This window comes from Hesperophylax consimilis, chromosome 11 (genome assembly GCF_061612785.1).
Source record: "Hesperophylax consimilis isolate HC1 chromosome 11, BYU_Hcon_1.0, whole genome shotgun sequence".
NCBI classification, from domain to species: domain Eukaryota; kingdom Metazoa; phylum Arthropoda; class Insecta; order Trichoptera; family Limnephilidae; genus Hesperophylax; species Hesperophylax consimilis.
Genome location: NC_142846.1, coordinates 26,000,134 through 26,072,222, shown reverse-complemented (window position 1 = coordinate 26,072,222; position 72,089 = coordinate 26,000,134). Strand labels below are relative to the sequence as shown.

Below are 72,089 nucleotides of genomic sequence, written 5' to 3'. Positions count from 1 at the left end.
TAGAATTTTTATTAACACGCGTTCCGACATCGTGACAATACATTGGTATTTTACTGCAATTTATAGGAAACTTATCAATTCATTCGTTAAAGGCCTGCAATCCTGTTTTTAACCGGATTACGAATAATTTGAAGAGAAGCGCCCCGAATGATTCATTTTGTTAAATGGTAAAAATAAATATGTTAATATTTTTTAATAATTTCAAAAAATATTATCATATTTATTTATCACAACACAACATTGGCATTACAATTTGAACGAAAATTTGAAATATAAAAGTAAGAAACAGGTACAATTTGAGGTTAAACATATTTTAGTTATTCCAAAATTAAAATACATTTATACGAATTTTGATTCACAGAGATGCCAAATTAATAGTCCGAAATCAGTTGGGCGATAAGTTTGTGTTTTAAGTGAATGTTAGCTTTCAACTAACTTCTGCTGATCACATACCTACAAAAGTATAAAAACGTGAAATTATCGAAATCGTACCTAGATCAGTCTAACCTTACATAAAAGTCATTAATACCTAAATTAATAATGTTGATATAAAATAGATATTAAAACTATGGCCTGTACAATACTCCCAAAGAATTAGAATGTTGCTATCTGGAAAAACGATAATATCAGTCATGCAAAGTCTTGTTAGACCTTCAAACCTTGGGCCGAAAGCTGAGCCATTGAAAGGAATAGATATTTATATTTTACATAATATGCATAATATTAAAAACATACTTATAATTCACAGCCTTCAAAATTGATCACGGAGCATATATCTAGACAAAGTAAGTCCGGCCACGGCCCCGCCCGTGCCCCGGGCCGGTGGAGCACGCAGCGGCTCTGCCCTGCATGCCGGAGCAACCCGCGCCAGAATCGAGCCCCCCGTGTCCCCCACACTCGGAGGACCACAGGACGCTGCAAGGGGGTGGCAGGGTTCTATGGTATCGATGAACACTTTCCGCCGAATGGGTTGTTGTCTGATATCTAATGTTTTGGTTTTTCAGAGAGTGAGTAGAATTAGCAATCATAGTTTTATTATAAACCACGTCTGGCATGGCAAAGTGAAGTTTATCCCAAAATCTCTTCTCTCCCCAGTAAAATACTCCGTGTGAGCGGAGAAAAACTTGAAGCTCGGCATCCAAATTGAGTGCACTGACGTCAGTTGATAAAATAAATATAATTTTTTTACTTTTAGAGGACAATCTTAGGCTTTTTAGTGTCGAAAGTAATGAAATCCTAAAATCATTGTTCCCCCATTCGAGTGATAAGAAGTTAATCGTTAGAATGACGACTATTCGCTTCGAAGCTTCAGTGACGCTCGATATACTCTCCGCAATGCACGAGTTGCCGTTGCTGTTGCCCCTCTTCGCGTGAATGTCTCGATAGTGCAAGCAAATGGTGTAACCACTTTGCTCTAACTCTGAGGATATGGCCGTGGTGACGAACTGTTCGTCTTCAATGCTGTAAATGACATATGCATCGTATAACCTATCCGTTTCAAAGTCAGCCGTATTAGACATCTTATTGCCCATAAACAAACGAATGCCGTACCGAGAATAAGCCCATAAGCGAAAGTCTTGTCTAAATGCAAATATCAGAGCACCAATCATGCAAACTAAAATTGCCATTATGAAAATTGATGCAAAAATAGAGACATAGTTTTGCCCTATAAATGTTGGTTCGGAAAAATTTAGTAAGGTATCCGGGTGTTCTACGGAAGTCGCGAGAGAGTTTTCCACGAGTGTTCCACAACGACTCAGGACCGTAGTAATGGTCTCTTTTTCATGATTATTCCCAAAACAAAATAATTCTTCGGCATCTCCCGAATTCATTCTCAGCCAAGAATCCAGCCGAACAATGTTATGACAGTCACACGACCACTTATTTCCTTCTAAGGATACGTGTGGTAAACTACCTGATGAAGATGCTAAAAGCTGCCAGGGAGAAAAGTGAACTATTTTATTTTCATCAAGTCTAAGAACTTGCAAGTTTTTCATAGCTTTAAACGTATCATTTCCCACACTCGATATGCTATTATGGTCAAGATATAGTTCATTGAGATTATGCAACTGATCGAATTCATCCCCTCTGAGCTCTTCAATCATATTGTTTTCCAAGTGTAGAACTTTCAATGACTCGACTCCCTTAAAAGTTCTGTTGTGCACGCTATGTAAGTTACTATTATTTAACAACAACACTTGTAATTTTTTTTTACCAATGAAAACGTGACTTCCCAAATCTTTAAAATTATTACCATCCAAATATAATTCAGTGGCATCCATAGGAATCTTAGCTGGAACACTCGTGTAGCCGGTATTAGAACAGTCTACAACATTTGCTGTCCACGTGAGATCGTGGTAGCAAGTGCAATTCTTAGGGCACGTCATCTCACAATCACACGCATCGAAATCACAACAGTGGCAAAGGGCAAAGCAGTGGGTGTCATATGGACATAAGAACTGCGAAGGTTTGAGTTCGAGGACCCCCTTGGCACCTGTCCCTCTGGAGTGCGTAAGGGAACAGGTGACTATTTCTATATCGCCTATCCTGGGATATTGGCGCGTGTGAGCTAGTTGATTGATACGTTGCAACCACTCCATGGAGCAATCGCATTTGAAGGGATTTCCACTGATGTAGAAGTCTGGGACATCTCTTGCCCCATCAATATTACTAAGTGCAAGTGCTCCAATGTCCATTGTCTGTATGGCGTTTCCGTATAGCAACACTTTCACTAAACTATTCTTTTGAAGAAATGTTGCGGTTTGAACCAAGTTGATATTATTATCATTCAAATACAAGTGTTCGACTGTACGCGGTATAACTTTACCAGTTACATTTTCGATTTTATTGAAACTTGCATCCAACATTTTCAGACTTTGTTTTGCGTTTTCGCAATTTGGAAGAGATTTCAACATATTTGTGTTTATATTTAACCATTCCAAATTGGATGGAAGGTTTTCGTAACTGAACCGCGTTAATTCGTTATCAGATACGTTCAGCCACACGAGAGATGACAGTTTCTCGAATAAACCATGAATTTCACGTAATTTATTACCATCCAATCGTATAGCTTTTAATGACGGGTTCATGTTGAATGAACCTACATCAATACTTGTTATTTTATTAGAAGCAAGATTTAACACCTGTAGTGATGGTAAATTCTTAAAACTATATAAACCAACCCTGGAAATTTTGTTGTCTACCAATCGAAGACCATACAACTTATCAAGTCCCTCAAAAGACGAATTCATCAAAATGCTTATGTTATTTCTTCCCAAGTCCAGTGATTTTAATAATCTTAAATTTTTGATTGCCTCAGGAACAACGTTTAATTCATTTGCACTGATACCTAAGTCTTGCAAATTTGTTACATTTTCAAAAGCGTTTTGATGTATATACGAAATACAGTTGTGGTCAAGATAAAGTTGGTTTAAAACATAAAGTTCAGAAAAATAATTCGATCCGATTGATTTTATTTTATTATGAGATAGGGTCAAAGCATGAAGATTTTTTAACTCAACAAATGAATCTTCCGAGATATATTCAACCAAATTGTGCTCTAAATTAAGAATTTGTAAGCTATATAGATTACGAAAAGCGAGTGAATCTAATTTTACTATAGAATTATGAGCTAAATTTAAAACTATCATTCTCACTAATCCAAGAAACGAGTCCTTACTCAACCCTCTACTGGTCAATTCATTATTCGACAAATCTAATATTTGCAATTGTTCCAGTCCATCAAACGATCCCGGGAATAAGACACTTAAATTATTTTTATTTAAATAGATTTGCTTAATATCTCGTGATGCTTGCAGGAAATCAGACGGAACCGAAGATATAAAGTTACTAGATAAATTTAGCACTTGTAGCGTTGTGAGACCAGTCAGAGCTCTATCTCCTATAAAACTTATCGCGTTCTGTTGCAAATAAAGAGAAACCAGTGACCTCAGTTTGGACAAAAAATTATCTTCAATTTTAATAATGTTATTTTGAGATAAGTCCAAATCTTCTATTGCGGTGTTACAGGAGTCATAGGTTGCAAGCTCACCCTGGTTCGAAAATCCTAATTGATTCACGTCTTGTATACGATTTCTGGTTAAGTTCAATGTTTTCAAATTGTGAAGATGACAGAAGACTTCTGGTGGCAAGGTCCAAATGTTATTGTCCGACAGGTCCAAATGCCGAAGTTCCCTCAAACCGGAAAAGCTCTCCGTGGACAGATCCAGCATCATAGGCGCCCAGTCATTGTTGCGCGTTCTCAGAACTAGGCTCTTGAGTTGCACCATTGCAGCAAAAACTTTAGGCGGCACGTAGCGAATCTTACAATAGTCGATTCGTAAAGTTGTCAATTTGTTCAGCTGGAATAAGAATCCGGATGACTTGTTTTGTTGATCTGTGTGTTCCAAAAAACTTTCGAAGAGTAATATATCACTGCACAGCACATGCAGTTCGGAAATATGAGCAACTATTGATAGTGGTAGACTTCCAAGTAGAACCTTTTGACTGCCAATGGTTCGGAGGCTACACGATAATAAGGAGCCCCTCCTTTCACAACTGCGTGGCAACTCGTGACCTGACGATAGTCCTAATCCTGATAAACACAAGAAAATCCGAAGCAAACACACTTCCCACAATCTAAAGAAAGTCTTACGTTTAGACATTCTGGTTGCTGACAAGTTTTAATAATGCGTACCACACATGACGCCGTAGCTCACTAAACTTCAAAACCAGTCCGACAAGTTTGTTTCGATAATAATATCATCACGTAAAGTAACCCGCCAAAGTGGTTGTGTTCGGGAGAGCGCGACCGTAGGGCGTCGCGGCTCGCGGCCTACTGGCGGAGCGTCGGGGGCGTCGGGGCGCCCTTCACCGCCCGTGTCTCCCCCATACCGCCTTGCGTCGGCGTCGCGACGTGTGATACGTGTGCTCCGCGCTATCTGCATGTGTCTGTGTCTGTGCAGTCCGCGCAACAGATTCGCAATCACGCCATTAACTTTCTAAACATTATTCATACATTATAATTCAGGGTAGGTTGTGGCAATCTCATATCTATATCATGTAAATACAAAATATGTCTTACTAGATGTGTTGTATTACACCAATTTCATGGTGGTGGAAACGTAATGTTGATTATTGTGAGTTAAAAGCAATATAAATTACACTTTACGAAATGCTTACCATACCAATTTTTACCAATTTTGCAAAACAAAGTTGTTTGTTGTTTTTTATGCTCAAAAGTTTTAGATTTTGATATGAAACATCTTTTGGCGAGCCTAGGGGAGGTTAAACCGACTCGTACCGACACGTGGCAATCGTGGCAAGACGACCTTGCACGGAACGACGCTTCATTCGACCGGTCTCTGTTCGGAGAAGGCTCATCGAAGAGTAAACTTTGCGGGATGATTTGATGTCTTGGGCCTCGATTCACGACGAAGTCATTCCACTCGAACAACGAGTGGTTCAACCCACTCGTTGTTCGAGTGGAGTAACTTTTGACGTTTGGCGTGTGTAATTATGTACTTCCACTTGCACAATTATTTACCTTTGGCGTATTTAATTATGTACCTTCGACTCAAGAATAAGAATTTTGACCAATGTATGTACTTTCGACGGCGATTGCGAGCAGCCTGGATTGGAGAATCGATACCCTGGACTCAAATATTTTTCTTCATTCCAAAGTAAAGTTTAGGTTATATCCACAGACATAATATTCATATGTCTATGGTTATATCAATATTTACACTAAAATATTCGACATTTTTTTTAGTAATCTATGTTTTTTTCTTTATGCAAAAATGATTGGTTTTCGAATCAAGTAATGATACAACTTAACCTCATTATTTAAATAAGTAATATCTATCATATTATTAATTATTTATAAATAACTACAATAATGTAATGTACACTCCTCTTCCAAACACAAGCTAACGCTTCTATGGAAGATTAGTATTCAAATCGCTTAGTATTATTAAGTATGTATGTAACTTATGTTATTTATGTTTGGCATAGTTGGCAAATAATTCTTCATTATTAACGATTTTTTTTCTTACCTTTTGTACTTGTTTTTTATAATTTATTATTTATACTTAACTTAACTTTATATTTAACCTTTACACTTTATACCGTATAATATGCTTTCAACTTTATGCTGTATACTTTATACTTTATACTCATAGACATATGAATATTAGTAGACCTGCCTTAAGTGATTAAAAGCGTATTATCCCCACTCCCCATACCGGTTCCATTGGAGCCGGCTGTGCTCGCGTATGTCCTCAAGTGAAATTTGAAAACGTGACGTCATCATTCTTGTGCGAACTATGGTCGAGGCATCATCGGTTCATTTTACGAAATAACACGGCAAAATGTTGACTTGTACTATGAAAACTTGTAAAAATAGATGTGAAAAAGAGAATAAACCCAATTGTCGTATTACATTCCATATATAAGCATTATTTTACTTTATTTTAAGCGTATTCACATCGTATAATATGAATCAGTTGTTACTATCACATCGAGAAACGTCTGGACGCGAAACACAAAGCTGGTTGGTTGCTGGGAAGTAAATTATGAACATTTATAAAAGTGTCTTAACTAAATACTCTAACGAAATATACGACTCAGAAAATAGAACCGATTTTTTTTGCCGAATTTGGACTTCGCAAATTTGTTCATAACGTGGCGAGTAATTTGCGCTCCCATGTAAAAATGTCTATTCATTCAAAAGCAGATTTTACTTTTAAGAAGTAAATGGTGATATTATAATGCGAGATGCCTATTTACTGTCAGATTGATTTATTGACGAATCACAGTCAGCTTCACTCCCTTCGTTCTTCAACAGTTGATTTTACCGCTCGCCATTATCTTCTCGTCTATTAATTCATATGTCTGTGCTTATACTACATATTTAACTTTATATTTATTTTTATGTTGATAGCACATGTTGTGCCGTTTGTTTTTAAATAAATAAATATGTAGAAATCCAATGTATATACGATTTTAAATTTAATTACTTCAATCTTTATTAAAAATAAATACATTTATGTTTTTTTTTCATTTTGTGATATATCGACTTTTATTCGACTCCGTATCTCATTCCAGTGCAGGGATGATATATTAAGTCTTCCTTAGGCGTTCAGGACTGTTTCTACCACTCAAACCACTCTCTAAATACTCTTGGTAATAATAAGACAAATTTTGAAATTTTCAGTGAAATTGGTGGAGTAGTTTTTGAGTCTATAGGGGACAAACAAATATTTTTACTGTGACTCAGTCTGTCTGTGCAGATAGAGAAACGATAGTGCGCGTTGCGTTTACGTCTAACAGATGGCACTGTTTTAAAAAACATGCTTCTACATGTCACAGGTAACAACTATATAATATAGGCATATAAAAACACTCGCGTATTGTCCAAATTTGAAAGCAACGATGAAGCTTGTAGAAAAATGTATCTGTATTTTCTTTGTAAAAGTGTATTCATATTCTTATAATATGCTATGTTATCTCTTATAATCGTTTTAGGCCAACATGAAAAAAATAGAAATTATTAATTATTTAGGTAGGCAAGAAAATTGCAATATATTAAACCAATGATGTGAAATGATATATTTCTTGTAGAGACTAGAAAGTGTTTTGCGTTTTGTGGCTACAAACTATAAAAAGCTTTAAACAAATAAAAAAATATTGATGAATCATGCCTGAACTTTTGAAGGACATCGGAATAATTATTGTAGTGCCAATTCCATCCACATTTGTCAAAACCTGAACTTGAAAGTTGGATAAGAAATAATTTTGAAGAGAGTAATTTTTTTTATAATTTAAGTTATCTGTTTCTAAATAACTAAAATACCACATGTCTTTCTGTAAATTAAAGATTAATTTCTGTAAATCAAAGAAATATACATGCATCTATGTTTTATGTGTGTGTGTGTGTGGGTGTGTGTGTGTGTGAGGGTTTGGGTGTGTTGTGTGTGTGTGTGTAAATTTGTAAATTGAAAAAAAAATAGAAACTTCTGTAAAAAAAAAACCAATCACATTGATCTCTATAGATACTTTTTACATGTTTAAAAAAATATATTTTAAACACCACTGTTTTATCCTTACACTATAATACCCACGCTCAGGCTTCGCCTTTGTGGGATTTTTTTGTTACTCTTTCATTCTATATTACTATGTGTGTACCTGAATTGTATATGTATCAAAAATTTTGTTAATAAAAAAAAATAATAAAATAAAATAACTTTCAGAAATATAAGATTTTGAACAAACGAACATTTTCGGGTTCTGTTCAAGTTCTGTTAATATATCACTATAGGCCAGTTACTTTACAGAACTGAAATAATAACAGAACTTGAAAATAACTTTCCCAGAACTGAAAATTAACTTCTAAATTTGAAGAATTTGGAGGCTATTTATGTAGATCTGGAGTAATTTCAAGCAACCTTTCAATTCTGAATTGTAATCTTACAAAAAGGCGATACTCAGATTATCTTTCAACCTGGAACGTGCGGCTGCCTATACGAGTATATAATTTCAACTGAGTAATTTGTGAAATAACATAAATCATCAAATAAAATTTACTTGCGCACACCAGAATTTGAACACGAGTCGAGAGCCTTAATCCCCGACCACGGAGGCCGTCGAAATAAAATATAGACTGATCCGAAAAAACTTTCCACGTCATTTATATTAAGTCAATAAACTTTTATTGTTAGACTCCTCACAAGCTAAAACTGGAAAGCGATCTAAAGAAAAATTCTGAAGAGGAATGCCTTTTTGTGTTCAAAAATTAAGTTATTTTACCCTGGAGTACGGCACTGGCACCGGTCGCCTCAGCTTTTCCGTGTCCTACTAATTACCTACAGAGATGTTAAATAGCGAATACCGCACATTAGTCCGAATCCCTCAATGCCTGTGGAACTACGGTATCCTCAACTGGAGTAAGCGACGAGAATGAAGAGAATGGATTTTGTTTTACATGGTACGAGTATCAGTTTTCTAAATCGGAGGGCAAACCAATAAAATGCTGTCGAATTTTATTTTTCGGGAAGTCAGTATTTAGACGGAAACCTTTGGCATTTTTTAAATCGATATGCTTTAGTGTTGTTTGAAATGGAAACCTTTAAAACATATCATCTTGACCCACTAATAGAAGAGTGGACAAATGCGTTGGATTCCCACCCTGGCGTCGCGTGTTCAATCCAGCTAACTCGTCCTAAAAAGTCCTCCATCATTGCACAAGCAACATTTTCCGTTTTTATAAATATGTTAAGTATTTTTTTCCAAACCTGTGTCCTCAATGGGTACACCTAGCCGGGGCCCCCTGCGACGTTTGGGCACTTTGGAAAAATATTTTTTTTCACAGCTTCCCCAAAGATATTATGCTTTAGGGAACATGTTTTAACGTTTTTTTAACAGTTTTGACGCTGTCCGTTAATGGCGCTTGTGGTACTATTTGTCTGTATTGAAGTTTTTTACGCTTTTGACGCTAGTTGTCCGTTAATGGCGCTTGTGGTGCTATTTGTTTGTATTGAAGTTTTTTTACGGTTTTGACGCTAGTTGTCAGTTAATGGCGCTTGTGGTGCTATTTGTCTGTTTTGAAGTTTTTTTACGGGTTTGGCACTAGTTAGTCATTTTTTAAACGTATTTATTTTATTTTAGCCATTTATAAATCAAAGTTTGCAAATGTCTAATTTGTTTTCAATTAAATACATACATTTTTACATTATTAAATTCATACATTTTTAGATTTATTAAATTTTCATTTTATTAATATGGCTCCTACAATCCAGCTTGAATGCATCAATTGGTGCAGATTTTATGGTTTATTATTTATACTATTTCATTGGCGCCAGACCAAATGGCTCCTTCGTATGTGTCCAGCTTAACCTAGGATATTCATTATAAGCAAAAAGTTTTTTTTAACAGAAACAGTTAGTAATTAACCAAAACATTGCGCAGATAATAGAAATATAAATAAATAATATAGTTCACATAGTTAGATACAACTTAATTGATAATTAGGCCTTAAATAATGTATATTATAGGGTTAAAATAGCCACTTTTCCTGGGAGGCAGTTGACTAACCTAATGAGTCTTCCCAGGGGCATCAGCATTGGTAAGTTATTTCTGAACCTGGGAAGAATCAGAAGCCGTGTTGGCAGCCTCACAAAATTAAATTATTCATTTGATTTCATTTCAGATGCTATTTGAGCTATGATTTCAGATATGTACTGTGTGTATAATGTGTTAAAGAAATGTATACAGCATACGCAGCAACGCAATACCCCTCCTAGAACTAAGGCTACATACATAATAAATATAGGGTGTACTCTGGCACCCATACATGAGATTCACTCTACAGTTGATTATACATTAGAAATTAAAACACGAGAATTGATAGAAAATGTATTTATGTTAGCAGAAATGCACCTTAGATGTTTTGCTTCAATTGACAAGAATTTGACCACTATTAAATAAAATCAAATTATCTGATCTCTCAATCTCTTATGTTGCATTTCCTCCTTCTTTAGCCAACGAACAGCATTACAGTTGTGTTTAAGGCGATGCCATACGTAGTAATGCAAAATCATGTGTTTTTGGTTTGAAAATTTGGTCGCCTAGAAATGTTTCAGATGCTTTAATTAAATACACGAGTAGAATACATCTTGACCTTTGAAATAATCGAATATTTTTTAGATAAGTCTTTTTATAAGCCCAGAAAAAAAATAATGTATAGTCCTATGAAAACTACTTAAAAGTTCAAAATCTCCTACTTACAAACCCATTTTCGGTTATGACTTTATTGTATAATGTGGAAAATTAAGTTATTTATAAAATAATCGGAAAAAATTAAATATTTATGCCTGAACATCCACAAAATAAAATAAAAGGCACTTTTTGGCCATGTTTTTTTCTTGCATAAATCAAAACAGGAGGATGGTGTTTAGCGGGAATTTAAACCTTATCGCCATCTACGTAAAGGTTGTTATTGATAGCGGCTCAATTTGAAATATTACACGACGTAGTGCATCGCCTTAAGTTTGTGTGTTTTAGTTTGTAGGATACCATTTTGCAAGCATAAATCCTCTTAGGGCCGATATTTGGGTAAAATAATTAGTGAAATGAATGCAGTTTTGGTGAAACTGTCAAGTGTCGGAAACCAAGAACTTATATTACCTTCAATAATTTTCTCTTCACCCTGGTTTCTCCACCTGGTAAATATGTATAAAATTTTAAACAACTAGAGACGGTGAAATCCTCATCATGGTTCACCATTATTCCGAAGGTTTTTAAATTTGATTTGGTACAATAATAAGGAACTGCATATATATTTACCTGTTGAAGACCAGAGCATAAAACAGAAAAATATTAGTGGAACCTTATGTTTTATTAGCCCAAGCGATGCTGATTTTGTTTTTGTACATTTTTTGAAGCATTAAGAATAAAATCGCATCGCAAATTATTCTAATAAGAATCTGATTAGAATGCTCGAATGTTCTCCAGAGACCCATCGGCATTCAACAGGTTAAATTGCAATAAATATTATTGCGTAAAAAATATACGATAGGCCAACAAATGCCGATTCTGAGTATATAGTTTAAACGATATGTAGAATTAATAAATTTATATTTTAAAATTGATAAAACATTATCCTTTCAAAATGCCCGGCTTGGTCGGTATCACTTCATCGGTTGTTTCTAGCGTCAAGCCGCGTGTCTTTGTGGGCTTTAAATTCTGGTATTGTTTGGAAAATTTGATGACCGGATGACCGGATTACTCAATGACAATTCAAAACACCATTAAAAAGTGATGAAAGAAAAACTAGGTTAACCCACCGATGGGCAATGTACTTTAACCCGTTGGATGGGCAATGTGGTCTGGCCAGGCCATATAAGTACGGGCTATCAAACTACTTCTAGATAAAGGCAGGGGTGCAAATAGTGCACCTGAATGTGTCAATATGTTGTATAAATGCTATATATAAATGTATAACGGGACAAACACCCTCTTTGTACAGTACCAAGGGGCCGTTCAAGTATTATGTAAGCACTATAGGGGGGCAGGGGGGTCTTTGCTTTGCTTATTTTTGATGACATGGGGGGGTGGGGGGGTCGAGATAGTGATTACGTCAGCACTACTCAGCAGTAGTAAATTTTTTTTTTACACATTGGCAACCCACACATTGTCTATGTTTGAAAACCGAATACATATTCGGGGATTCCCACAAATAATTAATACGTCTAGGTACTCGCTTAAAAAACAGAATACATTAACAGAAAAATGCATATAGGTACCAATTTTTACGTAAGCATGGGAGGGAGGGGGGGGGGTAAGAGCTTTGCTTACTTTTGGTGACAAGGGGGAAGAGGGGGTAAATAATTGTAATAAATCTGCTTACGTAATACTTAAACGGCCCCCAATGATGGCGAGTCCTATTTCCATCAGAACTCGAGTAACATAAAAAAGTTAATGAAGTCTACGGCCGGTATAGCGATACTTGTCAAATAAATCCAACACCACTCATGCCCCTTGATTCACTTCACAATCTGCATCTGAAAGTTTTCCGGTGTAAATTTGACGTCTGGGCAGGTAGTTGGTATCCGAATCGCAGACCCAACAAACCTAGTGGACCCCGCAATTCGTCGCTATTTCTAATGTCTTTCTCAGGCGTCTCCAACTTCTTCCACCATTAACTACTGTATATTACAATCTTACTATTAAAAAACTACATTACAGCCAATTTAATTCGAGTCCCTATCTCATTCCGGTGCAGAGATATTGAGTTAAGTATTCCCCGGGCGTTCCCGACTTCACAAATCACTCTCTAAACACTCATGGCACTAATAAGAACAAACTTTGAAATTTTCAGATATATTGGTCGACTACTTTTCGAGTGCAAACATGCGCTGGCTGAATTTTTATATATTACAGATTGGTATCGCTTGAAAAAAAATCAACGGAAAAAAAAAAATTTAAAAATTAAAATATCATGGAACTGAAAATGTTAATGTTTTATTATCAGAAATTTGTGAATCTAATAGATTTTCCGTTTTTGAATGTATACTAAACTGTTTTCAAAATCAGATGAAAGAAAACCCTTTGAAAAAAACTTTCTGGAGCCAGTGAGACTATGGCATCCCCATTTGGGGTATGTTGTGAGGCTGAAGGTAGTGGGGAGGGGAAGGAGATGAGGTAGAAGAAGGTGGGGGAGTACCTAGCTATTCATATATGGTCACCAAACATGGCTAAAGCCATTACAAGCAAGGTTTCAATCCTGAATGGTGGTCTGACACCAGGGCGATACCGAGAGTATCTTCCACTCTTTCTAACACTGCTTAAATCATATACCTCAGTGTAATACAAAAGGAAATAGAATGACTATATGATGAGTCTGTCTCAGTTTTATAATAATAATATTTGGCTAATTTATATAGTGCCGTTTTCGTGAGAAATCACCTCAAGGGCGCTGTACAAATATATTTCTTAAATTTAGTAGTAAGTTAACCTGTTAATACAAAAAACAAACCCATTTTTGAAAAAATAAAACTTTGAGAATAAAAGTTATTTTAACTATTAAAACTTACTATAAAAATAAAACTTTGAGAATAAAAGTTATTTTAACTATTAAAACTTACTATAAAAATAAAACTTTGAAAGTTATTCAACTATTAAAACTTACTATAAAAATAAAACTTTGAAAGTTATTTTAACTATTAAAAGTTACTATAAAAATAAAAATGGTGGTATTTAAGTAACAAGGTCATTGATAAAAATTTATAAAGAGAAAAAAAAATTAACTGGAGTTTCTTATTGCTGATGTAAAAAAATATAATAATATTTTTAAATATCTTATTGCTAATGTAAAAAATAAATCAATAATAATATGTTTAAATGGCAAGATACTTAACTCCTTCAACATTTCCTTAATTTTTGTGTGTATTTCTTGTTCGCGCAATATATAGGGGATTTAGGACACAGGCTTAATGGACAAGTGTAATGTCAATACAAAATCCTGCAAATGTCCTACCTACCCTTTTACCCATCCCAAAATGTCACCATAATAAAATGATTGTTGCGACACACGTAAAATCGGACAAGTGGCATGAGTTGCTCATCAGAGTTCGTAGTGATAATTAATATCAGACAGGGCGATTATATATTTGTGAAGTGAAATCATCCAAAACTCCTGGCGACGTGTGGTAATCATCAACGGGTGAGTCCATCTTTCCTGAATTCCAATCTGGGCTTACCTTGTGCTCCAGAAGCCCAGATTTATACCTTTTTGACTATTGCACTGTCCATCGGGTTTGTCGGATGCATAAATCGTCCCATAACCTAGCATTCGGTGTAGTTTGGGACTGGTCCTTTGAGCGTGTGGCATAGGGCTTTGCTCTGCACCACCTTTAAAAATATGTATAGTGGAGTCGCAGCTTCGCGACACCATTTCTCTTAAAATATAAGTTGTAATATATTTATATAACAGTTCTGCCCAGTAGATTTAACCCGAGCAGGTAAAAATTGTATTCTAAAAAGGATGTGGCAAAAATCCCTAGATCAAGAGAGAAACAGGGCCAGGAGAGAAAGGTAGTTTCTGATCACATCTAGGGTGATTTTGTTAGAAATGAAGATTTCATATTCATATTAAACAATTCCGAGTAGCAGTCCCTGCAGTTGATTGTTGGAGGGCTTAATTAAAAAGAAACACAGTACTGACTTTCGAGTAGCCGTCCCTGCAGTTGATTGTTGAAGGGTTTAATTAAAAAGAAACACAGTATGTACTGATTTTGAATAGTCATCCCTGCAGTTGATTGTTGAAGGGCTTAATTAAAAAGAAACACAGTATTGATTTTGAGTAGCCGTCCCTGCAGTTGATTGTTGGAGGGCTTAATTAAAAAGAAACACAGTACTGACTTTCGAGTAGCCGTCCCTGCAGTTGATTGTTGAAGGGTTTAATTAAAAAGAAACACAGTATGTACTGATTTTGAATAGTCATCCCTGCAGTTGATTGTTGAAGGGCTTAATTAAAAAGAAACACAGTATTGATTTTGAGTAGCCGTCCCTGCAGTTGATTGTTGGAGGGCTTAATTAAAAAGAAACACAGTACTGACTTTCGAGTAGCCGTCCCTGCAGTTGATTGTTGAAGGGTTTAATTAAAAAGAAACACAGTACTGATTTTGAATAGTCATCCCTGCAGTTGATTGTTGGAGGGCTTAATTAAAAAGAAACACAGTACTGACTTTCGAGTAGCCGTCCCTGCAGTTGATTGTTGAAGGGCTTAATTAAAAAGAAACACAGTATTGATTTTGAGTAGCCGTCCCTGCAGTTGATTGTTGGAGGGCTTAATTAAAAAGAAACACAGTACTGACTTTCGAGTAGCCGTCCCTGCAGTTGATTGTTGAAGGGTTTAATTAAAAAGAAACACAGTACTGATTTTGAATAGTCATCCCTGCAGTTGATTGTTGGAGGGCTTAATTAAAAAGAAACACAGTACTGACTTTCGAGTAGCCGTCCCTGCAGTTGATTGTTGAAGGGTTTAATTAAAAAGAAACACAGTACTGATTTTGAATAGTCATCCCTGCAGTTGATTGTTGAAGGGCTTAATTAAAAAGAAACACAGTATTGATTTTGAGTAGCCGTCCCTGCAGTTGATTGTTGAAGGGTTCAATTAAAAAGAAACACAGTACTGATTTTGAATAGTCATCCCTGCAGTTGATTGTTGAAGGGCTTAATTAAAAAGAAACACAGTATTGATTTTGAGTAGCCGTCCCTGCAGTTGATTGTTGAAGGGTTCAATTAAAAAGAAACACAGTACTGATTTTGTATACAAAAAAATCTTATATTAAAAACCTATAAGTTAAGATATACATAATGGATATTATGAACATTTTTTTGTCAAATAACTCATATCATTGCTTAATCGGTCAAGTTATTTATGTAAATAAAATACACATATTTTGGAAAACCTCAAACATATGACATGTAAAAAAAAGTTTAAATAATAAAATATGATTTGTATTGCACTTCATTTAAATTGCAAGAATATAAATAAATGCTTATTTGATTTTGTAATTATTGTTATATAATATTGTAGTGTTATCACTAATACTACATAGTTAAAGCAATAAATAATGTATTGATTGATGAACCCATCTAGTTGTCGAGGCTCTCTTGCACCTTTTTCCATTTCTCCACCAAACTTGAAACTGAACGATTTTTAAGGCCGATACTGGATGATATTTTAGTCTGGAAAAAAAGAAACAATTAGAATGAGATTCATACAAAGATGTGTTATTTTAGCATTCTTCTTTGTATGGTTGGAACTGCTGAGATGCATAAACCAATCGATGCAATCCAGTGTCGCATTGTGCAGAAGCAATGTTCCCCTGAGCAATTGATAGAGTGGACACTCTTCAGAAATGTGCTCCGAGTTTAAACTTGTCCACACAACGCAGAGTTCAAGTCCCCATTTGTGTTTCTTGTTAACCCTTTCAGCCCAAGTGTTAATTCAAATTAACATGAACTTTGTGAATTTTTTTACCGTAACGGTAGCGATTTAGAAAAGCTATGTTTTTGTTGGTTCCATGATAACTCAACACAGTGACTATTCAACACACCTTTAAAAAGTCATATAAAGTCATTAAAAACGAAGAAAAAAATTTTTATACCTAACCTAACCTACTTAACCCAATTAATAAAGTTTTTGTTTCATCACTTTCCATGAATTTATATAACATTTTAAAAATGTGATGAATTATCATTTTGATGATTTATCCGGTCACCGTTTTTGTTTTCTTATAGCTTGTAATCTTTTCTGTGGTGTCTATTTTTTCCGTTCGGTTGAAATCCTTATTCCCGCTACAACAACAATAAATATTTTGACATCTGCTGATTGTGAGTTTCATCGAATTTCTGCTTTCATTGATTACTTAATTTAAGGTGAGATATCAATATTTTCTACTCGAATTACAAATATTTAAATGCATTAAGATGTGTTCTATAATAATAACATCAGTTCAAATCACTGTTCACAGTCATTTTCCAAAATATTGAAATGAATTTCAATGTTCATTCAAAAATTAACACTGGTAGTGACGGACATGTTTTCAACTAGTATGGCGAATTTTTAAAGATTTAATATCCTAGATTATTTCTTTATTTAAGAATGAATTTTTTTTTTTTTTTATAGTGAATACCTCACAAGAGTCCCAACTGCTCCCGTCTGGAGCCAGTGAGACTATGGCATCCCCAATTGGGGGATGTTGTGAGGCTGAAGGTAAGTGGGGAAGGGAAAGAGGAAGGTGGGGAAGTACCTGGCTATTCAGATCTAGTCACTAAACACGGCTAAAGCCATTTGGAGCAACGTTTCAATTCTGAATGGTGGTCTTACACCAGGGCGATACTGGTAGTATCTTCCACTCTGGAACGTGCCGCAAATATACTATATATTATTTTAATTAATTAATTGTGAAATAACACAAATTAATCAAATAAAATTTATTTGCGCACGCCGGGTTCGAACCCGCGACCTTCGGAATGGCAGTCCAATGCGTTACCACTGGATTATGCCTAAAATGTTATTTGTTTGTACCTTAGAGATTATCACTACATTGTAAATGTGCATTTTTGACATGAAACAGGTATTTGTATTACTTTTGTGTTATGTTTATTTTACCTTACTATTTAAAAAATACCCTCTGACATCCAATGTTAATCCAAATTAACATAGAAAAATTTATTAAAAAAAAAATAATTTAAATACAAAAATTTTCAAATAATTTTCTGAGGTATGTATTATCAAGCATTACATATTTTATATATGTGGAAACAATAATGCAGGTGTGAAAGGGTTAATATTTCACAACCCGTAGGTAGGAATAAATATTTTTACTTTTTCTCCATATTAAAATAAACACCAAAATTAAATAATAGATTTCCAATAATGTACATGTATTCCTAATTGTGTCCTCTGCGTGCGAACTGCATTTAAATTTCTCTAATAAACAGTGTTAATCTCAAGTGACCTCCCAGGTAAGTATGGTCCTGTGTATTAACTGCCTGTACTGAAGAGATAATAATATAAGTACATTCTAACGCAGCATCACATTCACAATTCATCCACATTTTTTTATTTTATCTTTTTTTCCAGATCTCGGGGATTTATTTATATTGTACACATAGTTTTGTATTATTGATTGATGAACCGGTGGAAGCACTCTGTTACCCATCAGTTGTTAAAATGGTTCGTCTAGTTTATAGTTAATAATAAGATAGAGTATTTTAGAAATATGTACATTATATATTATTTGTAGAGCGTGAAAATGCGCTATACAAATCATGCAAATATTATTATTATTATCAACTAAACTTTAATTTTAAGGTTGAAGTGTTTCATCAAATTGTGTTGAGCTGACAAGCATAACAATTGGACAATTGTGTTTTCAGCTGACCTCAATTTGTTCAAAAGCTGAAAGGCACCTAGAATGGACCCCCTTTTAAATGTAAAAATTAACCATATTCGAATTTATGTGAATAACCCCAATATGAGTCACCTTTGATTTCTTCTTCTTCCCTTTATCCATCTCGACAGGCGCAGGCATCTGGACAGGTGGGGGTTTTACAACGGGGGGTGGTGCGGGGAGCGACGGGGGAGAGATGCGTGGAACAGGGGGAGCAGTGGGGGCAGGGGGGGGAGCGGGGGCTGCCTCGGGAACAGGGTCCAGGTCGGCCAGGTCGGAGTAGAAGCTGTCCAGAGCGGCGCAGAGAGCGTCATCCTTGGGGGGCGGCGGCGGCAGAGGGGGGTCTGGCGGAGGGAAGGGGCCCGCCACACTCTGCAATAAATATTATTATTAGAATTAGAATCTTCATTAAAAAGTTGTTGATTATAGATGAAGTAAAGATCTCTTCTTAAGTTTACTAAAGAATAGCGAACAAAACTTTGTGATAAAGACAAGTCACGGTTGCCATAGTTCCACTGGCTCCACGGTTGGGACTCTTGTCAATCACTTAAAAAAAAGGCACTGAAGCAATGATGATGGACACTGTAACGCCGTTTGAAACGTTGGCTAAAGAAGGAATAAGGGCAACACGGCATTATACTACAAAAATTTATCACGAGAACACGTGGAATTTATTTTTAGGATTAAATGATATTTTACTGCATTGCTGGCCGATTTTGTGTTCTTCCGTGCATTAAAACGTAATTATAAAAATTATTGTTTGTTTCACATTAACACACTTTAATCGGGAAGGGTATTTCTACCCGTTCGGTCGATTGATGCTTAACGTCAGGAAGGGTATTTCTACCTTCTGCGCCAGCCTCATTTCAATGGCAGAAAAGAAGAAATTATCCGATGTTTTTATATGAATATTATATACCAATCTCTTTGTACAGGTCCCAACTATATATCCCTACATTATTATCAAATTGCAATGCAAGTCTTTTTTTTGTATTTATCTTGGAGTCTTTTGTGTACATCGATATTTCAACTAAAATGTCCTATATTATTGAACACCTGAAACTTGCGTTTGAAGATCAACGAAATAAGTCATTTAGATAACATATTCTGTTATTGTAATAATTTAATTCCTGGAACGAGGGTTTTTATGACCCTGAAACCCGAAACAAATCTCTCTATCTCTGTTCCGCAGCCACTCAACTCCTAGGTGCGAGCGAGCGGAAAGTGTCGGGCGCATCAGGTATCGGCAAACAGTTAGGCGGACCATAATAAACATTTACAAGTGCATGCCCGTTTTTAAAAAGCAAATTGTCCTACGGTTGTGTTCCGAGGAGATAATATTTATATTTGCCTTTTCAAACCTCAAAATGGATTCTGAAAATTACGAAAGTGATGAAGAAATCGTCGCAGATAATTTATCTGCCTGTTCTAGTAATTATATGCCTGAATTCGATAGTGAAAGTGAAGAATCTAGTGGAAGCGAAGAAATTCGAAAGGTCTGGCGAGTTATATGTGTCAATTTCGTGACGTCCCTCTTCATAGGGGGAAATGTTTCACTAAGTATCACACTGTATCCAAATATTAGATGAACAATTTTGAGACGTGAACTGTAACTGATTATATAAAGGTGGTTAGAAACTTAAACCTAATAGTGTATGGTGAAAAACCATAAACAAAATTACGTGAGGAATACGAGAAGCATTCTAAGGTAAGTGATTATTTTAAATTTCATTTGAAAAAATAACCAATATTATTACCACGTTCTGATGGTTTTGGTCCACCGTACCGTGCGAGGGGCAATTGCACACGTGGTATTTGAATGTAACAATATTTGGGTAATAATGTGTTACTCTGACGATACTAGAGATGTGGCAATTGTTTTTGTTTTTGTAATGATTTGAGCTTGGTGAAAATATAATAATTTGTAATTTTATAAAATTGAAACCTAGTTTATACTTAAAAAATTTAACCCTAATGACCCAACAATGACTTTGTTTTCGATTTATTAAGTTGCATTAGAAATAATACTTGGTTTCCGGCTAGAAATTTTATAGCTTGGGTATCCTGAGTTAGTACATATGTAGAAAATTTTATTAAAATATTTCCATTATTTTCGAAGATATAGCGATTTAAAACAAATTAAAGAAATTCGCGCGGGACCTTTATTTTGGCCCATTGTCAGCGGTCCGCCGGCGAAAAAAATAACCCGATCAAAGTGTGTTAAGACGACTTATTTATTTATTTATTTATTCATTTTTTGGGAAATCAACAGTTTATATTTTTACAGATTGTACATAAGTGAAATAGCCAAAATAAAACCAATTACGGATTTCCTCCTTGTGACTTTACGTAAGACAGCATTAGAAGAAATAATTAAATTTATGAGAAATGTGAAGTTATAATTATATAAAATAAAAGAATTGTATAAAATAATAGAACAAAATAATACAACAAAAATAAAAATAAAGGGGAAAAAAAAAAAAAAAACTAAAATTTATATAAAATAAAGGATTATCGATACATTGGTAACCATAAGAATACAAACAATATTGTGCATATAAATCATATCATAACCATAACTATAAGAAGACAATGTTGTGCATATAAATCATACCATAACAGGATTATAAATATATAAATACTAGAAACATAAACATCAGAAACATCAATTCAAGAAACATCAGTGAAATACTCTTTTAAGGTCATTTTATATTTAGTAAATTCGCAATTGAAGATGTCGATATTGAAAGTTAGTTGATGGAAATATTGTATATTTTTAGTTTTTCTAGATCATTATAATTATTTATGCAATGGTGATTTGTGTTTTCATTAAGTCTTACATAAATTTTACAATTTTTGATCCAACAGAATTTGAATTTATTAATTTTGGTAAACTCTCTGACCTTTTTGTAGAGTACTTTGTTTTTATGAGTTAAATGTTCATTTATATAGATCCGTTGTTTTCCATTAAAGTTAATATCCTCTGCTGTTAGGCCCCTTCTTGTCCGGATTGCTGCTATGATTTCGTCTTTCTGATTCCTGCCCTTTAGTTTTACTATAATATTCCGCGGTCTTCCTTCAATCTTCTCCTCGGGGGTGACTCGGGTGGCGTATTCAATGTCATCGCTTACTATATTTATTATATTTATATGATTTGTTACATTAGAGCTTATTAACGTAACTTATAGTTATAAGTTGTTACATTAGCATTCAAGCCAAGTAATATGCTATGGGTGAGTACACAAGCTGAGCTTGTACTCCAATCTCCAGGGTGTGGATTATATATAGTCAATTTCCCCAAATGAAACAAGTCTCTTGGTATGAGTGTTTATTGTACAGGTAATACCGGTTATCAAACAGTTCTACAAAGGTACATGGCTGTTTAAGGCCTAACGTGATACTTAGGCAATCTATTGACTCTAAGGGCTCTGATTGGCAAAGGTATAATAATAGCTCACGTGTAGATTACGGCGGATGCGGTGAGACGGTCGGCAGGGGCCATAGGCAGGGGCCTAGGCAGGGTGCAGGACGGAAGCCGAAGGACTGCCACCGGGGCACGCCACGCTGGACGACAAAGGACGCCAGAGCGGCGGCTGGAGGCGCAGAGACGATGGAGCAGGGCGGGGGCACTGGTTGGAGGGCCAAGGGGCTCCCCACAAACAGGCTGGAGCGGCAGACGCCCAGGGCTGAGGCAGGGGTCTACAAGTTCACTGGTCTCAGCCTGGGGTGAACGGTAGGTAGGGCGGCCGACATCCACAGAGGTAGGCGGCACGCTGCAAGGGCGGACACGGCGAGGAAGAGCTGGAGCACGGGTCGGTTCGCCAAGGGGGTCTTCACGACCCGGCTGTGGTGGGCCGCGGTGTCTGGGCCGTAGACTGCATGGGGCGGATCCGACGTGGACCGAGACATGACCCAGTTATATAATGTAACGGGCTGGTGGCCATCGGCAGATGGAGACAGGACACAGCTCTATAACAAGTGGGCTGTGGTTTCGGGGGTCCTTTTGAAGCTGAGAACTTGTACTCGAGCAGCGGCCCGCGAGATGAAACAACACTCCCGAACCATATTTACGGCGTCACTTATTTGGCGGTAATGTTAACTTTGAACTCTACATCGTGTGGGGCTCAGCGAGGTCGGCGGTCAACTGACGCGTTGTTTGCTTGCTGCCCGTACTTGACCTCCGTTGGTCGCTCGCGGGGGGGGGGCTTGTCCCACTCTTTGGCGCGTGCCCCATGCCCTTATAAGGACACGAAGTACATGATTGGCTGTTAACCCGCGTGATCGTGACAAGCAGAGATATCGCGGATGTACTTGTATGTATTGGTGTTCTAACACGCCATCAGTGCGTGGTTCGTTTCCTGCAATCGTGTGGACATACATAACTTTGCAGTTAGCTCTAGCAAGCTTTGTGCAAACATAACACTTTATATGATTCTATTTATAGTTTCAATGTTTATGATGTCTCTATATTGTTGATGTTAATTTTTTTTTCGCTTACCTGAGATCTGACTTTCTGTAGGTCTTGGCTGGTGATGGGTGGAGGGGGTGGACAGGGCGGGGGGGGCGAACAGGTGCCCGGGGGGAGGGGCTCCAGGGGGATTCTGGAAGAATACAATTCAGTTAGTAAGTTTAATCTGGAAATAACTGCCAATCAATCAAACCACCAGTGTGTCACACTAATTGTGATTGAGGCCCTCAGAACCATAAGATTGTGTGTATTGATGCATATGTAGGGATAAATTTCCGATAGAAATATCCTTTCCAAAGGTGACCGAGTAATAGCTTTTGTCTAGCTTACACCTACTTATTGCTAGTAGCGAGGAAGGGACAGTAAGTATACACTTTGATCAAATTTAAATATTCAAAAACCTGTGAAAAATCACAGGGTATAAATGGAGGATTTGTGAAGCTGAAAGTATTTAAAAAAATATTTGCCTCAGGATCATTGCCTTTTAAAAACAAACATTGTTAATTTTAGAGACAATCAGATGGTAAACTTAAAATATTAAATTTATCCAAAATTGAAAAAAAAAGAAAGACACATTCCAAAGATAGAATTATTAATTAATTAAACTAAATTAAATAATTTCGGTACATACTCCATCGCTTGTCTGTATTGGTCTTACAATCAGTTCCAATATTGAAATAAATTAAAAGTAAATCCGAGTTCATTGAACCGGAGTTACAGACATAAAGACACAACCGAAATTGGTATTTTTAATTCTAAAAATATTAGTATTTTATTTTTATTACATAAAAAATTAAATATTCTTCTTTGAAGTTGAATAACAAGTTCGAAACATGCTGTATGCAAGCGATGCATCTGTGTGAGTATTTTGTTTGACTCAACATTTGATACCGATAATAATTCTATAATTATTATTTAATGAGCAGGCTGCACTCTGCTGATTGCTAATAATATCTGATTTCACAATAGGTTTAACAGTAGTGAAACTAAGCATTATGAACAATTGATTGAAACATCTCACTTGATGGTGGGCACATCGACATCGGCGGCAGGCGGTGGTGGCGGTGGGGGGGGCGGTGGGGGCTCATCGGGCGGCGGGGGGGGTGGAGGCGGAGTGGTGCAGATGTCCATGTCCTCCAGGCCCTCGGCCATACTGCCCGGATAGTGCCACTGCTGCAGGCCCGTCTCGCTGTGCTCGTACACGTAGCAACCCGACTCGCTACACACACACAAGGACAACGGTCATCAATCAGCGGAGTGAACGGGACACGCTTTAAGGGGAGTTATGTGCATCACTTCAAAGAACCAGATATACGTTTTAAAAGGGAAATTAAATAAAATAGAAATGATTTTCCGGAGTATAGTAATTTTAGTGCTACTGGAAAATCAATAACGAAAATTTCAGAACTTGTATTGGTATTATACGTATAGATGTAGCCATACAATGATTACATGCGCAGGATATCTCAGTGACCATGGGAACATAAGTTTTGTTTTGCAACCTGTACATGTCAAAGGTTTATTAAACGGTGGATCCAATAAAAATAAGAAACAAAAAGTTAACTAAAGTTTGACAGAATGTTTATGGTCTGTTTTGGGATGAACCGAAACCTCTAGATACTACGTTTGGTGACTTAACAGGGTTGCCCGAGATCATGAGGTGAGGTTTGCGTCTGCCCATCTTCTGCGTGGCGGGCCGGATTGGGAGAGGCCGGTTCAGGAAGACCCTTTGAGCTCTCCAGCCAGACTCTCTCGACCCAGTTGCCTTTCACCGCATTGGGAGGGATGGATTTCACCCGTCACTCATACACTGACACCCAGATTCCTACCCACCCTTTATACCTTTTCCTTCCCAGAACTTCCCTATTATTCTTTTTAAAAATATACCGCACCGGGCATCCCCAAAGATGACATAGGCCCTGACGGAAATAATTTTCTTCAAGACCTTCTGTGTGGTCAATGTAAAAAAAGTTATATATTTTAGAAAGTACTATGGTGGATACTAAAAACGATAAATAAACAGTGATAAAATGCTCTAAATAGTTGATAAGAGAAAATGGGCTCTTCTCTTCTTAGCCCTTAAAAGGGATCATATTTCTGAGAAAAATCCTAGTTTCAAAAGCTGTTTTTTTTTTTTTAATTCTGGCACTCGATAAGTGATGCACATAGAAAATTATAAAAATTAAAAAACCAACAATAAATACTTAACAGTATGAAGTTTCACTCCCAACATATACCGATACACCTTTATCATGAACATTTGCCACTTTGAAAGTCTTCAAACAAAACTCATTGAAAATTGCTCAATACTTGTGATAAAAGTGACAAAGTTTTTGAGAGTGCACCAATATGTATGGGGAAATAGTGAATATATCTGAAATAAGCTGTAAATGAAATATTTACTAGGACTCCGATCCATTTGCGAAACTTTAAATATGTTCCAAACATGCAGATGATTTTGTTTCGATGAACTTCGAGGGTAAATCATCCTTTTAAATGTTGAAAAAAATTAACATTATGAGGACGTAATGCTCCATTACAGTCCAGAAAAGTTGAACTGCTCACGTTAGCGACAATCAGTAACACCTGGGATGGTCGCAAAGGACTACGTATTGCTGGACATCCCTTCTTGACCTGAAGACAAAGAACAAAGCATAAAATCTAAGTATTATATTAAAAAAACACTAACAGTTCGTAACAATATACTTAGCAACTTACCAAAAAGGGAAATACCATCCTTACCGCTGTCCGTTTGCCGTCTCCACATCGTCTCGTTCCCTTTCTCCTCGTGTCTTGACAACTTCCAACCATTCAAGGAATTCCAACTTTTTAATATTCTGACGTAATTGCAGTAATTTTATTTAAGGATGAGTGATCTTAGATAAAGATTGATTTAAAACCTTATTTTAGCTAAATTAGTTATCATTTTTCAAATATCCAAAGATCATTACAATCTCATATATACAGTTTTGTGTAGTGTAGTTTCCGGAATCAGTATTTTATCTATAACACCAAATCTTACCACCGATTTTTAAAATTATAATTTATTAATGTTTTCTAATTGTATCTTCAAAATGATTTCAGTGTAAATTGAAAAATTTAAACGCTTTTCAAAATCAGCAAGCAGGAATGTATCCAAATCAAATACATAGGCAGGAAAGGCTTACATTCAAAAGCAATTAAAACATAATTGGAAAATATCCATTAACAAAGCATCTCAGTTTATAGAAGTTTATTTTGAAAATATCACAGAATTAATATCACAGTAGTTGTTTGGCCACAACCTTTAGCCAAGTATGGACTTGGCTAAAGTTATGTGGAACATAAAGTATCTAGTGGAGTTAAAATACATAATAATTACAATTAATCAGTCAATGGGTTAAAATAATTGTGTTAAAAATAACTTCACTCACTAACTAAAAGCTAATTCCGTGATTAAACAATGTTAGTGAGTATTCTTCTTTCTAATAGTTCTGTATTTTAGTCACAAACCAAAAAAGAAATTCCCAATATAAAATAAACAAAATGTTATATAATAGTTTGTACTTTGAGGAAAATAAAGCCTCAAACGGATTGAAAATATTTAAGGAAAATAACACTGTTAAAACTGTTCCCCAAATATAAATTTCTATCGATTCTTCCCATTAAATATGTAATGGGACTTGCATAATGAAAGTTTAACATTAAAAATAAATAACTAGACTTCTTAATTGAGGACTTGACATTATGAACAAAAATGTATACTTACATAATTTATTATTATACTGCTTTCACGAGAACTCGGTTTAATAGTGAAATAAGTGGACTAGCTAAATGAGAACATGACCTCACGTGAAATAAACAGACTAGCTAAATGAGAATTTGACCTCATAGATAAATAAATAGGCCAACTAAATGACATTTGACCTCATGGTAAAGAATAGCTGCAATGGAAAAATAAATAGACTAGTTAAATAAAAACTTGACCTCATGGAAAAACAAATATGTAGTGAGTGAAAAAAATTACTGCACGGTGAAATTATCACGGTGGCTTTATAGATAAATAAACAAACTAACTAAATGAAAATTGATCTAGAGAATAAATAAGTAGACTGGTTAAACGAGAGCTTGACTCCATTGATACATAAATAAATGATTATTTGACTCCACAATGAAATAAGTAGCTGCTAAATGAGAGCTTGACTCCATAGATAAACAAATGAGAAGTTGACTCTGTAGAGAAATAATAAGACTGCTAAATGAGAACTTGACTCCGTAGATAAATAAATGAGAAGTGGACTCCACAGAGAAATAAGTACACTACTGAATAAGAGCTTGACTCGGTGGATATAAATAAGTGAGAAGTTGACTCCGCAGATAAATAAGTAGACTGCTAAATGAGGGCTTGACTCATAGACAAATAGATGAGAAGTTAACTCCACCGAGAAATAGTATCTAGACGTTTAGCAGGGTGAGATAAGTATGTATCCGGGGAATGCGTGTGTACCTGCTGAATCGGCAAGTCCATTGAGCAGGCGCAGCGTTCTGTTCCAGCGTGGTTAGTTCACTCCCCGCCGTATCCAACTGCTCCTTCAAGTAAGCGTCGAAATTGTCTACCTTAGCTACTGCCCACAGAGTCTGGAATAAACATATCAAAACATATTTTTAAATTGTCCAAAGAAACAAAGTTAGCAGTCCACAATGGAGTACTGATACAAACAAATAAAACTGGCAGATGGAGGATGAAAGTACATAGATGAAGTGCTGTAAAATTGAGATCCCTGAGACATATTGTGTAAAGCCGTGTATGAACGTGTTAATGTGGAGATCCGGAAAGAATGCAAGGCTAATGTAAGCGTAAGGTATAAGATTAAGAAAGGAGGTAATAAACCTAATATGGTTTGGGTATGTAGAGTGAATCAAATACTTGAACCCCGGACAATGTCATTAAAGCAGCCCAAACTTAAATTTCTTTATGAGTGAACATTATGTATGTACACTTTAACCTCTCAGACAAAGACTTTTATTTACTATGTGTTCCTTTGAGAACTGTCGAAACGTGATAATTTTTGTGTTATTTACGAGTTTTGCTAAAAGCTTCATAACTCACGTTTTGGGAAACGTAGCCTCATTCTAAAAAATGTTTTGGAAATATTATGAAATCCACTATCGCATTGTGTTGTTATACGTAAATATTTGCGTTTCTAAATATACATTTTATGAAAACGTCAAAAATATGTAAAAATCGCTTACCATTATTTCAAAGCCGTGAAAAATGTACTTTTTTCTGAGTATCATAAAGAAATAACACTTTATATATTGAAGAAATATAATTAAAAACTATTAGTCAACTCAAAATATTAACCGTCCAAACTAAAATATTTTTAATAAATTATTTAGAAACGCAATAAATTATGAACGAACAAGATGACAGATTCAAACGGCTTAGATAATGCACCTCTACGTTCCATAGATATTCTTGAATACAGACGCGTAGCGTTATTCATTATCGATACTCTGTTTTATAAATCATGGCAATCCGTATACTAGTGATGGAAATAAATCAATTTTTGTAAAATCTCACGCGTTTACGTGAAAAGACGTTCTAATGTCTTGACCGCTATTATCATATTTACGTCTTTTGACGTTCTAATGTTCTGAGTGGTTAATGACCATTATAATAATGTAACACAAGTAAAAGCAAATTAAGGTATATCTTACCTGCAGCTCAATGTAGAGTTTTTGCAGAGGCGGTACAGGTGGTAAGCTCTGAGTCAAGAAATTAAGTTTAGCCTCAATTAAGGTTTTCTTTGCCTCTAGCTCACTCATTACCACTTCTTTCTCAACTTCAATCTCCTTCACAGGGGGAACCATCGTCTCACCTCTATGGAACATGATGTTTCCCTTCTTGAAATTGGAATAAGTATTCTTTTTGATAGACGGGACGTTAAAATCTCTTTCATTCAAGTCTGGTTGGAAGCCCAAACCCATTCTTTCGCCGCATGTTTCAAAGTTCTGTGCGTACTTTGTTGTGTAGCTTAAATCCTGTTTTAGGGGCGGGCATGAAGGGCCAGCAGAATTAACATCTTCATTATTTGGTGCTAGTTTTTTAGCTGGTAACACATCTAATGCTATTCTTCTTTTCCTCTTGAATGCAGAATTCTCAATGCCTCCCTCCGCCGGTTCGTACTTATTGAAAACTTTAATTTCTGGTACTGGTTCGATTGGCGTTAATTTCTTTTCAATATTTACATTTGAATTTATCAATTCCTGTGCAGTCGATTCTTCTTCTATCAGTACATGTTTGTCATTATTTTCTTCACACTTTACATAGTCCTGCATAGTCGATATAGCAGGAACATCTTCAATGTTTTGAACACTTGGAAACAGAGGTTTGAAAGGCAAAACATCTGGTTTTGGTTCAGACGTCTCGTCTGCAGATTTGTTAGAGGGATACTCCATAGTTTCTGAAGCAGAGTTATCAGAAGAGATTGTGGGTTGGTCAATGGGTTGTTCTTTTTCTATTTGAGCTATCAGGTCATCCACATCCATATCTAGAGCCGTGTGATTCTTAGCCGGAGGAGGGGAGCCCGGGGGCGTATGGGGAGCCTTGACAGGGCTCCGGCCCCCAGACCCAGATTGCGAACCACTTTTGGGAGATCCCACCAGATATTTTATTTCATCAGGAACGAGCTCACCCAGTTTTTTCAACAGCTCAGATTTGGCTTCAATCAACTCTTCCAAATTATCAGCCTCAAGGTCATCATCATTTTGAATATGTCCAGCTTCTAAGTATTTTTCTTCTGCTACTTCCGCCTGAAATAATTAACAGAGCATAATTATGAAGAAAAAAAATCTAACTAATAATTATATATTAATTATTATTTTCTATCAGAACCTGGTGAATCTCACAATAAACTACATACTTAAAGTAGATCAGGAGACTCTAACCAGTGAATCATCATTTCATTAATTCGAAAACATCATTTTCAAATGCCTCAGATTGAAAACTTAGCCATCATTAGAACAAAGATGATGGTATTATCCAGTCGATCTTTGTCACTTAAGGGGAATTCTTTCATCACTGACATTTTTTAAATACAGACTTCATTTACTACTCAATAATATAACTGATTGTAAATTGTGGAAGGTGTAATATTATTTGGTATCTACCTGTAAAATCTGGGCATCATTGTTAACATCAGGAACAGATTCAGTTTTAATATCAGCAACATCAATTTCGTCATTCGCTATTACAGATTCCAAAATTTCTCCATTGACCTCCAATTTCTTGAAGTCTGTTTGAATAACATCAGTCTGAATCATTTCAATTCCAACATCCTCGCTAAAATCAATATCACTCTTTATTAAAACTGCCGGAAGCACTTTTTCTGATTTTTCAAACTGAACAACAGATTCATCATTTACATCAACAATTGGTACATCCGATTCAACAGATTTTGAAACTTCAAAGTCTTCTTGTAACTTTGGACCAATATTTTGAGGCACATGATTGTCAGGCAATTCCGGAGAGCAATTCTTTTGCATTTTGGGCTCAAGCGCTTTAAAATTTTCAGGTCCATGAGTTTTTGGTAAATCTGGACCGAATGCTTTGGGTAGGTCTGGTCCAAACGACTTTGGTTTTTTCGGAAGTGACGATTTAGATTTTTCTGCAGTTTGGTTGTAAGGTTTGGCCTTCTCTTTTGGCTTAGCGTTCGGGGGATAAACACGTACAATAGAGTTACGTTTAGATTCTTCATCATCAGAACCTGAATCTGAATTGTAGTATGAAGTTATCAGTGTGATCCTCCTATGAACAGAAAATGAATCAATTAATCAGTGAAACCTTTTTAAATCTTATTTTGTGTGAAAATAACCAGAATTTTACGTGGCGGTCGAGATCGGGGTAGGAGATGAAGAAATAATGGAGGAAGGTTGGGTGAACACAGCCAGAGGAATTTTAATATTATTATTAACTCCACACATGACATCTTTGGGGATACAGTATGGAGGATCTTTTTGAGGAGAGGAAAGAGTGAAATGTTGTACGAGGGAGGAAACACAGGAAGAGGGAGAGAGACCGAAAAATCTTTCCACAGCCGAGCCGCCGAAGTCAAGAATGATTTGTAGAAATGAAACATATCTCATGTGAAAAAATTTAACAGTTTACAAATGTTAGGCACGGGTTTGGCGTGTTTCCTGACTATGCTGTGCTGAAGGGATCAATGTCACTAGTTCCTCCGAGTATCGTCCATTGAAATACCGGTAGAACAAGGACAGCATTCTCAAAATTGACGCCTATACTCTGTAAAGACGGGAATCTATCAAACGGACCGCCTGTTTCTGCGCTGAATGAAACCACAATATAGTATTTGTTTAGCAAGTGTTGATATATGGCATGGTACTATACCAGCTGCCTAATTATATAGAAAAAGACGAAACAAAATAAGATTTATCAGGAGCCCGGTTGATAACTGTATTGAAAGCTGCACAGAAGGGAACTTACTCTTCTTCTTCTTCACTGGAGGAATCCTCTGAAGGGGGCTCAGGCTTTTTGGGAGTCGGGGGCGCCTTGCGGGGGACTGACACTGGCTTGCCTAAAAGTTTATAAACCCAACATTTAAATGGTAATATTTTCAACAATTAATTTCTCTGTACATCAACATTTCTAGAGCGGAGATAAAATAAATGAGACAAAAAAAAAAACAAAAAAAAAAAATCATATCAGCTCTTTTAAGCAAAATACTGCAAAATTGACTACTTTTCAGGAGAGCGAAAACAGGGAAAAGAAGTGGCTTGTCACTTATGTACATCGATATAAATTTGATATTCTAATAAATGGAATATTCTAATGGAAGGGAGAAGCACACAGGATGCAATTGCAAAATTGAGTAGCCTAGTATATAATTCTTTAGATAAATCATTAAAATGCCTTGGAATTTTCATAGATCTCAAAAAAGCGTTTGATAGCATATCACATGACAAACTTATAAGTAAATTAAGAAACATTGGATTAAATGGTACAGCTCTAGAATGGGTAAAAAGTTACCTTTCCAAACGACCTCAAGTCGTAAAAATTAACAATGTGTTTAGCTTGCCAAAAACGAGTCAATTCGGCATACCGCAAGGTACAGTTCTGGGTCCGTTACTGTTTATCATCTATGTTAATGACATATTCATACAAAAACTAAACGGGAAAATAATATTGTATGCTGATGACACTGTGATAATAATAGAAGGTACGGATTGGAATACTGTTAATAACTTGGCAAATGCTGATATTAATATACTGAAAAATTGGTTTGATAAAAATCTTCTCTCCTTAAACACAGAAAAAACAAAATTTATCCCATTTTCAATCAATAAATTTAACTCAGAACCAGAGTTAAACATTATAATACACCAATGCAAATGTGGCAGAACTAACTGCAATCAAACTTGTCCTATCCTTAGTCCAACATCCAAAATCAAATATCTTGGTGTATATATAGATCAACATTTTAAATGGAAAACACATATTTGTGAACTCTTCAAAAGGATTAGGAAATGTATTTATATATTTAGAAGACTTAGAAATATTCTTAGACTAGCAAACCTAAAAAGAGTGTACTATGCGATTGTTCAATCTATATTACAATATGGTATTATTGGTTGGGGAGGAACATATAATAAAATATTGAACCCACTTAAAGTAGTTCAAAGATTGGTAATCAAAGTAATTTTGAAAAAACCGTCAAAATTTTCTACCGAAATTCTTTTTTCAATTTTCAAAGTACCTTTCAGTAGACAAAATGTATCAAAAATATTCAATACTTAAAATTTACAAAGAAATACAGTCAAATACTCATAACTTGCAATTCAATACATCAGCAAGATACCAGAAAACTATTAAAATCCCAAAATTTAACACTAAGCTCATTCAAAATACCTATCTTTATCTAGGCATAATTTATTTTAATAATCTTCCATTAAATTTAAAAAATATCGAAAATATTCAGGAATTTCACCTTAAATTAAAAAATTACCTAAAACTATAAGTCCAAAATACGTTCACTACTTACATCTAGAAGTAATATTGTTTAAATCTTGTGTTGTTTCTTAATGTAATGAAACGCTGTTTGATCAAAGATGGAGAATAGACTAACATTTATTTCATATAAGTTTACATATTAAATACATAGATGGCAGCACTAGTCTTATATTGTTGTTATCATTTCAACACCCCCACTATAACTAACAATATAAATACAATTAAATTAAACAATTTGCACACCTAGTTTATCCAAAAATTCATAATGTTTTGTGGAACCCAAACTTTTGGTGAACAAATCAGCAGGCATTTCAGCTGTTGGCAAATACTTAACATTTACAATATTATTTGCTACACATTCTCTACAAAAATGATATTTAATATCAATATGTTTGGTGCGCTTATGAAAAACTGGATTTGCTGTTAACTTTTGCGCACTCTGATTGTCATTGAAAATATCAATAGTATACATTTTTTGAGTTATTTCATATTGTAAATTTCTCAAATAAATTGCTTCTTTGCAGGCTTCGGTGATGGCCATATATTCAGCCTCACTACTAGATAGTGCAACAGTATTCTGTTTTTTTGTTTCCCAAGATATAACACAACCGGATAAAGTAAAACAAATTCCAGTGTATGACCTCCTATCTATAATGTTTCCGCCCCAATCAGCATCTACAAACCCTTTTAATATTGAGCTTCCACTAGCGGAATACTTTAAACCATAATCTTTAGTACATTTTAGGTATCTCAATAACCTTTTTACATAAGAACAATGTTCTTTGGAATAACAATTATTAAATTGGCTTAAAAAACCAACCGTATATGCAATGTCCGGTCTGGTTAGAACCGCTAAATACATAAGACATCCAATTATTTGTTGATATGGAAAATTACCAACACAATGTTCATTTTTTGACACATTTAACTTTGTTTCCATTGGAGTCTGTGCAGGTTTACTTTGGCTCATATTAAACTTATGCAACAGCTGATCAATATAATCTTTCTGACTTAATATTATTGTTTGCTTAGATTTGTTAACAGTTATGTTAACACCCAGACATTTCTTTATTTCTCCTAAATCTTTTATTTTGAAATGACTTGTTAAGACATCCTTTAAATGCTTAGTTTCATTAGTATCATTTGAAAAAACAAAAAAGTCATCTACAAACAATGCGACAATAGTTTTAAACTGATCTTTCATTTTTGTATACATACATGGTTCTATTTTAGATCTAATATAACCTATGCTTAACAAACATTCATCTACTTTTTTATACCAAGCTCTTGATGATTGTTTAAGCCCGTAAATGGCCTTTTTTAATTTAAGTACTTGACCATTTTGTGTTTTTTCAGAAAAACCTTTTGGTATTTTCATGTAAACAGTTTCCTCAAGTGTACCATTCAAGAAAGCCGTTGTTACATCAAGATGTGTTGTTTTCAAATTTAGTTGTACTGACAATGCAAAAAGTAATCTTAATGTAGTATGTCTCACTACGGGAGAAAATGTTTCTGTAAAGTCCACACCTTCAACTTGTGAAAAACCTTTTGCCACTAAACGTGCACGAAAGCGGACTTTATTTTCACTATCATACTTTTTACGAAGCACCCACTTGCACTGTACAACTCTTCCATCTTTTGGAGCATCACTTATCTCCCACGCATCATTGTCTTTGAAACACTGCAACTCTTCTGTTATAGCCAACTCCCACTGTTCTTTTTCTGGTCCATTTAAAGCGTCATGCAGAGACAAACCAGCCGCATTATCATATGTCTCACTGTCAACGCACAGATTTGATAACCCATACCTCTCTGGAATCTTCCTCTCCCGGTTAGGTCGGCACTGCGGGCTTTCTTTCTCACTGTCTGCATCTTCATAATCACTGGGAACATATGTTTCATCATTATCTATAAAACTGTCCATGAAACTTGAGTGTTCTTGACTAGGCACAGGTTCAATTTCACATTGTTCTGTATCATCAAGTTCCTTACTATCCCCCACTGAATCAACATTCTGACCACATTGTTCTGTATCATCAAGTTCCTTACTATCCCCCACTGAATCAATATTCTGACCTTGCACTTCCATTAAATTTTCAGATTTTGATTCCTTCTCAATGACGATCACATCTCTACTAGTCGTTACATTCCTTGTTTTTGGATTGAAGACCCTATATCCTTTTATATTATCTGGATATCCTATGAGAATACATTTGGTTGTTTTCTTATCCCACTTCTTTCGCTTTTCTTTAGCTACATGGACCATCACAGTGCTACCGAAAACTCTGATATGACTTATATCCGGTTTGGAGCCAGTCCACAACTCATATGGAGTTTTATTTTCCAATGCCGCTGCCACAATCCGATTCTGCAGGTACACTGCCGTATTGGTGGCCTCACCCCAGAACTCTTTGCCTAAGTTTGCATCAAAAAGTAGACATCTTGCTTTTTCAACTATTGTGCGATTAAATCGTTCACACAATCCATTCTGTTGTGGGGTGTAAGGGTTGCTTTTCTGATGAATCACACCGGCACTATTCAGGAAATCATCAAATTCTTTATTGCAATACTCCAGTCCGTTGTCACTCCTTAATACTTTGATTGTTTTTTTTGTTTGATTTTCCACCTGAGCTTTAAAAATCTTGAAATACTTCAAAGCCTGATTTTTGTGTTTTAAGAAATAAACAAATGTCATCCTACTATGATCATCAACAAATAACAAGAAGTATCTCGAGCCGCCCATAGACACATTCTCCATAGGCCCACATATGTCTGTGTGCACAATATCTAGGAGATTAATGCTTCGTTGGCCACTGCTCTTAAAAGGTAACCGGCATTGTTTGCCTTCACAACATGTTGTGCATGAAGATTTGCTTATGTCAACTTTTTTATCAAGTGACATACCATGCACAGCTTTTTCCATCTGATTCAAATAATCTTTGTTTATGTGTCCTAACCTTCGATGCCAAGTCATTCCTGACACAACTGATGCTGCTAAACAGTCTTGTTTTAACAAATTCACTTTATATACTCCATTGACCAACACTGCCGTAGCAACCAACTCGTTATTTTTATTATAAACTGAACAACCATTTCCAGTGAAAGATACACGGTTGCCTTTCATAATCAGTTGGCTAACAGATAATAAATTCGTTGTTAGACTTGGTACACAATATACGTTTTTCACCATGATGTCATACTCATGATTATCTGTTTTAGTCATGATTTTTACATCGCCAGAACACAATACTGACACCTTTTCACTGTTTGCGACAACAATTATTTTTTCTTGTTCATACTGCGCATTTATAATCCAACTTTCATTTGCTGTCAGATGTACACTCGCGCCCGAGTCGATATACCAATCGTCTTTGTTAAAATTTCCACTCAGAAACACTGCGCTAAACGCATTATACTGCTTTCGATCCTTATTTATCTGATTTGACAAGTTATTTTCTGTATTTGTACACTGGTTCTTGTAATGCCCGATTTGTTTACATCTGTAGCACTTTATATGCTTGTTGACGTTTGACTTTGACAAGCCAGTGCTGCCAACATAACTTTTGCTGGCCATAGACATATTCGTATTATTTTTTTCTTTGTACTTTGAAGTTGAACGAATTGCTAAAGCTCCGCTAACTTCACTCCCGTCATGACTTGCTGAATCCATATCTAACAATTTTGTTTTTATGGAGTCTGTCGTTATAGGAATTCCTGAATGTTCTAATGCCATAACCATCGGCGAGAAACGATCTGGCAAACCAGCGAGTAGCAATGATGCTGTCCATGTGTCATTAATTTCGAATCCCGTTCCTGAAAGCTTCTGTGCTGTTTCGATAATCTGCGTCACATAAGACGTCATCGAACTGCAATTCTCTCGGCGAATCGAAATTAAATTTCTCAGCAAACTTATTCTCCGTGAAAATCCGTTGTCGTCGAATAATTTTTTTAATTTATCCCATAACTCTTTACTGGATGTAGCATCTTTTACGTGAACATATAAAGACGAGTCGATTGTCATAATCAATTTTGCTTTGGTTTTTGCATCATCTGCAGGTTTTATTTCAATCCCGACTTCTGGCTGCACACAATGCTTCATGCCTTCGAGGATTAAAAAATTCTGTGCCGCAAAACACCATATGCCGTAATTATCACGTCCCGTTAGCTTGGGTACGTTGACAAGATAGTTCGCCGACATTTTTTAAACTGCGATATACTAAAGTTGTACACTTTTATTATAACAATCCGTCACGACACAGTTCAATCGCGTTTTGTAATCGTGTTTTTTATACTGGTCAAACAAAAAAAAACAACAAAATCGCGAAGATTTATAAGCGAACGGCCCATAACCTGTAATGAAACGCTGTTTGATCAAAGATGGAGAATAGACTAACATTTATTTCATATAAGTTTACATATTAAATACATAGATGGCAGCACTAGTCTTATATTGTTGTTATCATTTCAACACTTAATAATTTATTTACCTTAATACTAACATATATACAGGGTGTATCGGCACGTACCCGACAAACTTTAACCAGCTATTCCTTAGCATATTTGGAGTAAAAAATCTTATGTGCACTTTGCTGTCCGGTAACGTTTTTTTTTAATAAAAAATTTATTATTCATATTTTCACCACATGTCACCACTGTTTTATCCTTTGATAAAGTTTGAAAACCCATCTGGCAAATATTTTATTCGAATTCCGTTGAATAATGCACGTGTGTACCTATATTGGCGCACGTTTACAGTCACAACGAAATAGCACGGCACCATTCGTCTCATTTTTAACTATTATTGTTTAGTGTGTGCGAAAGAGCGAAGACGCTTTTTGACACACTTGCTTATAACAGCTGTTTAACACGAAACGCAATGCCAATGACAGTGATGTAGTGTGGAAATTTTAATTTTTTTTGTTTTTAATTGAAAAAAAAATGCTACCGGACAGCAAAGTGCCCATAACATTTTTTACTCCAAATGTGCTAAGGAATAGCTGGTTAAAATTTGTCGGGTTAGTGCCGATACACCCTGTATAATTGAACTAGAATTCCCTCACCAAACACAAGAGCATTGTCTCTTCATGGTGAGGAAAGGCTACTTTAATTTCTATTGTTTTATATCTTGTTTATATCCTGTATACTTATCTATGTTAAAAATATTTTTTTCAAATATTAAATAAATTTAAAAAAAATATATATATAAAGTATATTATAATGGTCTCCTGTCTCTTGAGACTTATCAAGGCAGCCATCGCATTGAGGATAGAATCATTTCATTGACAATTTTTTTATTTTTTATTTTAAATTATAAAATTAGAGCACTTTCAACATAAAATAAATAATAACCGAAGAAGTGTTATTCTTTATTTTATATGGGCACATTTGTGATCCAAATACAGGATGGGGCAAAAGTAATCAACCTATTGGAAAACGCTATAACTTTTGCAAATGGCGCCAAATGTCAATTCCGTTTTGACATTTGTGAAGTAAACAAACGCAGAATACAAATCTACAAGACATGAATCGATTATGGATTAAATAAACAAATTTCACAAGCAGTACCAAAAATTATCATAAAAAAAAATTACAGCAAAAGAACATCGGGTGATTACTTTTTCCCCACCCTGTATAAGCCTAATTTGGGCTTACATTTCCTTAAAAAACTGTGTTTCACCATGATTACGAAATTCAAATGAATGGCGACCTAATTCCCCAATTAAACGTCCTCTTCATACATTCATTAATATTTGCCTAAACTCTAACATCGACATTTTTTGGATTCACTGCCCAATATTTAAAAGTAGCATCATGTCAATGATATAAACTGTTCAATGCACATACATACATACGTCACCCAGTAATTACATATATACACCACATGGAAGACATTACAAGGAAATATGAAACCCACCTTGAAATATTTAATATCTGTAAATTGTTTCATCACTGTAACCAGTGTACTGTTTGTTTCTACAATATCAAATAAATATAAAGATTTCAGGCAAATGTAAGAGAGGCAGACCGCGTGCTAAATAGTCTAAAACCGAAAGGTACTAATTCAGTGGCATATTTGTTTCCATTCAAATTTATATAGAAGGCACTTCCAGTTTTCTCTTTATTCTATGGCTAATAATGATTAATTAATTAATTAATATTTGGCTAATTTATATAGCTCAGTTTTTGTGAAAAATTCACCTCAAGGGCGCTGTACAGAGGCGGATTTGCAGTCTTGGCCGCCCTAGGCCCCAGACCATGTAGCCGCTCCTTTCTCAGTACCCATCATATTGACCAGGAGTATCCAAACTTTTCAGTAAGTTCCTAGGGTCAAAACCGTTTTAATTTTCCTGCCATTATCATTCATGGTTCATGGGGTGAGATTTTTCCAGGTCTTGGCGGCGGATACGTGTGCCCACCTGCTGCGTGGCGGGCCGGATCGAGAGAGACTGGGTGAGGGAGGCCTTTTGACCTTTACAGCAGGACTATCTTGACCCATCGCCTTGCACCGCAGTTGGAGGGATGTATTCATACATATGTCACTCCTGGACACACTAATCCCCAGATTCCTACCCACCCCTCGTACATTCCAAATTGGAAAGTATGGCAAGCGATATGCTGAAATACGCCATCCCACGCATATTACAGCTCTGGGTGTAATACGCTATTATGCATAACAATACCTAACTCGGGCGGTTCAGTCACTAGCGCAACTGAATCACGGTTGGGATTGGAAATACGCGAGCGGGCGAGCGACGGAGCATGATAGGTGTGGCGAGGGCGGCTGCGGGGCGTGGGGGCGCGCTGTGTGCTGTGTGTGAACACGCTCTTGCATATCGCTATTTCGTACGTAGAATATTTAGGTACTTAGGAAGTAATTTCTTGTTATCATCTGTGACTTTTTGTCACGATTGGCCGCCCCTAATATCTGGCCGCCCTAGGCCCGGGCCTACATAGGCCTAAGGGCAAATCCGCCTCTGGCTGTACAAACATATTTATCAAATAATTTACACTAGAACTACTGACTTAAAACTAGTGACTTACATCTAGTGACTTACATCTAGTGACTTACGACTAAGGCCTATAACTACTATTTTAATGACATACATATTTACATATGTAGAAACTTACAACTAACATTAGCATTAAAAATCAAATTTTACTAGCGCCAGAAGAGGGAAGTTCTATAATATTAGGGTGTTTTTATAATTAATTTTAGAACACGGGTACAAAATGCGCCAAATGGGTTAACTGGATATATATCTTAAATGAATGAAGTGAATGAATGAAATAAATCGTCGATCTGTACCGCATTTAGATGATTCATCTGCCAACAATTAAACCGATTGACGTGTTATGTTCCCACTAATATTGTCGATTGACCATTGGTAGGCAAGTCAATGGCATTTTGACTTCATCATAAGTAGTTGAATGGAATCGCTAGAGAATTTATGTGTGTTCATCAAAAATTACGGTATAACAAAAAGGAAAAAAAAATGGAATATTTGGATAGAATGATGGATTTTTTGGAAATGAGTGTCTGAAAAAGCGAGTTTTTAGTTTGGATCTAAATTCTGTTGGGCTGGTTATGCATCTCAATTCCATAGGAAGTTTATTCCAAGCCTTAGGGCCGGATACTCCAAATGCACGATCACCAAACTTAGTGTTCGGATTTCGCTTAGGCTCTTTCAACCTTCCAACTGCAGATGATGTCGCTGATCTAAGAGTTGACTGCCTCAAACCAGTATTTGCCGGAATGTGTAGCTCAGAAATATAGGGTGGCGCCATTTCGTTGATAGCTTTAAACACCATCCAGCATAGCTTGCACTGGATCCTTTCAGGACACTTCAGCCAGTGAAGATTTCGTAGGTATTCCGAAATGTGCGAAAACTTGGGTACCCCGGTGATTAGCCTTGCTGCGGCGTTGAACACTGATTGTAGTTTATCAGTTTGGCATTTAGGAAGACTTGCATAAATGCCGTTGCAATAGTCAAGGTGTGATACTATATATATGAGTTCACAAGTAGTTACCTCTTAGTTGCCTCTGTTGAAAGGTTCCTACGAACTGACTTAAGTTGTCTTAGGTAGAAGAACCCCGTGCTAACGGTCTTATTTACCTGACTTTTTAACGAAAGGTCTGAATCCAGATAAACTCCCAGAAGGTTGATAGTTGTTTTAGCAGTTACGTTGTTGCCGGAAATAGTAATTGGTGAGTTGTCTATTAAACACTGGCGTCTATCTGTGGCTGCCCAGAGAAACTCCTTTTTTGAAAGATTTAGCTTAAGTTTATTTGAGGACATCAAGAGAGTGATTGCTTCTAGACACTCAGCTGTGCGAATTTTAAGGCCGTCGATCTCATTTGGTGAGCAGTAAAAGTATACTTGCTGATCTTTAGATGTGTTTTAAGTTTTAATATTTAAAAAATGGCATTATTGATGTTGTTGTAGCGGATTTTTTATTTTTTTTTGAAAATACAGTTTTTTTATGAAAATTTTCAGGAAATCGATGCAGTGCACTGCATCGATTTCAAACTAAATTTTTTTGAAAATCTTCATCCAAAAGACCAAATTTTGGAAAACAAAATAAACAATCTCTCTGTGTTAAACATCATCAATAATGTAGAATTTTTCTAACTTGCACTCTGTCACACTCAAAAGTCACGAGCCGCCACTGGTAGCCATAGTCTCACTGGCTCCAGGCGGTTGGGAGCAGTTTGGACTTATATTCATATAGGTATTCAGTAAAGTATTCAAAAAAGGTACCTTTAATTTTTAAAAATTGTATTAATATGTAAATTTATTATATTAGTTAACATTGGGATTTTTGCAGAGAACCATTAAAAACATTCATTCACTTCCTGACATTTCCACCTTCCTCTTCCCCACCTCCTTCCCCTCCCCACTACCTTCAGCCTTACAACATACCCCATTTGGGAATGCCATAGTCTCACTGGCTCCAGAAGATTAGGAGCAGTTGGGAATGTTTTGGTGTATTCACATAGAAAATCAAAAACAGGAATTTCTGAGGTTACAATAAAAAATTCATTTACTCCACGTTTGAGTTTTAAAAATACCTTGTTTTTTTAATATTTTCCTTAAATCCGTTTTATTTCGAACCTCGACAAATGGACACGTTACCAAACGGAGGCGAAGATTTGATGTCATCCGCAGCACAAAACCATTCACCGTTAAAAATAAAAGTATTGTTTTGAAAATTATTCTTTTTCAACTATATACATATTTTTTTTATTCATTTATGCCCGTAATATGTACATACAAACGATCCCATCATTTATGGTAAGGCAAACACTATGATTTGACCCAAAATGTAAATATAATATATGAAATCATAAATTAGGAATTATAACCTTCACTTACATCTAAATATTCCATAATATTCACACTAATTCCCTTTCCCCACTAACTACCTTTGACCACACAACATACCGCAATTGGGGATGTCATAGTCCCACTGGCTCTAGACGGTTGGGAGCAGTTGAAACTTTTGTGCTTGTATTTTAAAAGTAAATAAATAAAAAAATTCTATGCAGTGTTCTTAAATTCAATTCATATTAACCAATTGGCTGTAGCAGGGGAACTGACCTGATTGAGTTGGCGGGGCGACCGCCGTGGGGGGCAGGGCGAGGCCGGGCGGGGGCTCCCAACTGACAGTGTTGGTGATCTGCTCCCAGTAGTACGGGAAACCACTGGAGGGGTCCACGCACATGGACCAGACTGGAAATAAAAAATACATTATTCTAAACTATGGGGCCCTCTTTCAGCACGGCGTAAGGTGGTGCATTCAAGACAAAACAAATGAAAAGGTATAACACAGCCCTAGAGCCACGATAAATAAACAGAAAAGTGGGACACTGTTAGGCACATTTTATATTAAAAACACGTTGTATCAGTTAAATAACAATGAGAAACAGCTATTTCAATATCCAGAAATTGAAAATAAAATGCATTTTAATAGTTCGTTAAAATTTTTATTTTTTATTTTTTTTATATTTATTAGCACACTTTTATTTTTATTATACTTTTATAGTGACATATTGCCCATCTCACTAGGTGTGGAACGCCTGAGTTGAGATGGCAATTTACATAGTGGTTGATAATAACTTAAATTCAGTATTTTTTTTTTTAAATTATACAATTCAAGAATGAATGTAGACAGTGGAAGCGAAGCAATAATAATTTTTAGTAATTAATTAATAAAGTTTCTGTTTGACCAAAAGGCGTATTATACATAATAGAACACAGTAGACACAATTTTTAGTATGTTATGAAATAGTTCAATGTATATTTTTATTGGAGGTAATCAATGATTTTATTTTTAAATAAAGTTTTGATTTGTGTATTTCTAATGTCAATAGGTAGGGAATTGAATAGCTTAATAGCATTGTATTTGAAGCTTTTTTTTTCATAAGAAGTTTGACAAACTGGGATGTTAAAAGATTTTACATGTGAATATCTCAAGGCTCTAGTGCTTGTTCGTTCTTCATACATATGGGTATTTTTAAATTGATGAAGCAGGATATTTTTTGAATATAATTTTTTCAGGTTTGGAACATTTAGGACGGGTTGTTTCGGAGAATTTGAACAATTCATCAAATTTCAACGTTCATTTTCAAGTTCTGTGAAAGATTTTTTCAAGTTCTGTTTTTATTTCAGTTTTTTCAAGCAACTAGCCTACAATGATATAAAAACAGAACTTGAATAAGTCTTTCACAGAACCCGAAAATGAATGTTGAAATTTGATGAATTGTTCAAATTCTCCGAAACAACCCGTCCTTAGTGTCTTAAAAATAAAATCAGTATTTGTTCTTAATGGGACTTTTAGAATAACCTTCAGAATTATTTTTTGAATCTTTGCTAATGGCTCCAGACAAGTATGTGTGGCACTACCCCAACTGACAATACCATATTCAAGAGACGATTGAACAAGAGCACAGTAAACTTGTTTCAGTTGTTTTTTATTTAAAATATCCTTAACATTTTTAAAGAAATAGTTGAGTTTCCTCAGTTTTGTCGTTAGGTTTGCAACATGTACATTCCATTTAAGAAGATCGTCTATTTGAATACAAAGATATTTAATAGTATCAACTCTACTTATAGAAGGACAAGTAAATGGGGTTATTACGGGGTTGCAGCTGTGCAGTTTTGTTGCGACGGTATGAGCTTATTTGATATTCGAAATGTTAAAAATTTTGTTTTGTCTGTATTCAAGGTTAGTATGTGAGCATCAAGCCAATTTTTAACAATACGAAGGCCATTTTCTGCCGTTTTACAGACTTCATCCCAAGATTTAGCATAAAATAGCAAAACAGTCTCATCGGCAAAAGTTGTGATTTGTCCACAAATTTGTAGGTTGCATAGATCATTAATGTATATTAAGGTTAAACGCAACGCTCGTTGTATTCTACATGTTCACAGATGGCGTTAATTAATTAATTTTGTTTAAATACGCTTTTGCAAGGTATTGCTTTACAGTATTAAGACAAATTATTTGTTTGCGCCCTCATATACGCAATATGAATATGAATAAATAGTTTTGTCCATATAAAAACTCAATTCTATCGAGAAAGGCATACAAATACAATATTGGATTGAATCATCGGTAAAATATTGTATTTGCAAAAGCGTATTTAAACAAAATTAATTAACGCCATCTGTGAACACGTAGAATACAACGAGCGTTGCGTTTAACCTTAAGAATAATAGGGGTCCTAAAATGCTACCTTGTGGGACGCTACAGACCGTTTTTTGAGGACGACTATAGGTACTGTTTATTTTAACGCATTGCGTTCGATCTGTTAGATAACTACAGAATAATTGCAGGACTGAGTCTGATAACACTGGTCGACATTTATTTTTTTAAGTACAGTCTCTTAAGCATAGCTAATTTTTTTATATGTATTTAGTATCCATAAACACGAAATGAATCAAAAAAAAATTTTGATAGGTCAGGTTTTTTTATTATTTAACAAAGTTTTTTTACATAATTCTTCCATAGTATGACGGGTACTTACTTAACAAAATTTCAAAACTAATTCAATTTAAATTTTTTTGTTCCTGATTTGCGCTTGTGAGTATCTTGAGAGTCTCTCTGCAGGGTCCAACAATACTCTGCGAGCAAAGATGGACTCCACTTTCCTTGGTATCACTTTTCCATAGCCGCAAGGTCCTGGTGAAATCGTTCGCCGTGCTCCCCACTGACATCTCCCATATTTTCGGGGAAAAAATTCAAATGAGAGTGAAGGAAGTGTATTTTTAGTGACGTGTTACATCCCATATTTTTATAGGCCATGAACATTTCAGACACAATGCTGATATGGTCTTCACTTTTATGAGTTCCAAGAAAGTTCTCGACAACATTCGAAGGCTGAAGATTGAAGGCTGACCAAGCGGCTAGCTCGACTGGTCTCAACACTGTTATAAAATTCGGATCAGTCAAGACCTCCCTTATTTGTGGTCCCACGAATATTCCTTCTTTAATTTTTGCCTCGCTGAACTTAGGAAACTTTTGCTTTAAGTAAATCATGCCATTTCTATCCTTAGACAAGCCTTTTACAAAAATTTTCATCAAACCCAATTTAACGTGTAAGGGTGTAAGTAAGATATCTTTAGATTTTACTAAGGGAGCATGTTAAACATTCTTCGTGCCAGGTTTAAGGTGCTTTCTAGTAGGCCAGTCCTTCTTGGCATAGTGGTTTTTCCTGTCTCTGTCGTCCCACTTACACAGAAAACAACATTATTTTGTATATCCCGCTTGCAGTCCTAGTAGGAGCCCTATTATTTTTAGATCACCACATATTTTCCATTCGTATTTTACATATTTATTTTTTGTTAACAGCAGCTTGTTGTCATAGTTCTCTTTCATGTTTGCAGCATGACCAAGTGGAATAGATGGTCAAAAAATCAAAAAATCAATGATAACTCACGAATAAATATGAATTAATACACATTTTGGTAAAACTTAAAACCCATAAAAACCTGATGTGATAGAAAAAAACTAATCACATATCTGAAATCAGCGTGAAATTTCCTGTCAGATTTGGCTACTTTCGTTAAAGGGACAAAAAATGTGTTGACCAGTGTAATCCTATCCTCAAGTTTATCTAAAAGTATTTTATGATTCAGTGTCAAACGCCTTTGCAAGATCTAGGAAAATTGCTAAACATTTATTTCCTTTGTCTACATTACTTATTATGAAGTCTGTAACGTTGGCGATGGCATCGGAGGTTGATAAATTTTTGCGAAAACCAAACTGGTTTGCTGATAATATTTTACTAGAGTCAAGGTAAGTAGTCAGTTGATCTCTTAATAGTCCTTCAACAATTTTTGAAGAACACAAATTGGTCTATAATTAATAATTTCAGTTTTTTTTCCACCTTTAAAAATTGGAGTGATAATACCTTGCTTTAATACATTAGGGAAACAACCTTGAGAGAAGCTCTTATTGATTAGAAATTTAAGGGGAAAGGCTATATGAGATTTCAGCGGATTTTAATAGTTGGCTTGGAATTTTGTCATGTCCAGGTGATGTCCTCTCTTTCAGTGAGTCTATTTCTTTGATTATATCCTCGATTAACTCATACCACTCCTTTGTCGAGTGTGGCTCGACATTATATTTCTTACACCAACTCCTATGTCGAGTCATACTCGACATTATAGTAACGCAATTTCGAAAAATAATTTAAATTATCAAATGTATTTTTTTTTCTTTTAAACACTTTATATCTCATTCTGAATATTCCGAATACGCAAAATACATATATCTCGTCAAGTTTCGCCTTTTAGATAATTTTTAAAATCGTATTATTTTTAACCTTGTAAATGCACTGCGCAGTTATTTGGTTGCGACGCATGTAAGTAGGTAGGTACTTGCCTGTCTACCTGCGTAACAATAGGAAGCGCTGAGGGATTTCTCCCAACACATAACAAAGGATTCTTATACCTATTCACTTGTTATCACATAATATTTTGTTCTGTTTGTGTATTTACATTTGTTTTTACTGTTTTTAGTAGCAAATATTTCGTGGCCGAGAAAGCACATGTGTCGTTCGGTCTTGAAAATAATACTCAGTAATTAGGTGAAAATATAGTTTTACATTTCTTTTTCTTCATAATTAGTGATTTGTTAGTAATAATTTAACGTGCTTTATTATATACCTTGAATAAAATAAAAATGCCCCGGATAAAAAAAAAACAATCTGTGATCAATGAATATGAAAGTGGTGATGACCAATACATGCTTGAAATAGACAGTGAACTTCGTTTACTTGAAAATGACAGAGATGTTCCTCCTTCTCCACAAGTTCCATTTTCTGATGAGGACGATTCCGATGAAGATATTATTATCAGAAGAAGAAAAGTTAGAAGTTATTGTGAAACTTGTGATAGGAAACCTGGCCTCCATCCAGGAGAATGTTTCAAGAAATACCACACACTGAAAAAGTTTAAGTGAATAAGGGCATATTAAGTTGTTAATTTTATATATTTCTGTGTTTTTTGTACTCTATGTAAAGAAAGAGTAATAAAAATTACATATTTTAAAAATTTTTGTTTAACTTTTTATTGAGGCCACTTTTTATCCCTTTTTTGTAAATTAATTAAGGAGTTGGTAGTAGGTAATTAAAAAAAAAAATAGGAGTGCAAAGGGTTAATACCTCTTTTAGAGAGAATTTTTTTAAAGTTTCTTTTGGGAGATCATCTGATGATGGCATTTTAAAGCTGCAGTTGATGTTTTCTTTTATTTTACCAGCTAGTTTCGATCCAACGTTTGTAAAAAAGGTATTTGCATGATCGGCAATTGTCTTCGGGTCCGAGTCAAAAGTCACACTATAAGTATCAATTGTGAGTTCCTCAATTTGACCTTTAAATTGTTTTGCATAAGTTATCTCATTAAGAATTTGCCAAATCTTTCTGGAATCATTATTACATAATTTTTCTTGAGTAGTATTTATTCTTTGCATGTTTAATTAGTTTGGTACATATATTTCTATATTTCTTGTAGAATGTAGTAAGTAAGTAATTATTTGGATCATTTCTGACTTCTTTGTTTATGGTGTCTCTTTTCCTAATACATTTTAATAGTCCAGGTGTAATCCATGGTTTTGTGATTGTATTTTTTTTCTTCGGTAGCTCTATGAGATTGGTGTGTAGATTTATTTGGTTTTGAATAAAATTGGTGAAATAATTCCATGCCGTATCACTATCGGTAATTGTGTACAAATGTTCCCATTTTTCTTCTTTTATGTTGAGTACAATTGTATTCCAGTCGATTCTTTTTTTTATGATTGGTACATTCACGGTTTCACCTTTTCTTTTATTTTCATTTCCGACTTCCAATATTGTAGAGTAGTGGTCTGTTACTGTGGATTCATATAATATAGTATTTATGGGTAGTTTAGTTCTACCTATTATATGGTCGATGCAAGAAAGAGTTTCTTCAGTGACTCTAGTAGGTTTGTTGATGTAACTAACAAGACCGTAGTAGCTTATTGTATTGAGGTAATCATCTCTTTGAGGATGACCATTTTCTAGAATATTTATGTTTGTGTCTCCAATTACAAACAGCGTACTACAGTGTTTTAGTTTAAATAACAAAGTTTCAAGTGCAGTAAGGAAGTTAGTAATATTGGGTGCGGATGGGGATCTATAAATAGCAAATACATATATTAATCCCTGAAGTAGTTTGTAAGTGCAGACAATTGGATTCATTGATTTTAATTTCTTTGGTAGTAGTTTTCAGATTGTTTTTAACGTAAACTATAATTCCATCATTTTGTTTAATATTATATGAAGTATTGATGCAATAGTAGCCTTCTATATTTTTTGGCGTGTAAGAATTTTTAATCCAACATTCTGTTAGGATCATAATATCAAATTCAATGTTTAATTGTTTTATGTTTATAAGAAATCCTTCGAAGTTTTTATTGATGCTTCTTATATTTTGGTGTATTATTTTCAAGTTATTTTTAGACATAGTTTTATGTTGCTCGTGTTTGTAGTGACAGTTTCATTTTCAAGTAGATGGTTTGTGAATTTATCCAGGTATCCATTTTGAGTAAATTATGTATGTCGATGATAAAGTTAGGTTTTAAATTGTTAATAAATCTCTTTCGTGTTTTATGTTTATTATTTTAGATTCGGTTGTCTTCCTTGTAAAAACTTTTCTATTTTTGAACCAGGTATATTGGTGGTTTAATTCCTGGGCTCGCTTTTTGGTCTTCCATAACAAATCCTTGTTGTATGCAGACAACACTTCACCGATGTACAAGGCTGAGCTTAGTTTCTTAGTTTTGTTCTTTGCTGCAAGGAATTTAAGTCGAGTTTGAATGCTGGAATTGTTGAATTTAATAATGATTTTCTCGGAAAACCTTGACGACGGTCAGGAACGCGATAAATGTCTGAAAAGTCTTCATTATTGATTTCAATGCCTAGCTTATTGGCAATGTCCTTTACCGTTTCAACCAGGTTTTCGTTTTTATTTTCGTCTACTCCAGAGATTTCGATTTGGTTCGACAAGTTATTTTGCTCTAATTCAGCAAGCCGAATATCCATATTGTTTATTCTAGAGAGGTCTTTTTTAATTTTTTCAACTTCTGTTTTTATACCTGCCAGTTCATTTAATTTGGATAGTATTTCATCGAATTTGTGTGCAATGAAATCTGTAGCTTTTTTTGTTTCAGCCGTTTCTTGTTCAATTTTTTTGAACATTTCTTTTTTGAGGTCAGAAAATTTACTGTCTATATAATCAAAAAGAGTCTGATTAATCTCCATTGGCAAGGGACTCGGAGATGTAATCATATTATTTTTTGATTTCGAGCGAGTGTTTTCTAGTGGCATTGTTGTTGTGTGTTCAATAATACCCCACACCAAATTTTAATAGTCGTAATATAAGTATTATTGTTTATAGAACTGCTTTAACACTGTATGTTATGTATGTTATGTTATGTATGTTATGTATGTTATGTATGTATGTTATGTATGTATGTATGTTCACAATGGACTTGTTTCTTTATGTTCACAATGAAGACAATGTACGGACAGTTGGATTATCGATTGTACCATGTGGTAATTATTTATTGAACACTAACAAAACTTCACTTGTTCACATGTATTTTTATGTAAAAACAATACTTTTGATGTTTTAAACGGGAGCTGTCAAAATAAGCTGTTAGCAACCATAGATAACCATAGATGACCAAAATCGATTGTTAAAATCGATTGTTCACTTGGCGGCCAGTGTTATTGATGTGAATGTTTAGTTAGTTTTTCTTCTCTTATTAAAACTGAAATTTGAACCTAAGAACCTAAAACAGGTTCTTAGTTTAGGTATAATTTAAAAAAAAACTAACCTAAAAAGAACTATTTAATATTATCTGTTAAGCATTATTCATTTTTTTAACGAAAAAGCTGTAATGTATTATTTTCGATTTCCGGACAGTGAAATACTTATTTCTCATTATCACCTAACTGATGCAGGGTGTTTTCAAAATGAAATGTGGCTATAAAGTTAGAAACACACTGGGTCGACGTACGTAGCGTAAGCAAAGTATTAAGATATCTGGACTAATTACAATACATACATTTTATATGGAAAGAGATGCTTTAGGAACGCACTTGTCACACATAACGCAAACCCACCCTTCCATTGCTGCGCAAATCTGAGCTGTCCAGATCAGCGTGGCGATCAACGTGTAAAGATGGAGCGGGTGGCGTCACACCTCCAACGAGTTGATTCCACATCTATGCATCTACTGTTATGTTTCATATATTTATGGTTATTTGTTTTGACAGTTGGCTTAATAAAATAATAAACTAACTAAATCGTCCTCAAATTCTCTCTCTAAATCGCAACACATGACAAATCTATGAATTGTATCTGCTGGCAAGTAGAACCAATGTGCATATTGACCTATGTAGGAACATAGTAATACGTGTATCGCTTACGTCAACCAAGTGTGTTTCTACCTTTAACCATGTCCCACTTTTTGTTGTATACTTACTGAAACAAAATGGATGCATCTCGTATAAAGCGTGAAGTGGAAATCTAGAATTTTACTAAATATATTTCCATCACAGAAATAATTAAATAATAATATCAATTAAATTAAGTGGCTTGAACCATAAATAATTAAAATCAATGTTACTCACTAGGTTCGTGACCATGCTTCACCGTGTCGGCAGCAATAACTGGAACAGATGGTCCTTCATTATCACTGTTACTATCCGAGCCATAGTCTCCTAAGAGACCCGCAAGGGCTCCACTCTTGGGGGGGCGTGCCATATTAGCTTAGACTGAAAGTATGTTTCAACATTAAAAATAAAACCTTTAATAATCGAATGTTTATGAAGGTATTTGAGTTAATGTCGAGCATTTTCAGTACAAACTCAGTTAATAAATGCGTTGTTTGTCTTTTTTTCCAGATACTCATTCATAAATATAACATAACCTTTAAGTTCGTTCACAATATGTCAATGAATAACATCTGTTTTGTAAGTGATAATTCGGTTAATTTGCTGTACATTATATGTTGATAATAGTGAAAATGAAGTCTACTTACTTGCCCATGCAGTAGAATAATGTTTGTCTGACAACTCGTTTTGGAAAACGAGCACCGGCCGACGACCACCGGACACCTTTTTCATGCTGCGATTCCTTTATGGAGTTAAATGATTCCACAATATAAATTATAATAAGGCACTAATTTGCCAGCCTTATAATCTATCTGGAGTAAAATGAACTAATCGCGAAAAATTTTAACAAATTTATTTATTTTCAGATGACATTTTATACAATTTTCTTCTATGCATTTGTGCATAGATTGATATGGATTGATAGATGATATGATAGATACCAACATAAACCAAAAATAAACCACTCCAATCGCAAAAGGACATAGACAATAAACTAGAATATGTACTAGTTTGTTTATGATATAAGTGGTGGACACACGAAAATAAAATATCATGGTGAAAAGCGGGAGAAAGAAATACGATATTCACATAGGGCGATTTTAGTTGATTAAGCCTGTGTTGAATGATACTTGAAAGCTGATTGACAAGGGTGAAGAGCCTTTCAACAGAGTTGATCAAGTTTTTAGCTGAGCGACGAAAGTTGGAAGCCCGTCTACTTTTGTTGTTCAAGTATGAGTCATCGTTCGATTTTCCTGCCGAATCGAAACGTATGAATATAATATGTTTCAAGTCGCTTACGTTTTTTAGTTCTCTGCGGCCGAAAGTAGACGTTGATGTAATTAGTGTTAATGATGATTTATTTATGGGTACCTAGTACCTACCATTATGGCATCTACTTCAATGAAAGAATGTATTAAGTAGTCGGATGATATGATGTTCAGATTTATGGATCTATACTAAAGCTATTCCTGTCTTTGGGATTAGAAGCAAGAAGTTTACAAAAAATAGAAAACCCGTGACATTGCAATTAAAAATATTATTTTTGAAATGTTACTGTAACTTAGTAGTTATTATTATTAAATAACACATCTCTGAATGTTTCAAAAAATATATTTTTTTACCTTCATAACAAATTTTGGGATATAAATTATTGCGATGAACACTTCTTTTACAAACAATGACGTATTTTTTGGAACTCTGTGCATAAAAGCCAGAATTTAAAAAGAATCCCCGTTGCTTACATAGCATCTAATTTTAGCGTAATTTGTAACTTAGTTTTGCAGGGACAGCCACGCGCATAACTGTCCTGTTTTGGATTTTTCTTGAATCTTAGACAACAGTACATCAAATTGTTCCTCTGAAATGTTCAAATGATTGCGTTAGCCTTCGGTATCTTCTAACGCCATCTCTCTCTATATAGCGTTAAACGCACCGAATTCGTTTCTCCTTATAATCCATTTTCTAACCCATATACGTAGTTTTTTTGCTCTTTTTCATATTCTAAAGTTCGTTCCGTAAAATGTCCGAAATCATAGGGATGCACGCAGCGATAACCCTAACCTAACCGAACCTAACCTAACGCCATCTTGATTAATAATATCGGTTCAAGTTAAGTTGAAACGTCTGAACGATATCTTGTTCAATTTTTGTCGTTTAATAAAAGTCGTTCAACTAAAATCGCTCTTTCTGAAGGAAGAACATTGTTTTTAGCAAATTAACTTACAAAAAATATTTCTTAATTCTTACATTCTGGTCGTGATGTTCGTTGTTTATATTTTATGGGCTGTCGTGAGTGGTTTATTTATAGGGCTGTCAAAAATTACTTGAAATTTGAATGCCCTTACTTTAAAAGGAAAAACATTTTCAAATAATGATAGTGCTTTTCTACGACAGTGTTTAATACTAAAATTTCTCTGCTTTTCAGAAAAATTAAAAACTTAGTTACATGTTTTTAATTATTTTTATTTCACTAAGATATCAGAAACAGGAAGCACAAATAAATTTATGAGCACAAAAAACATTTTAAATTTGTACCTGACTCCAACCAAATTTTTTTCTGTTTTTTTCTGTTCAAATATTCATTTGAATCGCTAATATTGTTTTCAATGATTGAATGTGTCAATTTGAGGTTTTATTTATAAAATATTTCAAAAATAGTATAGATAATATAGAAATAGGAAATGCTAGAATGTATAAGCACAAAACACATCATAGTTGTGTACCAAGACTGCGACTGAATCTTTTTCTGTTTCAAATATTCATTTGAGAATTGTTTATATTAATTTCAATGTTTATATATTAAAATTTGTGGTTTTACTCAATAAGTTAATCCAAAAATAATATGGATAGCATAGAAACAGTAAATGCTGGGATATATAAGCATAAAACACATTTCAAATGTGTACGAAGATTTTAATAAACTGTAATAATATTTTTGGCTGATGAATGGCGTACGCATAAATAAACCACTCACGGGCGTGCACTTAGGTAAGAACATATCGTCTATGGTCGCGCTTTTTTTAATTGTTTCCTCTATCCCTGTATATTGGCTGTGTCTACGTCATCATTAAAAACTGTCTAAATATCGGCAGATCTGTGGTTAAATAGTCGACAAAATTTCTCCCTCCAAAAACCTCGGAGTTATCAATCTAGTGAGTGGTTTATTCATGGGCTGTCATTACTTGTTTGTCAGTTGTCAAACAAGGAAGTAGCGTTTTATTCTTGCCGAAGCTTATTAATTAAAATAACAAACTTTTAAGAAGTTATTCTAGCTAAAACAGAATTCTTTTATATCTTCATCAAGTCATGTCTGAAGGTACTTTAACGGCTTTTGAAAAGGTGTTTGTGTGATGTTGTTTTTATTGGTTATTAATGAATTGTTATTTTTTAGAGGATGTAATCAGACGGCGTCTGCTGATAGACGGTGATGGTACGGGAGATGATAGAAGGCTAAACGTCTTGCTGAAGACTCTCATCAAGTGGTGTAACACTAATGACCAAACTCCAGAAGACAGGTTAGTCAACATTTCAATGATTCTTTAATCATATGTTTTAAATCTTTTCTGAATGAGATTTAATTTTGATAATCTTGTCGAATTCCGCTGCACGCTTAATACGCAAAAATATATAAATAGCACTTGGTTTCAACTTAATTACTTCAAGAAATAACTATTCATGTTGTGGGAAATAGTAAGAGATGCATGGTTCCATTTTTTTTCTCAAGTTATGTTCGGAGGTTAGGAAATACTATTAAAATAACCCACATTAACAACCTAAAAACCTATTTTGTGTGAGTTTATTTAAACCCCGTTAATAGTTGTATCCATTAGATATTTAAGGGTAAAAATACTGAAATGGGGACACGCTTAATATGCACATTTTAAAATAAAAACACTGTATGAGAAGTAAGTATTTCAGTGTCCGTATTTAACCGGATTCGTGTGGAGATATGTTTCACTGAGCCGAGTCATTCACGCTCAACTCCTTTCTACTTCTCATTATCACATTACTACAGAGTGTTTTTTTTTTAATTTGCTTACTATGTGCATATACATCTTTTATTTACCCTATTATCTGTATATTTACCTTTTATTTTCTCTATCAAGCCTAGGAATTGCATAGGTTGTGTTAAAAACGCATTGCATTCATACACTCTTGTTTCTCAAATTATTTATTACCTGGTTGTGAATGTTTATACATTTATGAACTTTTCTGAAAAAAACTATACCCTAGAATCAATATACATATTTGAGTACTCATTAGTCTTAAGTAGGTAACACTCATCAAACTCGTACAATATATATAATAAAAACTCGTACAATATTATAATATGTGGTATAGATACTGAAACAAGCATTGATTTATAAATAACAATGTTTAAACAAAATGCAGTATACATATTACTATTATAATACAAGTTTCAGAAATTACTAACAAAGTAATCAAATATTTGTATTTATTTTACAGCAAAGCGACTCATGACAGAATGTTGGCCCAATTAGCTCAGTGCGAGTTTGCAGTCACAAAATCTCAGTTATCTTCACAGATGATGGCCGCAGAACTAGAAAACTACGAGAAACTCTCCCACACAATTGAGAAGGGAATTAGCGACGCAAAGTTGCACATAGAAGACACAAAAGTGCAGCTTAAACACACCAAAACAATTCGCAGAAACAAAATAGAGTACGATGTACTCGCCAAGATTATAAATGAACAGCCTGATCGTAAAGAGACAGAAGAAAAGCTGGATAAATGTAAGAAAGAACTAGCTAGTCTAGACGCTACTAAAGAGCAGTTGGAGAAAAGATTGGAACTTAGAAGAAAGCAGTTCCATGTGCTCATCACTTCCATTCATCAGCTCCAGGCTTTACTTGATGAGGGAGACGCTGATGATATGAATTTGTCACTTGAAGATATTGATGATCTGGACACGGAGCAAATGGATGCCATGGAAGCTATGGAAGTTCATTAGATAATTACATCAGGATATTTGTTTGAAGAATGCTTTCTAATTGTTTCTTTGCTACTGATGTACTAAGAATAATATAAAATGATGTGAATGCAATCCATTAAATAAATTATTTTCTATCTCGTAACTTTTAAAAGATAATTTTTATTTCTATTTTACTCCCCTTTTATCTAGTTTGTAGTTTCACAGTATGGCCATGTTGTGTAAATTGATGCACCCAAATTTCACACGAAGACGGAGACTCTTGCCCAGACATTGGCTCAAAGTATGTTTGATATAGAAAACAAACCAGGTTCCCAATGGCGGACAAAATTATCCGTAATTCCAAAATATTAATGTTTTTAAGTCTCAACTAGTGGCGGCTGCTGCTCACAAAAATGTGTGGTGCATTAAATATCTTGGACATAATATATACCTACTTACTGTAATAAAAAATAATTTAATTGGACTTGGAATCCAGTATAGATTGAATTAGGCGTTTTTCAATGCTCAGAACTGACAAATCGACTAATTGTATTGCATAAGAAAGATTTAATTCTTTTTAAAGTTGAAAAATACCTATTGCTCTCTACTGACGTCACAGGGATTGTACACATATTTTTTAACAATTTAACACACTCGAAAAAAGCATCTGATTAAATATTTGTAAAATAGATCGGCATTTGTAAACAGTTCATTCCTATCAAAAAGATTACCAAGTCCAGGAAAATCATCACAAAAGAGTAACCTGGCTGCTGACAGGTGATCTGTGAACTGAAATCATAAATAAACCACTCTACTGAAATCGTATGATTGTACTTGGGATAATATAATATCACACATTTCTTTATGAATCACCGATTTTGTGGTTTTATTTATTGTTATTAAGTTTAATTTGTAGAACTCCATTTTATTTTTTTATATATACAATAATATTATTATTGGGTTTATAAAAACAGTTTATATTTAAACAAGTTCTGCTGTGTAATTATTATTACGCGTGACAGCTGTTTCGCCCTCTAAAGGCATTATCAAACTGTGGGTAGCCCACTAATGTATCGTCTGTAAGTGGGCTACCCACAGTTTGATAATGCCTTTAGAGGGCGAAACAGCTGTCATGCGTAATAATAATTACACAGCAGAACTTGTTTAAATATAAACTGTTTTTATAAACCCAATAATAATATTTTTGTGGTTTTAATTATTTTGAGTCCCCACCTAACACTAAGCTCAATGCTGAGTGGAACATTAAATGAAAAATAGTAGGCATTTAATTAGAGACACAATGTCGGCAGCAATATGACACAAACACGTCCCGGTTAAAATGCTACTGACAAACCGTTCCTTTAGATGTGGTGGAAAAATTTGAAACTGCGTCCTCCCTAGGTTGATAATTTTGCAAGGCAATACCTACCTACGGTTTTGACTCGATGACAATATATCCAAACATTCTCGTATAATTCTTTGAGCGATATAACGAACCACTGCACAGTGAGCCAGCGCTCAAGGGAGGGTAGTTATAGCATATTGACCTTGTGATAAACATTCAAATTATATGCTATTGTATTTTAAAATGCGTTTTGTTAATAAATATGTTATAAAAACAATTAGTTTGCTAACCATATATTTATTTAAAACTATAAAATATGGGTTAAATTGATTGTGGTAGATTTTACAAAGAGTTTATATATTTTGAATGGTTGGTGAATGCTAATAATATGATTATGTGTATATTTTAGGACTTTTTATTTATATGTCTGCTAGATAGCTGTTTTTTCCAAAGGGTTTTTCCACCTTAATTGCTCATGGACTTAAATTTCAAATTGTTTGGTAGTAGCATTATTATCTGTTTTCAATGACTTGTTAAAATTTCGATTTATTTTACTAATTACTATTGGGAATAACACACATTATTAGTAGGTATATTGTGTTTTTCCCTTAATAATTTACATTTTTTCTTAATGTTATTTTCCAGGTATTAATTTATATTAATATTGTGTTATTTGCCAATCCAGTAGGTGATACTTATTGTCTAATTTCTCAAGTAATGGTTTTATTTTTGAAATTATTCAGTACATAAATTAATTACTAATTACTTAAACAATTTTCAAGTACTACTGAGTCACGAAAGTTCGCATTCTTCTGTCACATTCAACCAATCAGAATATTTAGCGACTAGTCTTGTTTTCGAGCGGATACTCTTCTTCCAACATACAACAAACCTCTTAAATATGTATTAGTAATATTAGTAATAGTAATATAAGTATTTTAAATTTTTAAAATTTTCCAAATTTTCTAACTAAGGGCATTACTTATATGTTACCCAAAAGCGAAAATATTAATAATCCCTCTCAGTACAGACCCATTACATGTTTACCGACAATATACAAAATTTTGACCTCTTGTTTAACAGATTTAATATATACTCATTTAGATGAAAAAAATATTTTATCTGAACAACAAAAAGGTTGTCGCAGAAAACATATGGGATGTAAAGAACAATTAGTTATTGATTCTGTAATTCTAAAACAGATTCAAACTCGAAAACGTAATTTACATACTTGCTATATAGACTACCAAAAGGCTTTCGATAGTGTCCCGCACTCGTGGCTAATCAAAATATTAAATATATATAAAATTAACCCCATTATTATTAACTTTTTGGAAAATATTATGTCCTTTTGGAATACCAATTTACTTATCAATTTAAAAGGTAAGAAAATAGTAATACCGGGCATTTCAATTAAAAGAGGAATTTTTCAAGGAGACTCATTGAGTCCTCTTTGGTTTTGCTTAGCATTGAATCCTCTATCTAAAATGTTAATTAAAAGCAAGTTTGGAATAAAAGTTAAGGGTAATACAGGGGAGAGTAGTACAATTTCGCATTTATTATTTATGGATGACATAAAATTATTTTCGAATTCTGAACAAAATTTAGAGAAAATGATTGAGGTAGTTAAAAACTTTTCAGATGATATCAAAATGACTTTTGGTTTAGATAAATGTAGAACGATCCATATAGAGAAAGGCAAAATTGTAGATGGGGACGAGAGTATATTTAGAAATTTTCAAATTACTAGTATGAAAAGGGATGAGGTTTATAAATATTTAGGATACCCACAATCAAATAGATTAGACCATACTAGTATTAAAAATGATATTAGGATTAAATTTCAAACTAGGATCAGGAAAATTTTAAAATGCAATCTATCTGCTAAAAATTTAGTAAAAGCAATAAATACTTGGGCAATACCTCTATTAACGTACTCATTTGGCATAATTAAATGGTCTAATACAGATTTAGATAACTTAGAAAGATTAATTAGAACTACGCTAACAAAGTTTAATTGCCATCATCCAAATTCAGCTATAGAACGAGTTAATTTACCTAGAAATTTAGGAGGTAGAGGTATAGTCAAAATAACTTCTTTAAAACATAATCAGGTAGAAATGCTAAGAACTTTTTTCCATAGGAAAGCTCATAGCTCAGAAATGCACAAAATAATTTGCAAGGCAGATAGAAATATTACACCTTTAAATTTATACGATGAGAATGCCAACATTTTTATAAATCCCAACCAGGAATTATTAGATTCCTGGTCAAATAAAATTTTACACGCAAAACACTTCAATTATCTCAACTAAACATATGTTGACAAATTTTCGTCAAACAAATGGTTGAGTATTGGAGAGTTGAGCGCAGAAATAGAAGGATTTATGCTTGCCATTCAGGATAGAGTCATTAATACTAAAAATTATAGAAAGCATATAATCAAAGATACAAATCAAATTGATGATTTGTGTAGAAAATGTTTGGCTTTTCCGGAAACTATAGAACATATTATATCTGGATGTTCTATATTAGCACCGTCCGAGTATACATTTAGGCACAATCAAGTTTTAAAAATAATTCACCAAAATTTGGTAATTAAACATAACTTGATTGACTGCCGTAATATAGTACCATACTATGAATACGAACCAAATTCATTTTTAGAAAACGAATTTTATAAAATATATTATGATAAAACTATACTAACAGACCGAACGATTAGTCATAATAGACCCGATATAGTTTTACATGACAAAATTAAAAAAATAACTTATATCATTGATGTCGCTATTCCAAATTCCTGTAACATTCAAAAATCTGTTAATGAAAAAATAAGAAAATACACAGATTTAGGAAACGAAATAAAAAGAATTTGGCATTCTCAGACTATAAAAATATTACCATTCGTTATTTCGGCTACTGGCATTATACCTAGCTCTCTCATTAAAAAATTAGGCGTATTAGATCTATCAAAAAATTTATATATAAAGATGCAAAAGTCGGTCATTTTGAATACATGTAGGATAACGAAAGATTTTTTAAATATTTATGTTGAGGGATCAGTAGGATTTATAGGCCCTGTTAGAAGTACTACCGAGCCGAACCCTCTGATATGAAAATATCTGGAGTCGGTGAATTTTTTTTTCCCATTTGATCTCTGGTGAGTTGACGTGTTGTTGTTCTTGTATTGTTTTGTATTTATTTTACTTATATAATGCACTTGCATAGTGTTGATTGACTAGCTGATCATTTGTGGAAAAGTGAGTGGAAGGGTTTAGTTTTTCCTATGGGGAAGATTTAACCCGGACAACAAAATCGGAAGCATAAAAAAAAAAAAAAAAGTAATACGCTGTTGCAAGCCAGAGCTCCTTGAGGCGAGCCGCAACTGGTCCCAACACAGCATTAAGCGTCCGAGATTACAGTGAATTTTTGAAATAAAACAAGCAAATTAATGATATCAAATTTTAATCTTAATTTTTGATGTTTTAGGAACATGTCTTATTGTCAATGAAATTCTCGTTTGTCTCTCGATAACATCTCCGGGAACATATACCTTCGAGCAAGAATTGAGATTTACAATATCACTGGAAACAATGTCTGTACAGACATCATCAATAGAGTGCAGGAAATTCTCATACATGTCCTTTTGAACAACGAGTAAACTCCTCCTTTCGACGAGCAAAGAAAAAGTAGAAGGTACTTTCATTGCATCAATATTGTCCGTGTCTACATTCTCTCTGAAATTTAAAACGGTATGAGACCCACAGGTTATTGTAGTTATGGTCGGGTAAAATAAATCCCCATCTACATGAGGCATGATACCCTGTCCTGGGCTATATTCATTAACCAAGACGTGATTAGGAACTTTCCCGTTCATCAGTTGTAAATTATTTATTCTGTTAAGGTAGTTTTGAAGCCACGGCGGTATTTCTTCTGCTATCATCCCCTTTGGGTGAGGGATCCCGCCCCAATTCTGAAGTCTTCGATTCATAAGCTGTGTCCATTTTGGTTTTGGCACCGAATTCACTCGGGATATAATTGCTGACTCTTCAAGTTCCGTTATAAAGTTTGGAACGTAATATATACTCGGAGGAACCTGAAAGTTGAATTGTTTTAGTTACTAGTAATAAAATCATTAAGGTAAAGGAAGAAAGAGTAAAGGTTTAAAGTACTTCAAAGAACAATCAATATAGATATAAAAACATGGAAAGACTGAAGAAAGACAAATGAATGTGAACAATGCAAAAAAAATTGATCTTGATAATTTATCAGTCAAATTCGGTTATATGAATGTATTTCTATAATAACTTTATAGCATTACATTTAAATAGGTTTTTTTACATGTAAAGATAAAGCATAATCTGCAACAAGAGTTGATGTAATTAGTGAGGTAGGTAATCAATAAGCTGCCTTCAACAGCTGGCTCCTTGAACTAAAACTTGTATTGATTTTTTGATAATTTCCCTAGCAACCACTTTCTTCCCAACAATCTACCAAGAAATAACAGAACTTCTTACAAAGGACAGCTCTTAAAATGGGTAAGCTGATACTGACTATATTGCGAAACATAATAACTTTATTTTAATGTCTCTGTAAAATATATTTGCCATTGATAATTGATTTTAAACTTTCTCGAAAAATTACATTATAAGAGCAACTAACTTGAAACGGATTTTGAAGCTGTCTCTGCAATACTTTTTGTTAGTTCGATGCTGATTTTGTGGAAAGATGAACAATTAAATCAAAACATCTTTTATTTTAGATAAAAGAAAGCAATTAGACAGAAATAATGTTGCACATGGAAACCATGAAGATAATTTATCAAATGATGAATTAATTAACATGTTGACAAAATTAGAAAACAATCACAGAAGACTCCTCGGTGAGTGTTTGCCATTAGATATATAGATTGTAACACAAAACAAAATATTACATTTTTTATTGCTATTATTTGTAAAATTGGTAATTTTATGAACAATTTGAGTATATTTTTTAAACGAGTGAATGGACTATATTCAGGTGTGACCAGCGCGCTGACAGAGGCGTTGGAGAATACAGTTCGGGGCAATCCATTTGAACTGGAGGAAACATTAAATAAATGTATGGAAATTTATCCCGAACTTTTCACTGTCACTATCAAAAGACCGTCCAAAAATAGTAACTTCCGAAAGACTTATAATACATCAGGTAATAATTTAGTGACTCATCTTCACAGAGGTAAATATCAATAACGAGTTGGTCAGTAGTAATGTTTATCCAACATGGAATTTATTTTAATGTTGTAGTTTCAGAAGACATCTCGGATACTGGAGAGACTGAAAAGAAAATATATCCTAGTTTTCAAATCCAAAGTGACACAGAGCAGCCATTCAAAAACACAACAAAGAAACCAAAACGTCCTTTCAGTTTTAGTAAAGAAACACAAATAAAACAACACTACAATGCAGAAGCAAACATTCCTACAACAGGTTTTTCAAACCCCGCTTTCGTTGTAACAAAAAGTAATGACTCGAAATCAGAATCTCCTCCCAAACAAAACAAAAAATATTCCAAAATACCAAAAATTTATAAAGAACCCAGTTTTGAGATTTTGCTAAGTCCAAACGATTGCCAGCCACACGGAGATACAATTCAACCTGAACACAATCAAAGCTATTTATCAGCTCATCCAACTCCTTCCCCTGACTTAAAGAATCAAAGTTTTTCTTTTCATCTAAGTGAAAATGAAAGTTCGGTGTTCATATCGCCAGTTTCAGAAAAAGAGTTTAACCTCAGCCCCTGCGACCATCCAACACATAAAACAGAGAGCTCCTACACTGTCAAACATCCAGAAAGTGATACCGATCATTCAATACACAACAAAGATTACTATTTTAACAGTCAATATGAAAAACATGCACCACTTGAAGAATTTGATAATGTATTTAGTCCTAAAAATATGAATTTGCATTTAGATAACAGTGAACGGGAACAAGAGGCAAATGCAGAAAACAATAACTCTAACTGGCCTTATGAAATAATCGTTCAGCAAAAAGGAAGACAAAAAGAAGAGGAAAATACAGAATTATCTATAAAGATTATGCCCGATGGATCCACAATGGAAGACTGGCGCTCTAACGCTGCTCAGGAGAATCTCAGTCCAGTTGAAACATGCATTATTATTAAACAACAATTTAGTCCTAATTTCAGGGGTACTAGTAATTATCAAATCGAAAATAGTAGCGAAGAAGTCATATTCAACGGGCCTAGAGAAAAGATATCAGTCACCATAGCAAAATTACAAAGTTTGTCCACCGGCCTGAGGGTTCAATCTGGAGTCCTTCACCCAATGCAGGGAGAAACTGCCCAGCAGAGTAACAGAAAGAATGTTTTCTCGAATTATAAGTACCCAACTAAAATAGCTCTCCTGAATTCTTACAACACCGACAGTTCGCCGAGACCAGATGACATGCCTTCGGAAGTGATAAAAACTGACTTCATTAATATTAAAAATAACCTCATCGAAGGCTCGGTTAAAGAACGTTCACAAATTTTGCAGTCACTAAGATTGGTAAGAAGTATTTATAAAGTATGTATGTAAATATAATTATTTTGTGAAACATGTTGCTAATTATGGTCAATATGTATTTATTTTTCAGAATTTGATTCACACATTGGCTAAGGAGAGATCTATCCTTCTTGATTCGTACATAGCAAATGATATTTTCAATATTAACTGCAGCCCTACTCTGTTAGACATATTGATGCCTGTTGAGATTATCAATGGGTGGGATCTGATACTCCAGGTCTATAATGCATTACAATAATTGACTAATAAGTTGTTGATTATATACATTGTACATTATATATTTGGTTTGCACTCTGTTTTAAAAATCTCGTTTTTCAGCAAACAATACTGAAATTTCTGAACACCATGAGCTCTATGTGGAAAGGCAGAGATTACTTGACGAGCAATTTAAAGACATTGACCTGTCTGCAAAAGTATTTTTTCGATAAATACTCGATGAGAGTTTCATCAGAAATGATTTGTAAAGATATGCTTGTGGCTACTTTCCACAAACTGAGCACCAGACAGAGTCAGCAGATTGCTCTGATTAATGCAGGTATTTGATACTTTATTTTTAATTTTTTTTGTTTTTTATATATTCAATAATATTGTTATTGGGTTTATAAAAACAGTTTATTTTTAAACAAGTTCTGCTTTGTAATTATTATTACGCGTGACAGCTGTTTCGCCCTCTGAAGCCCACTTACAGACGATAGATACATTTATATTATTTCTAGATAGGTATTTTAATTTCAATTACTGATTTCCTAATTGATTTCTGAGTAAAATGTTAGAAATTATTAATGGTTATTACCCCAGTAAAATTTCCCCAATTACTATAATGTTTAAATTTGACTGAAGGTCTTTATGTTAGTTATTCACAAATGATGACTCATAGGGTTATTTTAATAGCATAATTAAGTACATCATAATGCACTCACATTTGCACTAGGTTTGAAGATATCTAGTAGGGGTGAACAAATTATATTTGTTTGTTCATTTATTAAAATAGCTTTCGGATAATTAGAGTTTTTGTTAATTTCTAACTGCTCTAAAAGATTCAGTTTACGGCATTTATTTTATACGTGTAACGGAGTTGGTTTATTATTATCACTAAGTGAGTGATTTTCATCTAGGAGATGTTTGGCAAATCATTTGGTTGATGTCAACCGCAAAATCTGCTTTACGGTTGAAAGAGAGTGTAATAAGAAAATTAATTTTTTAGACTTAACAATCGCTAAGAAAATAATAAACATATGTTTGAAATTTTCCGTAAGCCTACATTTACAGACACGACCATTAATTATAAATCTTTACACCCATGGTCACATAAATTATCTGCCTACCACTCAATGATACATAAGCTTGCTAACATCCCGCTCGACAAGAAAGCATACGAGAAGGAACAAAATACAATTCTAACTATTGCTAAAAATAATGGCTTCAAGGATAGAGACATTGAAAAAATAATTAATAATAACAAACACAAAAATAACCTTAAATTAATTTACCCAGCGACTAATAATAGGACGAATAATAAATTTGGGTGTTTAGAATTCATCAGATTAACATCTAATAAAATTGCCAAAGTCCTCAAAAAGTGTGGCTTAGATATTGCCTTCCGCACAAATAACAACTTAGGATCATCTCTTAAAAACTCAAAAAGTAAAGTACTCAAATTAAAAAATAGCGGCATTTATAAAATCCAGTGTGACGAATGCAACGCTGTTTATGTTGGACAAACTGGCCGGTCCTTAAATACTAGGTTCAAAGAACATATAAGATCTTTTAAAAACAATCACAATTTGCCTAACATCTCCTAGATGAAAATCACTCACTTAGTGATAATAATAAAGCAACTCCGTTACACATACAAAATAAAGGCCGTAAACTGAATCTTTTAGAGCAGTTAGAAATTAACAAAAACTCTAATAATCCGAAAGCTATTTTAATAAATGAACAAACAAATATAATTCGTTCACCCCTACTAGATATCTTCAAACCTAGTGCAAATATGAGTGCACTATTAAGTACTTAATTATGCTATTAAAATAACCCTATGAGTCATCGTTTGGGAATAACTAACATAAAGACCTCCAGTCAAATTTAAACATTACAGTAATTGGGGAAACTTTACTGGGGTAATAACTATTAATAATTTCTAACATTTTACTCAGAAATCAATTAGGAAATCAGTAATTTAAATTAAAATACCTATCTAGAAATAATATAAATGTATCTATCGTCTGTAAGTGGGCTACCCACAGTTTGATAATGACTTCAGAGGGCGAAACAGCTGTCATGCGTAATAATAATTACACAGCAGAACTTGTTTAAAAATAAACTGTTTTTATAAACCCAATAATAATATTATTGAATATATAAAAAAATTAAAATTAAAATGGAGTTCTACAAATTAAACTTGATAACAATAAACAAATTTTATACTTTAATTAGGTGAATGAAATATATCAATACACAGTGTTTCGAACTCATTCATTAAAATGTAATTTTATTTTTTTTCAGGGGTTTCAGAGAAAATCCTATTCAGCGTTTTAGAGAACAGAGAGACTATATCAGCGTACCGCCTTCTCCACAGCCTAGGTTTGCTGATTAACCTCTGTGTCAACAGCCAAGGAAGGCAGCTGATGGAGCCAATGTCTTCAGAACTTCTCTCACTGTTGTCTAGTCTGTTACAATCTAAAGAAAATAAAATTGTACCCTATGCTGCAAGACTATTGTACATTCTGATGGCGAGTGATAAATTCCATAAAGAAGCAAACAACATGGATATTGGCAAGGTTTTAGATGGATCCATCAAGGTTCTAATAATTTATTTTTGGTTAAATTAAATTGACGACCTCCATGGCAGAGCAGTAAAGTTCTTGGTTCTGTAGTAAGGAAAATTGATAACCATCACAACAGAACCTTGTTTTCTTTCAGGTATCAAACAAAAGGATAAAACTTCAGTTGGAAACTTTAAAGGCTGCAATGGACCACCCTAGTGCACACAATCATCTTAACGACACCGAAGAAGCCTTTTTGAAGAATATTGTAAGATTTTTTAATACCTATACCTGCTTCTCATTGTTTTTTGTTTATTTACCAGTACAACAATTGCCATTTCAGAAACAGTTCCTGAAAATAATGTTTTTTATTGGTACTAAATAATTTAAATGTTTCTCTGGTCTATTAGGGTATTGTATCTTTGATAGCGCCCTTGAGGTGATTTTGCACAAAAACGGCACTATACAAATCATACAAATATTATATGATGGGTATGCCGCCGGTTTAAAAGATAAGATTAGAAAGTTGTTTTTTTTAAATTTCAGGAAGCAGAAATAGATGAATTGGAGGAAGAAGTAGAAGTTGGAGAGCCAGGAGTCACAAACGCACAATCTGGTTAGTACATTTAATTTTAGTACTTTTTAAAAAGTCATTAAATAATTGTATATATTCAGACATCACCTAACGAATCAATTATTTTCAGAATCCTACCAAAAGCCTGGAATGGGTTCGGCCATTAACATTAGAGATGAATCTAGAATTCCTCCAGAGTTTGCACCAAGCAAAACTGATGAAAATAAAAATGCACTTAAAGACTCCAATATGTCTTTGCAAGGAGCAGCTGATGAAGAAATGAAATTGACCGATGAAACCACATCACTTTTATCAATAGAAGATGGCTATAAAACTTCAGCCGAATCAAAAAACAATAAGGCAGATAAAAAGGGCAAAAATAAGAAAACAACCAAAAAGAAACGCGACAAAGACTCTGATAGTTTATTGTCGTCAAATTATGTTCTACTCAAAGAAGCTTTGGATAATATAATTGACAATCAAACAAACTACAATATCATTCCGGAAACTGTTTCAAAAGAAATGCTTACAGATAAAAATGTTGCCAACTCTAATTTACCGAGAGATGAGTTAAGGAAGCAGCAAGAAGCAAAGGCTGTCGGTATATTCAAAGAAATCGAATTTGCTGAAAAGCATGAATCGGTTACAAGTTCAATCCCAGAAATTAAAGAGAAAAAAGAGGAAATAAAATCAGCTGCACCAGCCCCTGATATTAAAAAGGAAGATAAATTGACACCTCTACCAATTAAAAAAGACATGGCCCCTTCCAAAAGCCGGCCACCTTCACAGAAGAGTGATCATGTAACACTACGAAGTAGAAAGCACAGCATCTACAGTCAGGATGGTAACAATGATTACGACTATTGCGAGGACACTAAACAAATCCAAGTACCAGTGCAACACCACAATATATTTAGCGATAGCCGACAGTCACCCTACAAAGGACTCTTTTCAGATAATAAGGATACAAGGAAGTCACCGGGATTAACATCACCAGCAAAAGAGACGAAACCTGTCAGTAAGCCTGGCTCTCCTAAAGAGACCAAAGAAGGATAGCTGAGTAGTGAAAAAGAAAGGATAAAAGAGAATATGAAATGAAAAGTTGGCTAAAGAAAAATGTCTACAGAAAAGGGAGAACACAGCAAACCAAAAGAATGTTAAGCTTTAAAAGCTGATTAATTACAAGAATATGAAAGAGTTTGTGTCAATATTGTTTTGAATTATGCAAAAATCTAATTTGGCTATTTTCTCAATATTTTTTTACAACTGTAATTATTTTTAGGAACGTAGGCTTAGATTGTTGCTTCTGTGCCAATATTTTACAATATGACCTTTCATATTTAATCTTATTGTTGATATTATACGCACAAATTAAATATAACTCATTATTGTTACTAATGTTAAAATTATAACCATTCTACATCGTAACAAGGACAGTAGAAGTCCAATTATCCGAACTAACTCGAACCGTGGTGGTTCGTGCAAATGTACATAGCTTCCTCGTAAAATTTACAATTTCCTTTTAGTATTGTGCTTTTTGCAGAATTTCATGTCTCTTATGCAAAAGTTGCTTCCTGTTTGTCTCAGTACAACATGCTTCAAAGATTTTTTTCCACGTGAAATCAGAACAGTCCGGATAACCTGTCATTATACTTACACTATACAGTCTAAATTTTTCTGGATCCTTTGTGAATTCTTCCATCGATCTGAAAATATGCAAAACAGTTATTTTTTATATCAGTTTGGGCTTCATACAAATTGTTTAGTGAGGAAACAACAATAATTATATCAATACAGTTTTTAGCAAGTGCAGACAGACAATCGTATTGGAGTAGGGTCATTTTTGGAAATTGTATTTTAAAGGTATTTTTGTGTCTCACACATCATTTTGATAAAAAGATCATTGCTTGCCTAAAGGGGATACCAGTTAACGGCCTAAATACCAGATATGCGCCGTAGGTGTTAATTAGTAGTATAAATAAAAAAAATTATGTATTGTCAATGAGCTTTATTTTTGCTAGGTAGAGAGAGTAATGATGAGAAAACGAGTAATTAATTATTTTTCAATAAAAAGGTCCCGATTACATAGGTTGTATCGGCACATAGCTGAAAGACTTTAACCAGCCATTCCTGAGTATAATCGAAGTAAAAAAAAAAATTATTTCGTTTTGCCGTCTGATTTACATTGACTAAATACTACATTAAAGGTCTGATGACATTACTATATCAATTCAATATGTTCCCATCATAAGTCGCCACTGGGTACAACCTAGCTTATCACTTGATACAATCTACCCTACTTCCAGCAACACCGTACAGACGAGACAGAGCTCGTGCGACGTGTAACAGTGTGATCAGTGGCGACATGTGATAGAATTTTTTTTGTTAATAATAATTGAAAAAACAATCAACAAAATTTATGTTTTTAACTTCAAATATGCCCAGGAATAACTGATTAGTCTTTCGGGTACATGCTGATACACCTGTATAATTACCAATAACTTCAACCCACTAATATTGTATTAAATTAAGAATATATTATTAATATCAATAATAATTGAAAATCACAATAAATTACGGTGAGAAAAAAAAAGTTTTCCATGCCTGTGATAGATTTTTTCTTCCATGTCCAAAGATTTTTTATCAAGCTATTGTAAAATATAAAATAATATTTCTTTTCGAAACAGTAGTAATAGCTAAATTTTACTACAATTATATACAATAAAAAGGAAATCATAAATACAATAATTAAATGTCCTTGTATTTGTAAGTTTTTCATAGAGGTAAATAATTTTTATTTTTCAATGTTAAATAAAAGGCTTACAAATATTGTTAAAAATGTTTAATTTCATCAACATTTATACACAATAAATCCAATACAATATCACTTCTTTGTCACAAGCTTAGTATTTATTTAAATTAAGTTTAAAAATATACATCATATAATTTTATATAGATTATCATGACATTGATGTAAATAATTATAATCCTGATTTACAAACAGAATTCATTAAAATAAAAATTACCATAACAAAATTAAATCTTTAGTTCATCACAATTAAGTCAATATACAAACAAAGAAAAAATATAATATTTATCTATATTATACACCCATATGGACTTTTACAAACATGTGATATACATAATAATTCAGTGGAACAGTATTCATGAAGTTCAATTTGCTATTTAAATTATATACAGAATAGTATCTGATAGTATTATTGTCCCAGCGTCTGGACGGTGTAGGCCCTCTGATTGGTCAAATTAAAATTGTCTGTTTCGGGTAACTTGAATATTAAGACACTATTCCATACTAAAATAGGATCGCCTCATAATAATACGAGATTTCTTCAAAAGCATCGTTTCTGCTCATATAATTTTTGGATAATATCGAAGAAAATATGTTTTAGAAAGTTCATAATCCATTGGATTAATTACATTACAGTGAAAATTCTCCACAGTTACGTGATTATGTTTGACGTTTATAAAAATTCACGCGTTTGTTCAAGATGGCCGACAGAGCGCACCTCTGGCGGTTTAAAAACGAACCAAATGCCTGGCGCGAATATTTAAATATGCAGCTCACAATACTTGCCTTGCTTGACTACTTACCATTAACAAGCGTTTTATAAGAAGATTTCTTCTGGAAGCTTATCACTTTGTAATGGCATTTATCATTATTTTTTATATTTTTTTTTCTTATTAATTATATCTGATTTTATATTGGCATGTTTTCTTATTTCTAAAATTTCAAAATTATTTATTTGCGATGCTTTATATCCTGAGTGAAGTATTTTAAGACCTGAATTTTTATCGAAAGTGTGATCATTATTTAAAAGATTATTTGCAAACTCAGATTCACTATTTCCATTTATAGCCCTGCGATATTTTTTAGTTCTGACTTCAAAGTTTCTATTGGTTCTACCTTTGTAAAAGAAATTACAATCATCTCAATTGAGTTTTAAAACTACTGATTTTTTTGTTTGAATTTTGCTACCATTATTATTAAGAATATATTTCTTTATTGTTATTAGTGTAAAACGCCAGTTGAATGGTACCAGGATTGTTTATATATATAATTTTAGAAGTATCGTTATCCACAAACAGAATTCTACGCCATTGTTTATTTCTATCTTTAGAAAGACCGTTTGAAGAGAATGTGTTTAATTTTTTTATTTAGTATTTCAACTATCAATTTATTAGAATAACCGTTATTAAATGCTATTTGTCTTATGAATATATTGTTTTATGGTTATATGCTATTTGTTTTTTTCAGGTCTTAAAATACTTCACTATAAATAATTTTGAAATTTTAGAAATGAGGAAACATATTAATATAAAAGCAGATATAATTAACAAGAATTTTTTTATAAACTCTCTTTTAAATATTTTCCCACTCAACTGGTCTTTCCCGTCTAACGATATTGTAATTCCTAATTATTATAAACTCAGCCTACTCTTACCCCTCCCCCCTCCTTCCACTTCTTCTTTCCCAATTGCAATCTATACTTAATTTTTGACTTCGGTGTATACACAATAAAATGTAAACATTATATTTATTTATTTATTGGACAATTTGCATAGCGCCGCTTTTGTGAGATATCACCTCAGGGGCGCTATATTGTAATAATCTACCTTTATATATAGATTTTTACTCTCCTGATGAAGGTGTATATATAATCTAGCTTTAAACTTTATTAGATACAGTAACAGTTGTAGGTAAAGAATTACCACCAGTTGGAGTAAAATTAACACCTTTTAATTAAACCGACTGCTAATGTCATCGCACAATTACCCTCCTTTTATTCATAAACACGGGTACAATTAATCAATATGTAATAATCTATTATTTAAGTCAACTTTGTTAAAACTATCTTTAATTGTGACAAACTAAACGATATTGATTCAACTTATAGACATTGACGGTTGTAACACATATTTAAGCACTGCAAGTCTCCTATGAGCTAATTATATTAGGTACGATAACAGTTAATATCAGTTGTAGACATGTAGTCAATAAAAGTGTTTCATTTGAAATA

General features: G+C 34.1%; 4 protein-coding genes and 1 pseudogene across 4 annotated transcripts in view; 2 read left to right on the top strand and 3 right to left on the bottom strand.

Moving 5' to 3' along the window:
- Positions 1-776: 776 nt before the first annotated feature.
- LOC149419980 (toll-like receptor 6 pseudogene) lies at positions 777-4,695 on the bottom strand (annotated as a pseudogene).
- Positions 4,696-15,858: 11,163 nt separating this feature from the next.
- LOC149419979 (uncharacterized) lies at positions 15,859-51,767 on the bottom strand. The gene is made up of 11 exons (XM_089637409.1): positions 51,510-51,767; positions 51,100-51,243; positions 42,538-42,669; positions 31,415-31,505; positions 30,082-30,718; positions 28,630-29,724; positions 27,416-27,546; positions 23,951-24,148; positions 22,960-23,062; positions 18,555-18,833; positions 15,859-16,248 (listed from the first exon to the last, which is right to left on the bottom strand). Exons 2-11 carry the CDS (start codon positions 51,230-51,232, stop codon positions 16,156-16,158), a joined length of 2,892 nt encoding a protein of 963 aa, XP_089493535.1. The 5' UTR covers positions 51,233-51,243; positions 51,510-51,767; the 3' UTR covers positions 15,859-16,155.
- Positions 51,768-53,993: 2,226 nt separating this feature from the next.
- thoc7 (THO complex subunit 7) lies at positions 53,994-55,953 on the top strand. Its single transcript, XM_089637121.1, has 3 exons — positions 53,994-54,178; positions 54,254-54,377; positions 55,330-55,953. Exons 1-3 carry the CDS (start codon positions 54,169-54,171, stop codon positions 55,832-55,834), a joined length of 639 nt encoding a protein of 212 aa, XP_089493247.1. The 5' UTR covers positions 53,994-54,168; the 3' UTR covers positions 55,835-55,953.
- A 4,647-nt stretch (positions 55,954-60,600) lies between these two features.
- Positions 60,601-72,089, bottom strand: part of LOC149419976 (putative RNA/DNA demethylase ALKBH6) — a gene marked incomplete at its 5' end in the record, with an annotated part of 14,235 nt that continues 2,746 nt past the window's right edge. Inside the window, 2 exons of the mRNA XM_089637579.1 lie at positions 60,601-61,239; positions 68,708-68,756. Of these exons, the coding sequence (XP_089493705.1) occupies positions 60,601-61,239; positions 68,708-68,756 (688 nt within the window). The remainder of the gene's footprint in view (positions 61,240-68,707; positions 68,757-72,089) is intronic.
- On the top strand, positions 63,241-67,358 carry LOC149419977 (lisH domain-containing protein ARMC9-like). The gene is made up of 6 exons (XM_089637504.1): positions 63,241-63,693; positions 63,782-63,928; positions 64,030-64,246; positions 66,217-66,512; positions 66,634-66,744; positions 67,023-67,358. Exons 1-6 carry the CDS (start codon positions 63,241-63,243, stop codon positions 67,095-67,097), a joined length of 1,299 nt encoding a protein of 432 aa, XP_089493630.1. The 3' UTR covers positions 67,098-67,358.

Coding starts and splice junctions, on each gene's coding strand:
- LOC149419979 (XM_089637409.1), bottom strand. CDS start 51,232: ATGGCACGCCCCCCCAAGAGTGGAGCCCTTGCGGGTCTCTTAGGAGAC. Junction 27,547..28,629: donor AACTCTACATTGAGCTGCAG/GTAAGATATACC, acceptor TGTTTATTCCAG/ACTCTGTGGGCAGTAGCTAA. Junction 23,063..23,950: donor GTCGATGTGCCCACCATCAA/GTGAGATGTTTC, acceptor GTATTCTTCCAG/AATCCCCCTGGAGCCCCTCC.
- LOC149419977 (XM_089637504.1), top strand. CDS start 63,241: ATGGAAGACTGGCGCTCTAACGCTGCTCAGGAGAATCTCAGTCCAGTT. Junction 63,694..63,781: donor TTTTGCAGTCACTAAGATTG/GTAAGAAGTATT, acceptor TTTATTTTTCAG/AATTTGATTCACACATTGGC. Junction 66,745..67,022: donor AAGCCTTTTTGAAGAATATT/GTAAGATTTTTT, acceptor TTTAAATTTCAG/GAAGCAGAAATAGATGAATT.
- thoc7 (XM_089637121.1), top strand. Junction 54,378..55,329: donor GACCAAACTCCAGAAGACAG/GTTAGTCAACAT, acceptor TTTATTTTACAG/CAAAGCGACTCATGACAGAA.